This window comes from Zootoca vivipara, chromosome 4 (genome assembly GCF_965207765.1).
Source record: "Zootoca vivipara chromosome 4, rZooViv2.hap1.1, whole genome shotgun sequence".
In the NCBI taxonomy this organism is placed as follows: domain Eukaryota; kingdom Metazoa; phylum Chordata; class Lepidosauria; order Squamata; family Lacertidae; genus Zootoca; species Zootoca vivipara.
In genome coordinates, this window is record NC_142587.1 from 48,256,209 (window position 1) to 48,320,148 (window position 63,940).

General features: G+C 43.1%; 1 long non-coding RNA gene across 2 annotated transcripts; it reads right to left on the reverse strand.

The window, feature by feature from the left end:
* Positions 1 to 19,047: 19,047 nt before the first annotated feature.
* Positions 19,048 to 42,459, reverse strand: LOC148685936 (uncharacterized). Of its 2 annotated transcripts, XR_015949556.1 has the most exons (4): positions 42,371 to 42,438; positions 21,365 to 21,410; positions 20,586 to 20,679; positions 19,048 to 19,883 (listed from the first exon to the last, which is right to left on the reverse strand). It is a non-coding gene; the product is annotated as an uncharacterized LOC148685936 (long non-coding RNA). The 2 variants fall into 2 exon arrangements; XR_015949555.1 differs by lacking the exon at positions 21,365 to 21,410 and having other exon boundaries at positions 42,371 to 42,459.
* Between the last annotated feature and the right edge of the window lie 21,481 nt (positions 42,460 to 63,940).

The following is a 63,940-nucleotide window of genomic DNA, read 5'->3' on the forward strand; positions in this document are numbered from 1 at the left end:
AATGCCCTAAGCCAGCTGGACAAGGAGGGCCTCTTCAATGTCAGAGCCTCAGCAGAAATACAGGGGTAGAGAGCTGTGTTGACGTCAATCATCTTGCTGAAGGAAGTATCAAGTTGAACTGATAGTTATCAGCAGCAAGTGTATATGTGATTTGATGGCTTTTGTAGTCATCTGTTTTGAGTTAGCTGGCACATCTTAGCACTGGTCTTCTTCTACGTAGTTCACTTAATACAATAAGCTCTGCTGAAAATAATTTCTTTTGATCCTTAACCACTCTTCAAGCAAGACAAGCTAAGATTTCTGGACTTGTTTCTTTTGGATGTAAGTCATTCTGATGGCATGACATTGAGAAGAATTTATTTGTAACTGCTCCCAATCTCGCTAAGATAGATTTCAACTGCAGCTTCTAGAGCAAGAACACGAAATGCATTTCAAATGCCTCTCTGGTCTCTCACGATACCCAAAGCCCTGTGTTTCTATTCCTTGGGGACAGAAGTAGGTCTATAGGAATAGGAGAGATATTTGATTTTGTTTGCATTTTAGTGAGAAACTACTTCATTTACACTTCTCAAACCAAGATGCGAACAGAAACAGAACTAAAGGTAAAGGTACCCCTGACTATTACGTCCAGTCGTGGACAACTCTGGGGTTGTGGCGCTAACCTCGCTCTATAGGCCAATGGAGCCGGCGTTTGTCCGCAGACAGCTTCCAGGTCATGTGGCCACCATGACTAAGCCACTTCTGGCGAACCAGAGCAGCGCATGGAAAAGCCATTTACCTTCCCGCTAGAGCAGTACCTATTTATCTACTTGCACCTGACGTGTTTTCAAACTGCTAGGTGGGCGGGAACTGGGACCGAACAACAGGAGCTCACCCCATCACGGGGATTCAAACCACCAACCTTCTGATCGGCCCTAGGCTCTGTGGTTTAGATATCTTCCATACACCTGGTTGGTGCTTATCTCATGACAGAGGTGCCAGGTTGCCTGCAAGGCTGGGGGGGGGCAGCATGTGGTGTTTGGCATGCATGTGTGACATCACGCAACAGAGGAGGCCGAGTGCGCTGAAGAAGCCGGCCACTGGACTTTCAATGCACAAGACGTGTGTGGTGTCATGTGTGATGTCACGTGTGTGATGTCACATGAGGCATGCGTGATTGATGGGACTCAACCCCCTTAAAACAAATATTGAGGGGGCTGAGGTACCTTCATGATGCCTTTATGATGTATATCTCATGGTGCTGGCATGCACACCCATGTTACTTGCCTAATGCCTACCTGTGAATGTGTTGCCCTTCGCTGTGCAGGTGAATGGAAAGCAAATGTAGAGAGAAATGCAAAGAGGGGAAGGAGAAGTGAAGTATAACTACCGTACAGAAAGCAACAAAGAGGGTGCAGGCAGACCACAGGTTTGTAGGCGAAAGAGCTGTGGAAATGAGCAAGTTGCAAAGAGCCCATTAATGAGCCCAATGTGCCATGAGTGTGGAGTAGATGGAAGTCCTTTGCCAAAAACCTCTGCAGAGAATGGGAGCACTGGGCTCACCCCTCATTTTTTCTATGGCACTTGGCAAAGACCATCTACTATGCCACCTGACTGAAGTTTGGGATGTGCAAGAGTTCCAGATAACCTGTGGCAGCTGCAGAAATTCTCTCTATCTGGGCAGCATTCCCCAACCTGGTGCCCTCCAAATACAGTCATACCTCGGGTTACAGACGCTTCAGGTTGCGTCTTTTCAGGTTGTCTCCCACGCTGAACCCGGAAGTACCCAAACGGTTTACTTCTAGGTTTCGGTGCTCGCACATGAACAAAAACACTTGTGCATGCGCAGAAGCCCTGAATCACGATCCGCATGTGTGGAGACACGGTGCTGTAAGTTGCGAATGCTGCGCTGGAAAGATTCCACAACCTGGTGTTATCTTGCATCCCTTTCTTTCTGCCATAAATATTTGCAAACACTTAGTAATGGAACATGGATCCAAGAAAAGATGCATATCTTTTGGGCTGTCTTTTATGTATCCACCTATAGTAATAGCACCTCGTGCCATCAGTGAAAGAAATCCCCAAGAAGAAATCTTTGCCGTAAGCTTGCTTAATGCCACAAGGCAGCTGGGCAATGAGGAGAAAAGCTTTCTATTCTTTTTCTCTGCTTGCAAAACCAGGAGCAAATTCCACTGCAACTGATGGATGACGATATATGTATATGTACCAACAACTGCTGTATCTGAAAAATGTGACCTAAGGGATTATAAAGCCAAGTGTGTTAGGAAGAAAAACTGTGTGAACCCAGACTCATGCATTTCACTTTGTGAAGCAGATATTGCCACACAGAGCTATTCGCTGGAATGCCAGTGGAACTGCAGAGACAGAATGGCTATGAGAAATTGAGTGGAACGTAGATAAAAGTTGACAAAAAGAATTAATCTGGATATGGAGCAGATGGAAGCTCAGGGACATGACAAGGCAGTGCCTGAATGGTGTGAAATGAATGGCATGGGGATAACTTGAAAGACCGCTGCAGCAAATTCCACCGGGTTTCTTGCAAAGTTTTGTTTAATGTAGACAGAAATTGCACCAAAGAGACACCAGTTTTTACAGGCTCATTGTCTATCCTACATATTCCTACATATTCCCATGGACTGCAAGAAGTTTAAACCTATCCATTCTTAAGGAAATCAGCCCTGAGTGCTCACTGGAAGGACAGATCGTGAAGCTGAGGCTCCAATACTTTGGCCGCCTCATGAGAAGAGAAGACTCCCTGGAAAAGACCCTGATGTTGGGAAAGATTGAGGGCACTAGGAGAAGGGGACGACAGAGGACGAGATAGTTGGACAGTGTTCTCGAAGCTACGAACATGAGTTTGACCAAACTGCGGGAGGCAATGCAAGACAGGAGTGCCTGGCGTGCTATGGTCCATGGGGTCACGAAGAGTCGGACACGACTAAATGACTAAACAACAACAACAACAACATATTCCCCAACCACATCTACCTGCCACTTTGAACAACTCTAGTTTAATCTTAAGTGCTTTTTCATAGCTATATGACACCGCCCCCCTTCATTAAACTCTCCTCCCAATTCCTGCCTTCATCTAAAGTAGATTGTCAAACACCCCCGGGTCTAGCTTATTATGGATGCTAATGACTGCTCCACCCATCAAAGGGGGGGCAGCCTTTGCGTGGTCGCGCGCGCAGCCCCCTGATCCCATAAAGTTACTCCTTGGTAGTTCGGGGCTGGCACCGCCATCCCAGGCAGGATGCCAGGGGTCTCCGCCTGCCCCAGCCAATCGTCCAATCCTGCCTGGGAAGGTGTTGCCAGGGGACTGGCCAGGTAAGGGGAGGGACTTTCCAGCTCACACAATAGAATTTGAATCTTACCTGCAAGCACCAGTCAGCTCCAGAGCTTCTCCCACCCTCCACACCCTCGTTGAAATTTCTTTTACAAGTTAACCTTTTCCCACAGGTACACAGGCGCTGCTACATCAAGGTCGCTGTTGAAGGGCTGGAAATGAATTTTCCTGCATTGGCAGGTTTTGCCTTTCCCGTAGCAATACGTCACAACTTTGGTGGTTTTAGGCCTTGGGCGGAATTCTTTTGGCGATCTTCCTAGAGGGAGGGGCGTGAGGTGGAGACCTCACCCCCTTTGCGGTGACAAGATCGGGGTATTGGGGTGAAGCATTGGCCATACCAAGAGGTGTCATCGCTTCCCCCTTCCAGCGGCAGCGAACACGGGGCGGCCTCTCTCTGCTTGAACATATGTTCTCCAGAGCCATCCCAACCCCCATACATTCCGGATAACCCCGAAGCATCCCAGAACCCCGGCTGGGGACTGGGGAGGATAATGCCCAATGCCTGAGCCAAGGTCTCCCTACACCTGAATCTTAATAAAGTTGTGGCCAATTTGAATCCCATAGCACGTTGTCTTGTGTCATAATTCCACTCAGGGGGTCGCCTGGGGTTTGGGGGACTCCGCCTGTCCACGCAAATAAACATTTATCTTAGAGAGGACATCTAAGGAGTGAACCGGTTTTCCAGTGCACTAACATCTGGAGTCTTGCGTTTTCCTCTCATTCCCACCAATATGATGTAGGCTGGCAATGGCTTGTTATGCAAAATTGTGTTGACGTGGTCAGCAGTCCAGAAACAGCAGCAACATGCCAACATGGTGTTTATAATCATTTTGAACAAATAATACTTTTTTGGCTCAACGTGCATTTGTTTACTTTTGTGGATTTTGATAAATACATTCCTTTGGCCCACTGATGCTAAAAAAATATCGCAGCAGCTCCTCTCGGTGAAGAGTCTTACTGAAAAATAAGATCAGATTAATTAACAGTTCAAATATTGATCTGATTAACTAGAGCAGTTAATGCTTTTGATGGATTGTATGTAGTTCAGTGATACGATTATAGCCTGATAGCTTCTAATGCAGCAGCATTTCAGAGGAAGGGAATGAGATGGAGAAAGCTGGAAATTACTGTTAAAGGGAAATATGTAGAAAGGTGTATCTGTGATACAAACACCATCATGTGTGCGTGCTAATGACTTTGTGAATTAGTTTATGCACACACACCGTTTAATATAACCACTTTGGTTTTTATAGCAATATTATAAACAGTAAAGGCATTTAATATTCAGTGGCTCATGGCAAGGGGGAACAAAGAGGTCACAGAATTGTAGAGATGGAGGGGACCACGAGGATCATCTAATCCAAATCTATTACCTGATGTAGGATTCGAACTCACGACCCTGAGATTAAAAGGATGCAGATGCTCCAAAGGAATCATAGCATATGATCTGAAACATAGACTGCCTACAGAGCATACATTTAAAGCACCCGACTTCCCCCAAAGCATATTGGGAACTATAGTTTGTCCAGGGAATTGTGGCTCTGTGAGGGGTAAACTACATTTCCCAAGATTCTTTGGGGGGACGATGACCATGCACTTCTAATGTATAGTGCATATGCAGCCATAACTGTCTCCCCCCACCTCTGGTAAGGCTTGCAAGAATCATTTCAGCTTATGGAAAGAGTCAGTAACCACCGATACCTGCACCGGATTCTGATATTTTAGAAAACAAACCTGCCATTGAGATTCTTGCAGCAGTTTTCTAAACAGTATGTGTGTGTGTGCGCGCGCATGCACGCCTGGAAGTCTCACTTGGTTTTTCTTTAGCTTCCCATGTGCTCTCCGGTTTAAGCCCAAGGATTGCTGGATCACCAGCGCTGCCATGCTACAGCTGAGATCTCCTAAATCCTCATGAATAATTCACGTGGCACGGAAGGCTCCCAGGGACATCTTAGGTGTTTGCAGGCGGGGAGTAAACACATGTAATGGCTTCACAAGATTATCCCGCAGCCACGCCATCTTAATCTCCTAGGTAGATTATGTCTGAAGACTGCAGTCCTAGCATGCTGCTTCAAGATTCTCAGATAAATTGCTGAGCGAGCTATTTAAACAGTTCTTATTTCGCCCTAGCTGAGGCTGATCAAAGTACAAGTGTTTAGCAGAACTTAACTCCTTCCTTTGGTTTTTTTTCTAGGGAATGGAGAAGTTTTGTAAGGCTTCAGCGGCCCAATAATGATATGGACAGAGAGAGATGAGGAGATCACTCTTCAAAGAGCTTGCCGGGAAGTCACTCCTTTCGCCAAGACCTTTTCACCTGTGGTCTCCTCCATACTGTCATTATTCTTCATACCAAAAATTTAGGTTTGCCCATTTAAAGTGGATTAAAGTGCTCTGTTGCCCCGGCACAACAAATCCACTTCAAACTACAGACAGAAAATCCGCACCACCACCCCCATCCCGTGATGGAGAAATGCACTGAAAAGAGTGGGATGATTAATGAGAAGACATGTAAACATCCTGTAAGCAAATTGGGATAACTGCCCCACAAACAAATGCTCGTTTAAGAGCAGATCTAGACTAACCTTTGCCTAAAACTTTGTGCAAGCAAATCAGGTTGAATGCTGAACAAACAGACACTCTGGGAGAGCCCTATGGCACAAAAATTTGCCTCCAGTAGAGGCAATTACTGAACTGAAATCCCCAACATCTTGTTCTGATAGCTGAAGAGCTTCATGGGCGGAGGTTTGTGATATTATTTGTACAATGTGTGCATTGCGTCTGTGCAAACAACTTGAGGGTTGAAAAATAAGTCTGCAAAGCAAGAATATGATGCTTCACAGGAAGGATTTAACCCCACCCCCCACAAAGAACAGCTTTAATGTTCTTTTCTGTTTTTCATATTTGAAAGTATGCATCACTTCACCTGAGGCTACAGGCTAGCATAGGCTTCCCTTGTGACTAAGCAGCACAGAGGCTTGCAGCACAAAGCTGTCTGTGTGATACACAGATGTAAATATGGGAGGCAGCTTGTGGGATAAACAAGTCCTGGTATGCTCATTTGGAATATGAGCAGGCAGGACACAAGCCCAAAGTTTCACTTCTGACAGTCTTGGGTCTGTTCCTGGCACAACTTGTACACTTCATTTTGTTGTCTTCCTGCAAATTACGCATCTCATCTTTCGCTGATGCTTCTAAGTTCCAGCCATGCAGATTGCATTTCCTGGGAAACGCCTTTTGTAGCACTACTTCAAGGTGATAATAATACCATGAAAAATTATGCTGGTATTCTCCTTTATATGGTACCCAGGACACTGTGGAATGGGCTCTGGCAGTGTATGGCGAGCGATGAGGGACCCTAATCAGAATTCTGGGGATTTATTTGTATATTGTCAGCTGATAACACTTAGGAAAAGACTCATAAAAGCTCTTCTAAGCTCCTAGATGTGAACCCAGTGCAAATGTTCATTTTGTGTAAGGTACAGGTAAAGGGACCCCTGACCGTTAGGTCCAGTCGTGACTGACTCTGGGGTAGCAGCGCTCATCTCGCGTTATTGGCCGAGGGAGCCAGCATACAGCTTCTGGGTCATGTGGCCAGCATGACAAAGCTGCTTCTGGTGAAACCAGAGCAGCACACGGAAACGCCATTTACCTGCCTGCTGTAGCGGTTCCTATTTATCTACTTGCACTTTGACATGCTTTTGAACTAGGTTGGCAGGAGCTGGGACCAAGCAATGGGAGCTCAGCCCATCATGGGGATTTGAACCGCTGACCTTCTGATTGGCAAGCCCTAGGCTCTGTGGTTTAACCCACAGCGCCACCCGTTGTAGAAATGGTCAAATGGGAGGGAAGGTGATGGGGATCACACCTACAGGGGATCACATCGCTCCATTATTTATTTATTTATTTAAAGTATTTGTAATCTGTTGTTCAGAAACATACACAATCCAAACCAAAATTTAAATAATAGGAATGCAGAATTCAGTTACAAATAAAAACAGCAGACCCCCATTTTATATCTTTTAATTTTACTGCTTTCTCTCCTCCTTTTCCCTTTAATAATTCTGTGTCCTGTAGACTCTGTTCAAGACCATATATCACTCTTTCATCCCAAGAGGGGGGGAAATGAAAAATAATGAATTCTAATTCAGAACTTATTTGTTTCAATCTCCATTCTCCTTCATGACTAAAACAAGTGAAATAGACAGGGCTCGTTCATTTAATTTGCTCTCCGTTTCAACATGAACATACCCTCCCAGCCTCAGCTTGAGAACTTATTCAATTAGCAAGAAACCTTTCAGTTTAACATGTTGTGTTAAGGGCTTTCCGTGTTCACTCAAGTGTCAAAATGTCAAGAAATTACAACTCAGTTGTTTAGGGAATACTGATGTGTTCTGGTATCCTATTCTGCGGTTTGTGACAGCTTCGCTGCCATCTTGGAGCTTGATGGCTAGCGGTGGCAGAGTGGTGGACATGTCCCAAAATTTGTCTGTTTGCTAGATACTTGGAGTATATTCAACTGAGCTACAATTCCATGTTAGGCTCCTGTGCCATTAATGGGGTTGCCAACTGCCACTGCTTCTTTGCCTGTAACTACAGGTTCATAGAGTGACATTAGGTTCATATAGGTCGCCATGCCCAACAATCACCCAGGCTGATATTTTGTATGGTTGTTAAAGGCTGAAGTGTCTTCATTTGAAGGTCTGAAGAGAGCTTCTGCGCATACAACTGTATGCACATAGATGATGACTCTCCGCATGATTGGGGCTTTTTAAATAAGTGGACCGTTATGCTGGTTGGCAATAATTGCAGGACAAGTAGACAATATGGGAGGACTTCATAACGGGGTTATTTCAAGAGCGGCAAGGCAGAAACTTAGAAAAAGAAGTCAAGAGAAAAAAAGATGCTTAAAAGGGGGAAGGGCCAAAGACAAGGGGGCTGAGCCAGCAACAGTTACGAAGGACCAGGCATGTGGGGTTTCCACTGTGCATGAGAATCAGATGAACTTCAACTGACCTCCCTTTGTTTAAATAGAAAAGGCTTTTTCTTCTTCACCCCACTTCAAAAGAAAGTATGTTCGAAGAACCAAATTCTGCATTCTTTCCACATGAGGGTAACCACCAACACCTCAAATCAGCGCCAATCTAGGGTAACAATGTAATTCGGAAGAATACTAGCTGATCAACCATTTGCTCCCTTTGTTATGTCTCTTCTCTTTTATTCCTCCCCCACCCCACATACACACACTGCATTTGCTGGAAGCTTCCCTGGCTATTTAAAGCACTGATGCAATACAGCAACTGAATACAGTGGTACCTCATGTTGCAAACGGGATCCCTTCTGGTGGCCCGTTCGCAACATGATAAGGCCGCAACATGAAGCGCCGCATGTGTGCACACGCATGACGCAATGCGGTGCTTCTGTGCATGCGCAAAGTGTGATTTAGTGCTTCTGCTTCTGCGCATGCACGTGCAGGTTACGGACGCGCCGAACCCGGAAGTAATCTGTTCCGGGACTTCCGGGTTCGGCGCGTCCGTAACCTGAAAAGACGCAACATGAAGCGGACGTACCATGAGGTAGGACTGTAGTTACATTTGGAGTAAGTCTAAGCAGCTCTGACAACCAACCATACGCAGTCATGTTTGGTTGTTGGTTCCTTAGTTAGTATGTATATGGCACACGCAAACACCCTGCCAAATCAGCCTTTGATTCCATTGCCTCAGCAGCCATTACAACAACCCTGTAAGGTAGGTTAACATTCTATATTAGAGAGAAGTTGAGAGAAAGTGGTTAGCCTAAGGTTAGGTTATCATGGCTGAGCTGAACAGAGGAATGTCTGGAGTTCACAATATTATCTCTGTGTAAGCAGAATGTGCTCCCCTCTCTTTAAAAAGGAGTGCTTTCCTTCTTAGAATCACAGAATTGTAGAGTGAGAAGGGACTCCAAGGATCATCTAGTCTAACCCCCTGCAATACAGGAATCACAGCTAAAGCATCCGACAGGGTTTTGACCAAGTCTAGGGAATGAGAATTAGCAGTTAAACAGCAATTCATCCTTGACGAAATTATAAAAGGGGTTTACTAGCATGAGCTAAGCAAACTCTCCCATATATAAATAGCATCTACCAGAATGTCTGAAAATTCACATGATTTTGGACGTTACAAAATACAAGCCATTTGAATAGTTGAGCGCTGGCTGCAACATCACCTTCCTTCTATTACAGGGATTTGGCAAAGAGGGAAGGTGAGCAAAAGAGAGAGAAAGCCTGCAGAAGAGTTCTGTAGATGGAAATAGAATTGTATTCTTAAGCACCAGACTAGTGCTTTAAGACTGCAATCCTATGCCTTCTTAAATCGAACTAAGTGCCATTGAACTAAGTGAGATTTACTCCTGAGCAGGCCTACCAGTATATAGGATTGCAGTCTTATGTCCCCCTCGTTTTTTACAAGCCAGTACTTGATACATTTCAAATTACAGCCGGCCACAATTTTCCTATTTAAGCAAGCAAAGAAATAGATATTTTCCATAGACTGTCTCAAAGTGGAATCAGACCATGCAATGCAAATTTTGTTAATAATGATGGTCTGTTGTCTTAACAAATGAAACTGATTTGCGAAAATGATACATGTTAAAATATGAGTGACACTGCAACACCTTTGCAATTCAAGAAATCTTTAATAATTTTTTTAAAAATAATAATGATGATGGTCTGTTGTTTCCCCCTCTGGCTATACAGTCATACCTCGGTTTAAGTACATTTCGGTTTGAGTACTTTCAGTTTAAGTACTCTGCGGACCCGTCTGGAACGGATTATTCCACTTTCCATTACTTTTAATGGGAAAGTTCGCTTCAGATTAAGTACGGACTTCCGGAACCAATTGTGTACTTAAACCGAGGTACCACTGTACTGAGTAATTCTAGAGTGAAAGCACTTTCTGGCGATTGTGTTCCCAACGGCAGCTACAGTGTTGCAAGCCCTTGTGTGAAATACTTCCCCCCCCATGTAGTTTAATTATACACCAAAACCAAATGGCATACATTCGTATTGGAGATGAAACATTATGAGAAGAAGAACTTTAATTAAATATGAAGTCTTTTGCCACAGGAAATATTTTTTAAAAGAGGGACTTCCGGTCTGGCGCCAGGACTTCCGGTCTGGCGCCATTGGAAGCCGGAGGGGAATTTTCGGGCTTCCGAGGTTCCCGTCGCCTCAGAGGGGGGGTAGTGCCGCTTGGGCAAAGCGGCCACCCGGAGAACCCCCGAATATGGCTTTTCGGGGACGTGGGTACCCAGCCGAGCTCCTTTGAGCCCAGTTCGCCGCCCGACAACCCCTTTTTGGGGGGGATGACGTGTGCAGGCAGAGCGGGACGGAGCCTTGGGTCTTTTCGCTACTCTGAGGCGGTAAGCTCCGTGCCGGCGACAACGTGCGCTAGATGCCTCCAAAGAAAAAGAATTTGGACTTGTAAGTAAAGAAATTTTACAAATTTGGACGGATTTGGGACACAGGAGGGGAATTTAAAAGAAAACGGAGGTCGTTCCCCCCCCCTACCGAGGTACCATCAAGCAATTGCAGAGCCTGCAGCCATAACGCTGGAACGGGACTCTGGACTTTGCTAAAAAGTAAATTGAACCCCTCCCCGGTGGTAGCGGAGCCAAGGGGAGGTGAGGGATATTTAATTTGGATCTCCGCAAATTTTGGATACAAATAAGATCAAACTCTCCGGTAGCGGGGTGACAGAAGCCTGGATGTACCGGCCAGCCAAAAAAAGACTTACTCTCGGGCACAACAGCCTATGCGCCATACTGTAATTTGAGAAGACAAAGGACGGAGATAGTCAAAACAACCAGACATGTTGTGGGAGAAAGAGATGCAAACTGTGTGGGAAAAAGTGCAAGAGGTGATGCAGGGAGTTAAAGAATATACGAGACTGACAAAGTCATGCATTGAAAATATACGCCAACCCCTCTCCGCCGGCAGCACTGACTCCCAGACTGAAACTTCAGAAAATAAAAACTTCAATTTTTCAAGACAAGAAGACCGAGAGGAGTTACAGACCTCGAACGAAGTGCAGCCGGTGGGAGAGGCTGCACGGGACATGAGTTGTGATAATGGAACTGTATCCGATAGAGACTCCCAGGACCTGTGTCTCCCAGTGAGAGAGGGAGAGCAGGTTCCTGGAAAAAATAATCAAGATGTGCCAAAGACTGAAGTGAAGGCCTGGGTTCGAACCTCCTTTGTGAGAGAGGGGAGGCAAGAACCAGGTGAAGAACATGCTAATTGGGAGACTAAGAAAAAGGAACAACTGGACTGGGGATGGCAGAGGGGTTGGTGGAGCGAAGAAGCTGGGTTGAAGTGGGCGAGAGATAGAGTGGGTTGAGTGGAATTGTAAACAAAGGGATGGATTAAATGGTTTGGATTTGGACTGAACACATTAGCTGATTGGGATATCCAGGGGAAAGTCATCCGGTGGAGGAGGGGGGATATTAGGTTTTTAAAATTGTAACTGGAGGGAAAGATTATTTGTTTTGATAAGTTAGAATAATTTTAGTGAAAATTCAAGAGGCTAAAGGGTGGAATTAGAGGCTTAATTAAATTGGTAATGCGGTTTAAAGATGTTAGAATGTTAAATGGTACATGTTAGAATATTTTTTGGTGTATAATTGGAGAGATTTCAATTTAATTAGAAAATTGCTAAATAGGGGTTATATCTAGGCTCGGGAAGGGAGGAGTGGGGAAGTCAATGTTATGATAATGTGATGAATAATAGATTGGTATTATTTTCTTTTTTTCCTTTTTTTGCTTTTTGCATGCTTTTTTTTCCTTAGCTATTTTTGCTTTTTTCTTTTTTCTGTCCTTTTTGGATTTTTTCTCTTTTTTTTGATGATTGGCTATATGGTTATTTGGAGATAATGATATGAATGGAAATTTTAAGTTGAAAATGACAATAAATACAATTTTTTTAAAAAAGGAAATATTTTTTAAAAGAAACAAAGATTATCATATAGCCACTGCAGAGGGATAAGAGAGAAATTTTATTCCGTTCGCACTTGAAGGCAAACTTGCCTAATTTACACTGTCCAAAAACAAATGTGTGAACCAAAATCCAGCCATGTGTAAAATGCGCACTTCTCTGAATTTTGCAATGCAGTTCTCCAGCATACGAAAATGCAGATACTGGAGGAAAGTGTGCATATAAATGTGTATATTAGTGGGAAAAACAGGCAAAAATGCATTCAGTTAGAGTGAATCACTTTGCAAAGATGTGTACATTAGCAAAATGGCATCAAACATGAGTATATTAGGATACAATTGAACTAAAATGCTGGTGAATTTTCATAAGGACTTTAAAAAAGGGAAAAAAAGAAAGAAAATGCAAATGTGGAGGACTGAAGTGAAGACAAGGAAAGTGAGGAATGGAGATAAACTGAATTTGTCCATCCCTACCACTGCATACGACCCAAAAAATACAATAATATATATGGATATTTAATGATAATTATTGTATATAATATTATATATGATAGATGGTTATTACTGCATATGGTGTATGGTGATTTAAGAAGATTTATGGGATTGGAGGACCCCCTAGAGACTGAAGACACACATTATTATTATTATTATTATTATTATTATTATTATTATTATTATACATTTGTATGCCGCCTTTTCTCCAAGGAGCTCAAGGTGGAGCACACCCTTCTGCTTCCCATCATGGACTGAACTTGCTAATATGGTGCTCTGTGTGAGGCCAAAATTTGACCCCCTGCCGCCAACCCTCGCTCTGTCTTCCCAAAGCTGGCTAAGCGAGGTGCCGGTCTTTGGGAAGGAGGTGCGAGCGAGGGCTTTGGCAGGGTCCTACAGCCCTCCTGTTTCCTTCCCAAAGCTTGGCAAGCACTAACTAGAGACTTTGGGGAGGAGGTGGGAGGACTCTAGGACCCTGCCAGAGCCATCACACCTCCTTTCCAAAGAAGCGCTTTGGGAAGGAGGAGGGAAGTTACCAGAGGGAAATAAGCCCAAGATAAACTAATTTAGCATCCTAGCCTAAAAACACTGCTTTCTTTGCCTTGTCCCATTCTGGCAGACAAGAAAGGGGATTCTCTTAGTCAGCTATTTTCTTTATTTAAACCTTTTGAAACCTCAACTACATTCCCAACCACAGGCTAAATCTTGCTTGGCGTTGGAAAACAACCTGCAGATCTTCATTTCAGCAGTGGCGCTTGCTCTATTGTATGTAGCTGTCATCAGTATGAAAGGAGTCGTGAAGACTGTGCTGTAAGGAGACTGCTGAAATGACAAGAGCAGCTTCCTGAGAACCCTTTTAGCGTTCCCTCCCTGGTTTTAGGTTTCACCTGTCTCCATTTTCTTGTTCTACCCTCACCTTTGCCATTTGGAGTAAGACTGGCGGATCCTTTTAACGCTGCAGTGTTAAAAGAAATCCCAGGCAGTTCTTAAGATTCCAGCACAAGCCCCAAAGAGTCATTCCAGCTATGAGTACCATTTGTGCTCACTATTTCATTAGCAGAAGGACAAATAGAAAATGTGCAAAGAAACCACAGCTCGGTGCAAGAGGCAATTCTGCTATTAACATCATTCATGTAAGAGCAAACATCTTGTGGCCAGGAGCATGGGAGTGTGAACAAGTGAGGAGGGCCCATTCCCCCCCCCCAGTAAACCTCCCCATCCAAATAAACAGCATCTATGGAATGGTGGCGCAATTGACTGCTGATTTTTCATTTTTTCATTTTTTGCTTGGTAATACCTACCTTTTCCTCTCCTTCAGATGCCTGTCCATATATCTTGGGCCTGATAAGAGAATTTAAGATAAGGAATATCTGAATGGAACAAACAACCATCCTTGTGGAGTGTTTGGGGTGGGGGAGTGTGCAGCGCATACGCAGCTGTAGCTTTCGAAAAAGTCAGCTAAGCTGTTCAGTGGCGCAGCATTTGTCTGCCCAGCGATAGCCGTGAGAGAGAACAGTTTCTCCTTGACCTAGACGAGTGCTCTTGCATGCCATGTTGGCTGCAGTTTAAATGAGTAGGCTGATTATCTAAAATACCAGGCCATACTGGAGCAGACTGAGTCACACACGCCTCCCCTCCTGCACTCTCCCCAGTGGAATTAAGGGGCTACAGTCAGAGCAGTCAGTGGCAGCTGCGGGGAGAGCGAGAAGTGTTTCATTTGCGTCAGTTTGCAGTGGAGCCTGACGGGGCTGCGTTCAGGGTGCTTTTAACTCCCTGTGACTGGCAGGTGCATGATGTCACAATGAGGTTAGCTATCTCGCAAGTAGATGGGGAGGGGAGGGGGAAATAATGACAAGGGAGACAATTTAGAATTTCAAGGAAAAGGATGCACATCAAAGCACCAGGCGACAGCTCAAATTGCACTGCAGAGACACAGACAGATCTGCAGGAGCTGAAGGCTCTTTTCTTACAATTTTTCTCCCCCACCTGTTTTTATTGTGCAGAAAAAACTATCCATAGGGAAGGGTCTCTGTGGAGTGCAATTCTAGGTAAGGCTCATGTTGACCTTGGATAGGTCTTGTAAGGGCTGCATGCTTTAACGGCACAGTTGTTGCTGGGTTTTGTACAATACTGCAAAACTAAGGGAAGTAGTTAATTATAAGATTCTAGCCGGGGCACCGAATATGGTTTTAAAACATGTAGTTTTACAAAGATTCGGAGCCCCATGCAACTTTAACATTGCACAAGCTAAAAATAAATAAATGCCAATATAGCTATAGATTTTGGGTAACATACAGGATGGAGAGAGAAAAAATTCGTGTAATATAGGGTAGAGAAAAAAATGAGTTTGCATGGCTAAGAATGCATGTGGTCTGACACCTCATTCTTTAGTTAAATGTAGTTAAGATTACTTTAGTTTTTAAAAGCCATCATTGAGATGCTGGAAAATATCTGATATAACAGGAGAGAGATATAACAGGGCCATGAAATTGTACCACATCAGAATGGTTTTATTGATGTTGTTTCCTAGGAAACAATCCAAAGGCTGCAGTCCTATGCTCACTTACCTGGGGATGGAGTTTGTTCCTAAACTGCTATGCACCCCCAGATACTATTGGACTTTAACTCCCATCAGCCCCAGAAAGTATGACCAGTGATCATGGATGGCAGCAATCATAGTCCAACAAAATATGGAGCGCCACCAGTTTCACTTGTTTGTCCTAAGGAAACATGGTTAGAGTCATGCTGCAAATGGCCTCTGTCTGATTCCCTGGGAAGACGGCACTGACATTGTCCTTGACAGTTAGGAAGTATAACATTATTTTTGTTTAGTTTTCAGTGGGAGAGCATAAAAGGGTGGGTGGCTTGATATGGAACCATCCTAATCTTTTGATCGGTCTAAAAGCATTTCCAGAAGATCACTATTTTCTGGTGGGATCTGATCCCTTATCAGCAAATTCATGATGTGCAATTAAAGTTCATTTGGCACTTTTGGGCAACAAATGTGCTTCCTCCCAAAATTAGACTGCTCGTGAGAGCCAGTGTGATGTAATGGTTAGTGTTGGGAGACCAGGGTTCTCCGCACTCAGCCCTGAAGCTCAGCCTTACCTGCTTCACAGGATTGTCATGAGGATTAAATGAGGAGGGTGAGAACTTTGTACACCACCTTGAGCTCCTCCGAGAAAATGGTAGGATATAAATTCAATAAGTAAATAACAAGGACAGAAAATGAACTGGAAAGTGTGGGGTACTGTAACTATTTTTTTATTGGGGTGTGGGTGGGAGAGAATAACAATATTTGATGTAATATTATATTACCTCTACACAAACAAATCAGAATTAATTCTCAGTAAGTCCAACTGATATCATCTAACCTCCCTGCAATCTTTGTGTGAACAAATCAGGATAGATTGGAAGCAACTTATGTTTCAAAGTGGGGGAGAGAAACTGTAGGACACAGGTGGTTATTCACTACCAGCACAACTTGGCTGCTGCTTCAAGAAGGCCAGCATGAATGCTAATGGTCCATGTCATAAAAATCACCACTACAGAACTTGGACCAATGTCTTCATTCATTTCGTTTTAGTTATCTGAGGGTACCAGCATTATGAAACAACCACTAACGTAGGGTGAATTTTTACTCATGATATATTATGCAATTACTAACACCTTAGATTACCGGCAAATCAGTTTATCTTACCTTGAATTTAAGTTCCCATCATCAGCTCCCATGGTCATTTCTGGTATCTTGAAGGCCTTTTTCCTTTGAAATTTATTTATTAGTTATGTTAGTATGACAACAACCTTGTGAAGTAGATTAGGCTACGAAAAAGACTGTTGCCCCAGGTCAATTGTAAATTGTACTTTTAAAACCTGGATTCAAAGGTTACTCAAAGTTTAATGACCCCCCCCCCCAAAAAAAGTATGACACTGAAAAGGACAAAGAGTCCTGAGGTACCTTAAATACTAACAAATTTATTACTGTATGTGGAATAGAGCTCACCTCATCAGATGCATGAAACATAATAGTCTGTAATACCACTATTGAGAAGGTGAACTGTGTTAATTTTGCATACATTTAAGCTGTAATAGGAATTATCACAGACAGCACTTTTGCATTTCATTGTCCTTCAACTCCAGACAAATCCACAGCAAATATTTAAAGCATATCTTAAACACAGGGCTTCCCTCAAAGAATGCTTGGAACTGTAGTTTGTTAAGGGTGTTGGGAATTGTAGCTCTGCGAGTGGTTAAATACAGAGCCCAGGATTCTTTCAAGGAACTCATGTGTTTAAAATGTGTTTAAAATGTATGGTGTGAATGTGACGACCTGCATATCCCCACTTTGCGTATTTCACCATGTATATTTCAGTTGACCACGTCAACTGAAGATAATGCTTCATCCATCTGATGGACTTCAGAAAGACTTGTGCAATAATAAATTTGTTCATTTTTAAGGTCTTGCGAGATTCTTTGTTACTTTTGCTGCAACTGCACAGAGCTTTGTTGTTGTTTAGTCATGACCCCATGGACCAGAGCATGCCAGGCACTCAACACGGAGCTACTCCTCTGCAAAACGTATAACCACGTCAGCTGGAAATGACGCACGTGCATTTGAGCAGGCAGGTTTCCCTGAGGTAAACATGGAGGTGAGGGAAGAGATTTTCTGAGCTACTGCTTCAGTGTGTGCCATGGATTAAACCCTAGGACACTTCAAGGTGTGTGCACATTTGACAGCACTGAATATTGCAATTTAAACTGGGGTTCTATCTTTTAAAAAAAACAAAAACGTGAAGGTTAAATGGTAAAATGTGAATTGGCTCTGAGTGGGGCTTTGAAACTGGCTTTCCTATAGCCAAACCCAACATTCTAGCCACTAAACCACACCAGTTTCTAAAAATATTGGTTTGCCTGCATTGACGAGAAAAAGAAGAGATATGGCTAGCTCCACAAGTGGCAGCCCAGAGTGTTTTTTCTCTCAGACCAGAGAACTCTGTGAAAAATGTCTTTGTGTGGAGGAGGTCTCTTTTTTTTTTTCATTCGTGCCTCTGTGGTCTGACAGGCACAACCCTCAAAAAGAGGCATTTTTTTCCCTTTTGTCCGGAATATATGTCTTGTAAACACTACATTTTGTAGTCTGCCAATTTAAAAGGAACCAGAAGGAATGAAGACTTTGTTCATTTTGATTACATTATTCCTTTAGACCCAGGATGTCAAGCAGTGTGACAGGGTCAAAAGAAACAAAGCTATTTTTGTCACTGAAGCACAGGCGATACAACATTTTATCTGTCAGATAAGAATATCTTTTCTTTCAGCTAGAACATGCTGCTGTCACTTTGTTGAACCTTTTCTATACTTCGTTTGACTGCTCCATGAAATGCAGTTGGAGCATTTTCTTTAACAGCCCTCTTCCCTTTTTGCCCTGCTTTGCCCCAAAAGAGTGGGTGAAAGCCTTAAGAAATTTAAAAATGGGATTCTCCCTAGAACAGAGTTGGAAATTGTGCATAGAAATGTGTGTGATCAATGAGGAAGAACCTTGGAATTGCAAACAGCAAGTTGCACAGGAATCAGAAGTGCTTCTCTGCTTTTTGTCTAAGGCTGCATTCTCATGGCAGTGTATTCCATTTTCCCGACGTCTTCCTAACTTTGCGTTATAACTGAGCTTCCACAAAATATAAAAGCCAATTCCATAAATACAGTAGAATGTAGTGCCAGTTTAGTGCTCATTTCCATACTATTTGCTTCCAGAAAAAAAAATCTATTTGCAGCCAATATCCAGAATTTGCAGCCTGAGGAGGTTGCCTCATTTTACCTAATGATAAGGCCTGCCCTCCCATTTGTCTCCAAATTTCCTTAAAGATAGTGACTATTGGCCAACAGGTGAAGCTTTGAGAACCAAATGAAGCTCACTGCCCATACTGCTTTGCATGCAGGAGGTGCCAGTTTCTGGCAACTCCTGGAAGGGCAGGGAATGTCCCCTGTCTGAAACCCTTCTGAGCTACATTGGATCTCAGTCTACGTGGACAATACTGAGCTAATGGGATCCAAAGTCTCACTCAGTATAAGGCAGCTTTCTGAGTTTATGTTCCTCCTTTGTCTACTCGCGGCTTCCGTGTGTGGCAGATGATCTTTTGAAAACACCAGCACTGAATGGGAAACTGCAAGAAAAATGTTACTTGCTAATGCTTAGGTTGTCCAATGTGGCAAATACCAAAAGATCAAGTGATCTATGAATCAAGTGAAAAATCAAACACTTTTTTAGAGGTGAAAGAGTATCAGGAAATAAGAGGAAATCATAAAAGCTGATAATGCCTGTCAGCTGCAATTTGTAGCTCAGTGGGTCCTTGATGACGACAGGTCCCAATGGAGATAATTTGAGCAGTTTTATTTTGAGACACCACTGAAATACATATTATGTTTTGAGGAGATGGAGATTGATAATTAAAATAGCTTTGATTTTGGAGATTTGGGCTAGATACAGTGGTTTTGGGATATGGAATTTTAATCAAGGAAACTTAACGGGCAACTTTAGCAACAAGGGAAAATAATCAGTAATTAAATTTAAGGGTCTGTTTTGGAGGGGGGGCTGTTTTGTTACTCAAAAGAAACACTAGAGGACAAATATAGTAAACAGGCAGTTGATATATGAGTTATTCCAGCTTGTACATGTTTAAATACGATTATGAAACAAAGAATTCCAAAAGGATAAGCTGGTGTGTAAAAGACTTGGGGAGACAACAGGGAACACTAGTCACTGAGGTATGCTGGAATTTTGCCTGAACCAGATGATTACACCATGTATTTGATGTTGCTCTAAGAAAATAATAATAATAATAATAATCAGGACAGTTTTGAAATCAGTGGGTAACATTAGTGCCATTTTGAAAGGTTCAGTCTACCATCTTGATTCAAAATGGTGTCCGATTGTATCCCAACATAGACAAAAACCTGCTCCTTGATGCCAGGAACCATCATGCCAAATTTGCTTGTAGTATCTTGAGACATTGCAAACTGTATAGCAGAAGATGAGGGTCCTACTAAAGGATGTTGTTGAGATCATTTTACACCTCTTGGAGGCTAAAGGAGAATACAGAGAGAGGGAGAGGGAGACGTGGATGTATGGGTTAGAAACAGTGTTGGTAATGAAAGACATTTATTTGCCTATGCATGAATTTTCTGTTGGTTGAAACCAACCGCCCCAACCCGTCTCCCATTCTTGCCTTCTAGCATTCTTCCATTGGCTAAGGATATATAGATTATGGAATATTCACACTGTTATGTAAACAAGGAGGATATATAAAAAAATATTTTTAATACACATTGACGTCATCCAGATACTGTATTTGGAATGAGGATAGAGCAACTTCTGCAAAAATCTTGCTGCATTTTCAAGAGGTTGAACAGGGCCATCCCTACATACCATTAGGCATAATGAGGTTTTCCAGGGCAGCAGTAAGAGTCCCTGGCTATTCTTCCTCAGCAACCAGCCGTTCCCTTCTGTTGCCACATAGCCTCCCCGCCCCCTGCAGTGTGTCTTGCTGTTTCAAGTGTGATGGAAGATGGCATCCAGTCACCAGTGTTGAAGTAAGATTCAGTTCCCAGTCCAGTCAACTCCCATACATTGAATTTTGTGGGGGGGGGGTACCATCTTGCATTTTTATTTTGGCAAGAAACTGTTTTGCACTGGCCACGGGTTTGGATGAGCCAACTACAGCATGGATGCCACATGTAACACTAATAGCATCAATTTTGTGGCATGCCTGAATGAGAACAGGATACCTCCTGGGCCTCGACAGAGACCTGCCTGCCTGCCTCTCCTCTGCCTGTTCCAGCTTGCTTTTCACAGGAGCAGTTTGTCCATTAGGAGCTGTATCTAGGCACAAAGAAAGAGAAAATGTAATTTCAAAGTCATTTGTTAACATGTCACTGAACTAACCAAATGTTTTGTTTTTCCCAGGGCCGACAAGATGGGGAAGAAGCTGGCACAAATTGCCAGGGCCCGGCAGTCTGGAAGGGGGCTCAGGGCCTGACTGCCTTGCAATTGTTTTATGTAATCCTTAGCAAACTATATGTTTTCTGTTCAGTGCACACACAATTCTGAAGAACAGCTTGCGAACTTGTGCCGTGAACCAAGCGTTTCCGAATATTTATACTCTACACGAACATTCAATTCTGTGCTTCGACAGTTTGACAAGCCAATTTTATCTTATTATGCACAGTCATGTTTGTATGTTTTTGTAAGTGAACACTTTTGCTTAACATTTGCATTTGGGGGGGGGGGGACTGTTTTGGTTGGAGAACTGCATTGCAAAATCCAGAGAACAAATACATGCTATTTATTTGGAATAGATGCAAAAGTCCAGGGATGTCCCCACTCACAGCTATTTGTTACAAATATGAATGAGCTGGTGCCACTCTTTGGGGTAATTTACAACAATGGATGTATAATGATTTGATTGGATGGAAGAGGCTTTTTAAAGACAGGATTTTAAAATCATATGAAGAAACAAGCAAGGAGATAATAATAATAATAATAATAATAATATATTTATTTATACCCCATCCTTCCTGGCCAGGACCGGGCTCAGGGCAGCTAACATCAAACTATGATGCATTAAAAACATAAACCAAACAATCGATTAAAATACAGCTTAAAATCAAATTTGGAGCAGAATAAAATCAGGTGGCACCCCACAGATTATAACTATAGGGGATGGGAACATTGAGTGGGACAATACTGACCATCTTTGTTTCAATACTTCCAAGTCAGACATATTGCCACGTGCTTGTTGATAAAAATTGGCCCTTTAAGGAAAGCAGAACTTAAAAGCTTAATGAGAAAAGCACTGAAACAGAAATTACTGAGAAATATATATAATATTATTATGATCATGGATTTATTTAAAAATCAGCACATCAAACCAGATTTATTTAAACATGTTATACCAGATGGAATGAGGGAAGATATTCCTGAAGAAGTATGGAATTGGGTCTGGCAGCAGACTGTGAGCACAAGGCTTTGGAAGAAAGCTTTTATAAATTGATATTTTGCTGGCATTTAACACCCACAAGACTCAATCGCAGAACCAGCCCACCCATGAAACGGGCTGAGGCAGTAGCCTCAGGCAGCACCCACCAAGGGGTACCACCCCATTCCACCTCCTGCCACCCCATAGGTGGGGATGGGCCGCCTTAGATGTCACCACTGAGGGGAGAGACAAAATGCTGGGCAGCACTCACTGCGGGGCCTGCAGCATGCCTGAGTCACGCGTCTCTCCTGGGAGTAACGCGGTGGCTTGAGTGCCCGCAGGCTCCGCACTGCAGGGCAGCTGAGTGGGAGGAGGCAGGCAGACTCCTCCGAGGCCCCGCAGAGCGTCTTGCCCCGGCTGGCCCCGCTCTGTGGGGAGCTGTCCCTACCCCCAGGCCACCCCAGGTGCCCAATCGGCTTGCTCCGCCGCTGCCTCCCCTCCTGCTGAGTTGTATTCTTGAGGAGAAGCTCTTACAGAGTTTGCTCCTCTGTTGTGGGGATGGTAGCAGGGCGTTTCTCCTTAGGGGCCAAAAAGCCTTAGGCCACCCCACAGAACAGCCAGCACATGCTGGAGACAAGGAACATCTCATATTTCTATGTCTTTGCTATGTCCCAAAATAACGATCATTTGGGTGGGTAGAATAATTGAAATTGAAATTTTAACAGGCTGCAGACTTTGGGCTAACTCGTTCAATAAATGACATGGAAATATGGTCTGGTCCTACCAGCCACTCAGCTAGCAATCTGCTATAAATGGTGGAGGGTGGGGGTGGACTCAAGGGTACCTACAGTAGACAATTGGTTATTATAGTCATGGAAGCATTCCTATAGGGCAAAATTAACCAGCATATTGAAACTGAAGAATAGCAGGCAACTTAATGACATATCGGTACAACAAGATGTAAGAAAATATCTGCCCAATTATATTGCTGGAAACATTTTAAGGAGCAATCTTTTTTAATGATGTTTCTGACCTTTTGCTGGGTTATACAGATGTGTTTATATTTATATTTTCATACTTAAGCATGTGGAATGTTTCTTTATATTTCACGTTTGTTTTATGCTTTGGTGCACCATTTTTATTTTAAGCAAACTGAACCAAATTCCCTGCTCATTTGTAGCTCATGAAAGTGTCGATTGAGGTGTGGGGCCATGCTTTTGTTCCCTGACATCGTCTCTTTCCTTTGAACAGCTGTGTGTTGTGTGCAGTTTGGGTGGAAGGAGAAGCCAGGGTGTGAGCTTCTGCTTGCTATTAAGAGCTCGTTGCAATTGGGAAGCCAGCATAATCAGGGATGTTGATTTCTGTGTTGATTGGGAAATATCACTGAGCCCATTTGTACCAAATCTCAGGGTTCCAGATCATTGAGAAGCATAGGTGCCAAGTTCCGGATTGAAAAATATGGGATTAGCAGCGCCGCGGCACCGGAAGTCACTTCTACACATGTCCGGAAGTGCGTAGAAGCGACTTCTGGCACTGCAGACATTTTGGAAATGGGCACAGCGGCATTGGAAGTCGCTTCTACGCATGTCTGGAAGTGCGTAGAAGCAACTTCCGGTGCCAGTGCGACACCAGAAGAACATGGCCGCCGGCAGGAGCTCCGTAATCCGGGGGAATACGGGGTATTTTGCCATTCGGGACACCTGCGGGAAACGGTAAGAAAATACAGGGGTTTCCCAGGGAAAACGGGGTACTTGGCAGCTATGTTGAGAAGAACTCCATGGGTTAGTCATTGAGGCCCAATGCTCTCTCATACCATACTCTTTCTTTTCCTCAGAAGCAGCTAAGTTACCAGTTCCCATCTCATGGCAAAGTCAACGTCTTTGATCTTCCTCCTTACAGCTGGGGATCTTAATGGAAGCTTCCCCCTTCTTTTTTTGGAAATAGGAGGTCTTCACCTTTATTCACTTTCCCGAAAAGTGAAAATAATCAATACAGCTTTAAGTAGTTATGTGCACTATAGAGAGGGTTGAGGAAAAGGTGGTATGGCGTTTCTGTGCAGGCCCAATATGGTTACTGACCCATGAAAGAAGGTTTGTGGTTAGCTTGTTTATTTTTATGTTTCGTGGGCATGAAGTAACTTTGATGGTTCAGCAATGAATATTTCATCCCTTGTGGGGGGGAAAATCTTCTATGACCCTTTACCCCTCAAACTCTGCATGGGGCATGAACCCACAGACTTGCACAATGTTTCCAAGTCAGTTCTCTAGAACAGCAAAGGTTGCATTTACACAGTTTTCTCACCGAGAGTGTCCGCGTTAGGCTATCTGTCCTACTGTGAAGCAGTGAGGCAGCTACCCCAGGCAGAAGATGCTGGGGGCAGCATATGACAGGAAAGTATTGCATATCCTGCAACTGCCCCAATTAAATTTGGGACATCCTGGTTCACAGAGCCCAAAAATGCATGTTTTGGGGTAAAACATGCAAAACTGTGACCTTGCGCAAGATCTGTGATCACATAACTTTCACGGGAGCAGGGCCAGAAATACGAAGGTCCCAGTTGCCGCAGTCAACAAAGAGGGGGGGGAAATCAAAGAGAGAAAAACCCAAATTTCCCTCTGCCCATAACTGCTGTAGTGCTTGGTCTCAGTTTTGGGGCAGGGTTCAAGAAGACTACTCTTCTTTTACTGGAAAGAGCTGCTCTGACCTTCCTTCAGATACAGGTAACAGGAAACAGCTTGTCTCCATTTATTCCTGGCTCTGCAGTGCATCACGCCTAACTTAAGCTGCCATGTTCCATTATTGTGCTGCTCTGATGTGTTTCTTGTACCTCTGCCTGGAAGCTGGATGAGAATGCTAGTAAGTTAAAAGCTGAGGGCCACCCCTCTATGCTCCTTGAGTTGCCGCATTTCAAAGTGGACAGCCTTGCAGCTCAAAACCATATAGCAAGCATCCAGCTGAAAATAGATGTTCAAAACAAGAGGGGCGGGGGGTATGCCTAAGAACGCCTCAAGTAATTGAATGTTGCTGGTAGTCGACGGCTGTTTATGAGAGCAAGCATTCCAGTTTGAGAGAGCAGGAAGCTGTCTTGCTCAGACATCACGACAGAAACAGAAACCACCATCTTCCTGACCTCTTCCTCTACAGGCAGCACAGCAAAGCTCTGTCTTGTTACTGGCACATCCTTCGGTCACTCCAGGGAGTCACGATGCAGATTTTCCACTGGCGTCAAATGTGCATAGATTTATAACCTGGGGCTCATGAGCTAAGGAAGAAAATGTTTTTTTAGATAACTGGCATACCTAAGAAATCATCTAATATGGGTCTTGATACTGAAAGGTCAACCGTTTCCCAAAGGGCGTGAGAAATATTTGATTCCTTCAGCTGTGTGTATATAGTACTATATTATGTACACATAAGAAGTCACCTCTAGCTTAATAGCGACTTTTCCACTCAGAAAGTTAGAGATGGGTTGATGTTCTTAATCAGGCTTCTTTTTGGCAGGGTGCGGGGGTGGGGTGGGGAGAAGGCCAACTTTTGTATTCTTCATGCCAGACAATTATCCAGAGAGAGATGGAAGTCTGCACTAGTGCACCAACAGCCTCAGAAGTGATCATACCTAATAAAGTAGGTGCCATGTAGTAGTAATGGGATCCTAATAAATGGTGAGCACCCCAGAATTGTAACAAAGGGTTATATCCAACCCTGCACACATGAAGTTTCTACACAAGCAAAGAGCTTTCCCCTTCCTCTCCTCTCCCCACACACCGTCAAAACTAGGAAGCAGCATCATTTTATTGATCTCTTTGAAATAGCACCATTATCGATATGAATAAATGCTTAAGACTGTGAGAACCTATTGGCCATCCACTTCTTTAAGCGGTGGACTGACCCCAAGAATAATTAGAGACAAAACAGTAATGCTGCATTTCAGCACACATTTAAGAAATGAACAAACCTCTCTGCATTTGGACTATGGAAATGAAACCCCTTTACTCAAATACCTTTCATAAAGTGAGTACATGTAGCTGCTACACAAAAAATCCCTTCCCCAGTGGTTATATATTGGTGCTCTCCTGATGCCTTCAGAGAGAATATGTCCACCTAGGCCAATCTTGATAAATATTCAAAGATCGAATCTCCATACAGGAGAATTTGCTGGCATAAAAAACAACAACAAAACCATTGCAAAAGGAAAATCCATGAACAAATATGTCGTTTTTAGCATCACATGAATAGCTCTTAAAAAGCTATCAATGTTGCCTTCCGAAAAGGTTCCTTTTCTTTTCACACCAATGCAGATGAGAAGCAGTATTGTGCACAAGGTGCCTTTGGATGCTAGGCACAAGACAATTACCTGGCTGCTATTGGTGGACAGAATGTGTTGCTGGTGATCGCTGAGCTTGGCTGCCTAGCTGCAACCAGGTGCTTTTCATTCATCCCTCATACCCTCAGCACGGCACGATGACAATTGCCACACAACTCCCCCATCATAGGCACATTCCCAAGGATCATCTTTCCTTAGGAATGAATTTGTTTCGAGAGCGATCAGGTGGCAAACAATGCACTCTGCCAGCTGGGATTTTCAGTTTCTGTACTTAGCTTTGGAGGCGAGGCATAAACCTTCTATCCTCCTGGCAGCTTTTGCGTAAGCATGGATGGAACTGTTGAGTGCTATGTGGCAGTGCTAGTGGGAAACAAAAGATTTCTGTAGCTGGTCAAATCAGTCTTGAAATGTTATGACTCTGTTAATGTTCCAAATATACAGGGCAAATAAATAAATAAATAAAATAAAGTTTTGTCACCAAACCTGACCTGAATCAGTGTGGTGCTGATAATGCCAAGATCACAGGTTCGATTCCTATTACAGGCCAGCTGCATATTCCTGCATTGCAGAGGGTTGGACTAGATGATCCTTGGGAAACTTTCCAACTCTGCAATTCTATGATTCTATGAAACCCCCACAGATTTACAGAGGAATCAGTGTGGAGGCCAGGTTCTGTTTCTAAGTTGTGTTGCATCTTAATATCCCGCTCTAAGCAGGGTTTCCAAAACTTGGGTTTCTAGCTGTTCTTGGACTACAACTCCCATCATCCTTAGCTAGCAGGACCAAAGGTCAGGGATGATGGGAACTGTAGTCCAAAACAGCTGGGGACCCAATTTTGGGAAATCCTGATCTAGAGTAATAGATGCACTGGGGGTTCTCTTTCTCTTTCCCCGTGAGAAGGAAAATGCTCCAAATGGGCATATTTTGTTTTTCTTTAAATAGGAACTACTGTAACTGCAGAAATACAATCTCTCCTAGTGGTCTTGTTTGAATTATTCTCTGTTTTACAGAAGGCGTTTCCCTCCATTTGCTATTTTCCTATCTCCACTTTATAGGAAGAAGTCTTCCTGAATGTGAACTGCCCTCTAGCCAACTCAGGGCACCAGCATGACAGCAACTGACCAATGGGATTGTGTCATCCATTGCATCTGCTTCATGGAAGGCAGGACTGTTGTGTCTTGGGTGGCGAACAGAACAAGATGGTCTTTGATTTCTGCCAAGTCCCTTTCTTTCTAAAAGCTACTTTCTAAGATTTTTAGTCTGTGGAAACAGAACCCAGGAAATGGTTATTGTATCAACAGGTAGCCTGGTCTGCTCTACCAGAGACACTACCGCGGTTTGTAGATAATATCCTCTCTTTCCTGCCTAAATTCAGGGGAATATATTTTCAGTGCTCCTACACACACACACACAGAGAGAGAGAGAGAGAGAGAGAGAGAGAGAGAAGGTTCAGGAGGCAGGAAGAGGAGAGAAAATAGCATATCTCCTGCAGGGGCGTAGCCAGGATCAAAATTAGGGGGGCAAGGGGCGGGGCCAAGGCCCAGGGGGAGGGGCCACAGTGGGGCAAGGAAAGCCATGGTTGTTCAGGGGTGAGGGGGCGCCAGGATCAGCCCGAAATCGGGCTGTTCCGATCCCCTCCTCCCCCTCCGCGATCGCCGGGGCGGGTGGAGAGAAAGCTGGCTTTCCCTCCACCCGCCCCACAGCCAGCCAGGGAGAAGGGAGACGGCACCGGGCGGCGGGCAGCAGGGCAGGCTGGCCAGCGGCCCTGCTTCTAGGGGGGGCAACTGCCCCCTCCTGCCCCCTGCCTACGCCCATGATCTCCTGTGTTGGGATAGTGGAGGCATCCCAGGCCACCTTCTTAGGCCAAGTTTGATTAGAGGGACATGAAGTCTCCTTTATATTTGCTGGCTGGCCAAAAAAACAAACAAACCCCTGCACATTTTGAGGGTAGATGTGCTTCCCTCAAAATCCCTCTTTCCTTCCAAGCTTTATTAAACAAATCTTCCATACCCTGGCCTTTGTTGCATCCAGGGAAACTGGTACACAGAATTGCCTTCCACTGCAACGGTTATTAACTGCATCTTCGATTACATGCTCGGCTTGTGAAATCCCTGCAGGAAACCACACCCCAAACCCACTTCTCTTTCAGGCGTTTTAGTCATTTATGGTAAGCTTATGTAACCCTCGGGCCGCCCAAGGGCCAGTTTCATAAATTGTGGAGGGTTGTTCTCATTCGTCTCATGAGGCTCCACCCATGAAACCTGGGAACCACTTTTGACCGGGTGACTTGCCACGCCACTCACACACATCGGGAGTGTATAATGCCAACCATCTGTTTACTTCAACTTAATAAGTGAAAGAGAACAAAGTTTTCTAGTAAATATCAAGTTCTCTCCTTCCACCCCAGCTGTGGCACAGAGTTCACTATGCAATCCAGGAGGTGACTTCCTTTGCAGTCTGGCTGCAAGTTAATTGGTTAACCAATCTGGAATGGCTCAGGCTTGAAATTTGGAAGCTACCAGGTCAGGATTTTTGCAGGAAAGAGGCAATTCTAATTTAGCCGTGTGCTCCATGTCACTTTCTCTCTGCAGGTAGTTTGCCCAGCTTCTGTTGCAGGTTCTGCTACTAGCTTGCTGAAACTTACCTGAAGAGTGAAGTAGCTGTATTGATTCATTAAAGGGGCGGATGGGACTGGAAGAGAAATCACCAAATCACAGCAGCTTGGGACCCATAGGCATGGCTATTTGATATTTTTTCAATACCGTGGCCTCCTCAGCACCACACTTCCACACCTATATCAAGTTTGTTTGCTGTTCTTGTGTATCATTCTACCGCAACCACACATTCTTATTTTTTGTACTGTACATCTTGTGTCATGTTGCCTATTTAAAATATCCCACCCATGGACCTAGCATGAGCTACCCATTATCTCGCCTTGCACTTTTTCCAGCGGAAAGAATGGAAATACATGCATGGGTCTTACTTTGAAATTTTTATTTTTAAAAAACGTATTTCCAGGAAATTGTTAAATTGCTATTTTGCTTCTACTGAACTACATTGCTCATTGTTATTGCAAATGCATTGTGACGGGCAGCATCACTGTACTGTATTTCACACAAATTGCTGCAGAATGGTCGGGGCAAAAAAGAGGGCAAAAACGGGGGGAAACTTTCAGCAGAGTACAGTACTCCTGATGGGGCTGGATTGCATGCCATAGCAGTGATTCTTCCACTAGGTGGCTACTGCTCAGATTGTGTCTTCCTTCAAAAGCTTGCACTTCTTTCACCAGTCACTTCTTAGGGTCTCTGAATGAGTTTGGACAGCGATTAGTTACACATGCTAACTCTTTTTGTAGAGACCACAGCATAGCTATGGAATTTTGACCACTACCGAAGCTGTAGGCAGACTTGTTTATTAGCAAGACAGCATTCAGCTGTTTCTAAAAAACCCTTTCCTTCTCATTCTAATTATTATTATTTTTACAATGGAGTCCAACACTTATCAACATTGACATGCTCATTTGTGTGGCAAGTTCATACTAGTATTTTAATGCATGCAAAGCTCTTAATTCCTGCAGCAGACTCCAGATTTCAAGAAACTGGAGAAATGCCACCCCCTTCATAAATCTGGATTTAGTATTAGCACAGGTTCGAGCCTACAACATGAGTCTGTCATCTTGCCTGACTTCATGAAACTGAAAACAAGCACAGCCTTTGTCCTGCTATAAAGTGCTCCCATTAATGAAATGAGAGCTTAGCAGTCCATCACAGGGTACGTTGGATTTAAGCTACATGATCTGGTTTCAAAGCCCTGCTCAGCCATGCACAACTCACCTCTTGGGCCCAAGTTCCTCAGCTGCAAGGGTTGAAAAGCAGCTCATAATGATTCCTGCTCCTCTGGCTGTCTCGCTGCTTAAAGGTACAGTAGTGGGATGCAGGTGGCGCTGTGGGTTAAACCACAGAGCCTAGGGCTTGCTGATCAGAAGGTTGGCGGTTCGAATCCCTGTGATGGGGTGAGCTCCTGTTGCTCGGTCCCAGCTCCTGCCAACCTAGCAGTTCAAAAGCGCGTCAAAGTGCAAGTAGATAAATAGGTACCGCTCCAAGTGGGAAGGTAAATGCCGTTTCCATGCACTGCGGCTTTGTCATGCTGGCCACATGACCTGGAAGTTGTACGCTGGCTCCCTCAGCCAATAACGTGAGATGAGCGTCACAACCCCAGAGTCGGTCACAACTGGACCTAATGGTCAGCGGTCCCTTTACCTTTACCTTTACCTTTAATGCTTACAGTCTTCTAAATGCCTCAAGAACTTTAATGCAATTTCTATCTTAAAATCCTTTGTGACTGTGTATAGAAAAATAATGTACTCATCCACACTTTGGGGACATGCAGGAGAACAAAGAATCAAATTGGATGAGTCCTTGGGTCCGGCACTGTCTTGCATGAGCAGAAAAGCACTCAAGTTTCCTACTACAGCCCAAAGTGACCCATCCCATGAAATTCCAGAGGGTCCATTTACACCCCCCCCCCCGAATGATTTTGTTATTGGCATCTATCTGTCTTGAGTGACAGTGGAGTGGGCCTCCGGGGGTGAAGTCAAATCACTGTGTAAGCAGCACCAAAGTGACCACCCTGGGGCAGTGTGTATGGAACTCCTGGGCTGCCCAGATGACACTGACGTGGTCCAAAGGAAAATAGAGCAATACACTGGGCAGTAACTTGGCTGCAGGAATTGCCAAAAGGAGGTATACAAGGCTTCATTCAACCATCTTAGGGACCCCACTCCAGATTTGTGTAGGGTTTATGTTATGTATTATGTATTAAGTTTGACTGCAATACTCATTCTGGCCACCGTGGCTGCAGTTCTCACTCAGGTCCACAACATGCAAATGAAGGCTTGAGACTGCTTCTTCACGGATTGGGTAACTAGGGGAAGTTTGTTACTGTTGCAAGTTACTGAGTGCTATATAAGCCAGCCGGCTAAGCTATTGTGCAGTCCAGGACTCAGAGCTGAAATAAAGACCTGGTTGTTTTAAGAGCTTTGTCTTCATCCGTCTTTCCCACGACTCAGCAATTTAGTCCTTAGTCTTCTCTTCTCCCAAATGATGTAGGGGGGCTGCAATGGGAGGGGGATGAGATTGAAAAAGCCTAATGCATGAGTTGAGTTCTGCTCAATCATCTCTGGATCCAACCTAATATGTGTAGAATGCCCAACCTATGGCTAGATTGTTGAGCCGAGCACATAGGCACCTTCCTCTTTCACCTGTGCTAAAGGAACTACACTGCCAGCCAATTAGCTACCTCAACAATTGGGATCAGGTTACCTGAAGGATGCCTGCTCCTGTACCAGAGGTGGTCCAAAACATTTTGCTGCCTGAGGCAAAGGACAAGATGGTACCCCCCTTCCATGTTCAGAAGGTGATTGGACTGAGAGCTGGCTCAAATATCAACACTGGCAACAGCATAGCGGCATCCCCCGGCACACCTGAGGGCCACTGTCTATTTTAGAGGGTGTTTGGCAGGCCACCTGGAACATCCACTTCTGCCCTCCAACAAAGCGGAACAGCCAAGAAGGCGGTACTATTGCTGCCCCTCAGCAATGGCTGCCTGAGGCAGTTGCCTCCCTCTACCCAGTGGCTGTGGCAGTCCTGCCCTGTACACACCTGTAATATCATTTCTATCATCCAGATATATTCTGCACAGGGCACCACACCCTGCAGAATATCAGGAGATAGTGGCTCGAAAATGGGCATTTTCTGCCATTGTCCCTGTACTCTGGAATGTCTTCTCTCTGCCATACCTGAAGCATCACCCATCAGTTGTAAAGACATCTCTTCTTCTTTTTTTTACCAAGTTGTAGATAAGTAATTAAGCATATTTTCTTTAAAGAAAATGCTCTGCCTGCCATGTACAAAAATAACAGATCATCATGGTTTGTTTATTTGTACTATTTGTAAAGTTAATTATATAAAAAATAAAGACATGCATTTTTGCCCAGGCTTTCCCTGACCCATAAGATTGTACCCTGTTATTACTAGATTTTTGTTTTTATCTCTGTGTTTGTTATGCTGTTTTACTGTGGTTGTTTTGTACACCACTTGGAGATTTTAAATAATAAGCGGTTTAGAAGTGCTTTTAAACAAACAAACAATGAGCTTCTATAAGGGAGTACTAGAAGGAGCAGAAAATCAGATGCAAAACTGCACTGCAAACTTGGCATCCGTTTGGATTTACTTTGCACAGAGTTTCATTTGAGATTGGTTAGGCTAAAAATAAGAGTTGAGGATCAATGCATTTTCTTTCAGTGTGCATATCTGTGTGTTCTGAATATCAAATTTCACCTTGTTTCTTGATTTGCAGCTACTGAAATGTAAGGCAAATACTTGATTTGCATATTCATGGTGTTTTGATCACACTTTTGAGCAGTCTGTGTCAGTTTGGAATAAGGAGATAGGAAAGTGAGATACAAGGACAAGAATAATTAAAAAACTGAATAAAACAGCCCAGGAGTTCAAACAAAGACTAATCTCTTCTTTATAGGCATGGAAAGTTTAATGGGATTCATCTATTTCAATACATTTTATTAACTTCAGATGTTATCTAGTGTATTTCTTATTTTCTCATAGGTTTAGGGGGCCAATGTTTTTCTTCTTATCTTGGTGCTGATATGTGTTCATAAGATAGAACATCCTGGGAATTAAGACTAGAATATCATGGAAGGGAAAGGGGGAAAAGTTTAGAAGTGTCTATCCTGGATCACTAATCAAATACATAATCCTGTTTGTTTGTTTGTTTGTTTGCTTGCTTGCTTGCTTATTTGTTTGCTGTCTACCTTGGACCACTTTATTTTTCATCCTCACTAAAACGGTGCCTGTTCCACTGAGACCATTTGAAACTGCAGTTACGGTATTTTCAATTACTACATGCCCTCTTGAATTGCACACCTGGAACCAGTGCTTTTTTCTTTTAAAAAATGTTTAGGGGTACTCTCATTTTCCTACTCATATTGAAATACTGCCCCTCAATGAGGCCAAACTTAGATTCACAAAATGTTTAGGGGTGCGCGTATCCCGGCGTCCCCCCAGAAAAAAAGCACTGCCTGGAACTGTGGCATTAAAAGCAATGTGCCACTAAGTGCAGCACTATTTTGCTTGTACTTTGGCAACTTTAATTATCTGACAGGGCTTGATTCACACATGAAATTGACTGTCTGGAGAAAATGGCTTGGCTCTACAGTTGCATGAGCTGGACTTCCTCACGCTTCCTCCCCAATGCCACTCCCCTTACTGCTCCTAAAACACGCCCCCCCCTGAGGATCTTTCCAATGGCATTGTATTTAGTTGTTTGACGAAACCTCAAAGCGGTTTACAGAAAATATAAAATGATCACTTAAAAAATTTACAGCCAGAATTTAAAACATACGTAAAGTTTAAAACCATGTGATCCTGTATGGCTCCTCTCTTCTGTTTCCCGACAGCGACTTTGCAGGGATTGCCCAGGCAGATGAGATAGATCTGGTAGGATCTAACCCAGAAAGGGGCAAATGTGTTTGCTTGTCAAGGAGAGGTATGAAGAGAAGGGGATACGTCTGCACCAAAATCCTTCCATTGAAACATTAACGAAACAGTGAAAACGATGGGGGAAACAACACAATTCCTCAGCTAGAACATAAAATAATATACTGTGTTTTCAGAAGTAATGGCCAGATTCCCAAAGCTATTCATTTTAAGCAGCTTGTGCTAGTCCAAAGGAATTTTTAATTTTATGCCTATGAACAGTAGGTCCCCATGCCATCATTTCACAAACTGGTTTTGAGATAAAGCACAGATTCAGGTAGGCTGGCTGCCATTTGGCACAAAAGCTGCTGACTGAGAAGAGCAAGCTCTCTTAGGCTCCTTCCTCCTCTAATAATTCCAGACCACTTTTCTTTTCTCTGTGGGGGCCACCGGCTGATTGCCATCCAGCTTTCACGTGTCACAATGTTTTCCACTTCATCGTGAATGAAATTAGGGGGCTTTTTGTGGTATATGAATTTCCCCTTTGGCACTGAACATTAAAAAGGGGGGGAATAAACTCAAGGTTAGACGGGTTTTTATTTCCCTGCATATATCTACAAGGCTGAAACATAATCATTATTTTTTTCATGTTAGTGTCTATGGTGTGTGTGTAGCGAATATAACAATAACACACACACACAAGTTAGCAGAAGAAAGCCAGTGACCTGAAGTGTATTTGTGCGTGTGTGTGTGTGTGTGAGAGAGAGAGAGAGAGAGAGAGAGCGCACAGGAAAGAGAGGTGAAATTTAAATGTCTTGAGAGAGACTCAAGACTTATACATGAGAGGTGCACTTAGAAAACCTCAAAGGGGTAGATACAAAGGGGTACACACACACATGCCCCCCAAATATTTAGGTTTTTCAAGTATCCCCTTGGAATTATGAAGGGTGGGGGTGGGGGTACCCTTGAGACTTGCTTCTTCGTTAAAGTCTTTTTTTTCTTTAAGCAAAACATTTTTTAAAAAAAACAGGGTGGGGGTGTTGTTTTTTTGCATAGTTCTCCTTTCTGTGCTAGTTCCCTCTTCCTTTGCCAACACCCTCCTGACCAAAACTGTACATATGAAAACAGAAAGGGAATAGGTACCGTAGCAGTGGGATGACTTCATGACAATAATTTTCTGAAGCTGAAACTTAAGCTATTCCCTGTAGTACTCCATATATTGAGGTTGAATCCTGACAAAACAGAAGTACTGTTTGTGGAGGACAGGAGGTGGGCAGGTGTGGAGGACTCCGTGGTTCTGAATGGGGTAACTGTGCCCCTGAAGGACCAGGTGCGCAGCCTGGGAGTCATTCTGGACTCACAGCTGTCCATGGAGGCGCAGGTCAATTCTGTGTCCAGGGCAGCTGTTTATCAGCTCCATCTGGTACGCAGGCTGAGACCCTACCTGCCTGCAGACTGTCTAGCCAGAGTGGTGCATGCTCTAGTTATCTCCCGCTTGGACTACTGCAATGCGCTCTACGTGGGGCTACCTTTGAAGGTGACTTGGAAACTACAACTAATCCAGAATGCGGCAGCTAGACTGGTGACTGGGAGCAGCCGCTGAGACCACATAACACCGGTCTTGAAAGACCTACATTGGCTCCCAGTACGTTTCCAAGCACGATTCAAAGTGTTGGTGCTGACCTTTAAAGCCCTAAAGAGCCTTGGTCCAGTATACCTGAAGGAGTATCTCCACCCCCATTGTTCAGCCCGGACACTGAGGTCCAGCACCGAGGGTCTTCTGGCGGTTCCCTCGCTGCGAGAACCCAAGTTACAGGGAACCAGGCAGAGGGCCTTCTCGGTAGTGGCACCCGCCCTGTGGAATGCCCTCCCACCAGATGTCAAAGAAACAACTACTAGACTTTTAGAGGACATCTGAAGGCAGCCCTGTTTAGGGAAGCTTTTAATGTTTAATAAATTATTGTATTTTAATACTTCTGTTGGAAGCCACCCAGAGTGGCTGGGGAAACCCAGCCAGATGGGCAGGGTTATAAAGAATAAATTATTATTATTATTATTATTATTATTATTATTATTTTATTCATGTTGTGCAAGCCAGGAGATGTCAGATTCTCTTTCTAGGGAAAAGGAGCAATTTAATAATTGGTTTCCTGTCCCTTGTTTCTCTTTTTCTTTCTTTTTGTTGTGAAGGAGGGGGGAGTGTATTAGGGCCCTCCACTTCCCTCATGGGAACTAGATGAGTGATTAAGGGGCTAAAGCATCAATAGTGCTTGACCTGTCCGCAAATCATTGTCACAAACCAGGCCTGAAAAAACATGAGCAGACGAAACAGGAACAGTGATTTTGCAACATCATCTGGGGTCTCTGTTGATTTGACAACGGCGTCATCTGCATTCTCCGTCAAATGTGAGTGGACAATGAAAAGTGTGTACTACAGTACTGTATATCTAAATTGGACAGCTTCCCAGATCTGTGCAATATCCTTCATATAATCTCATCAGAAATAAGAAAAGGCGAAATCTGGAAGACAATAGGTCTCTTATCACAATGCTTTGAAAAAGAGCAAGATGTAATTAGCAGCTGCAGCGACTGATACAATGCAGGGTGGTACAACACGGGCTAAACTGCAGCTCTTATGTTCGAAAAGCCAGTGTCAGAACAGCATCTTGGGAGAGGTTTTCTGAGAGGACACATGTACAATGCAATGCAACCCAAATGACTTGCTTCTTCCACCCCACACAAACGCAGGCCGGGAAAAATCCCTTAGCACTGCTCAATCTTCATATAGAACACGTATGCCTTTGTTTGTACTTACGCAGTCACTTGGCCTCAGCTGCAAAGAAGCAAGACAACAATTGTCAAAGTGTTAAACTGTTTCTACAGGGGTGTGAAGGGCCTGTTCACACCATGCTGAACCAATTCTGTCAATAAAGCATTTCCCCTGTTCAGTCATGAAGGCAAGGACAGGAGGAGGAGAGCCAGGGCTGTAGAGTTTCAGAAATGACTCAAATTAGCAATCTAGAAAAAACATTTTTGATTTGTTTTCATTCTTCACAGGGCCATGCACAGCTAAGAGGGTTTCAATGTTGGCGATTGGTGTGTGCAACAAAGGGGATATTCCCCCTCCTCGCTTCGATATTCAGTTTGTGTAAGGGAAGCAGAGTGGGTTTTGAGAAAGGGTTGCTTCCTGTGTTGAAAGTGAGCCCTGACTGTTCTCTCTCACACATCCATCTCTTTGGAATCTAAGAAAATAGACATTTTCTCTGCTTGTTGCAACAGAATCTATTATTCACAAGAACTTTTTTTTTTCCAGAGAGTGTGATTAAGCCTGGAGGATACAGCAGGGTTCCTTTAAAATTGGCATTGGAACTGAAGGCAGCACTTGCTGGTTCGCTTCCCAGTGCTTTGTCCTACCTTAAAGGTTTGGTCAGTGGGGGATTTAAAGAAAGCAAAATGCCAATGCTCCACACTTAACCTGAACTTACCAATGCTAGATAATGGCTGCATTCAGAAACAAGCATTGCGCTCATGCATTTCTACCTTCCTTTATTCTCCTTGTGTCTCCATGCTTCATTTCTGGTTTGGATTGAAGAAGGGTTCCCCAATATGACTTACCTGGGGAACTCTGGTTTTCATGCTGGTTAACAAACCAAGATAATAAGCCAGGAATTAAGTGCAAAAGGCAGTGCATGAACAAAGGAGGGGACATTTTTGGTTAGGTAAGCCTATCCAGAAATGTATAGCATTGCCATGTGTTTTCATTCGGTTTTTAGCTTATTGTTGATTTTAATTCTTTTAAATGTTTCAAATAGTTGCTTTTACCTGGGGTTTGTTTTGGTTTTTTTCAGTATTATTGTTATTGTTAGCACCCTAGAGAGGTCACTTTGGTGCTGCAAATGCCACGGTTTCACTTCACCCTCGAAGGCGCACTCCATTGTCGTCCCAATTCTTTTTGTAAACCACTTTGAGGGCTTTTAAAAAAAATCAATCCAGCAATATATAAATATTGTGAAATAAAAATAATAAATAGGTGGAAACTTCCCCATACAGGTATGTGGATGTTTAAGGATAGGCATCCATTGTTCACCCGTAGCCTGTTTGCTGCAGAGTCACATCAGCAGCAATCATGTGGCGAGCATGATTGTCATGTGAAGTGTGGGGCTGCTTGCAGTCAACGGCAGCTGCTTGATTCCTTAGAGGTTTAGCCAGTCACATCTGTGCCCACCAACAACACACACACACACCCAGCTGTTTGTGTGATGGAGGCTATTGGTTTGTTTTTGTTTTTGCTCTTAATTTGATTCTGTATTTTGTGTTCTCATTTTTTATTGTTATGTTGTAAACCTGCCACAGAGGGAAGGAGTTGAAGCAGCCTCCTGCCGGTGGCAACACCGGGGGGGGGGGGAGGCAGAAAAGAAGCCAATGGTCATTGAAGCCATGCGACTGCTTCAATGATCTAATGAATATAATATTAAGAAAGGGAAGGACACCCCAAACTTGGAATGAAGCCCAGATAATATTAATTCCCAAACCACAAGCAGATACAGACAATCCAGGCAATTACAGGCCAATCTCGCTATTAAATAGCGACTACAAAATTTTTGCAAAAATCCTGGCCAAAAGATTAAGTAACATCTTAGAGGATATAATTCATAGAGACCAGGCGGGATTTATAAAAGGGAGATATGCAAAGGACAACATAAGGACTATTGTAAATATCCTGGAATGCCTCGAGAATCGAGGCAACAAGCGAGCAGCTCTTCTCTCCATCGACGCAGAGAAGGCCTTCGACAGGGTCTCGTGGCCCTTTATGATAAAAACATTGGAAAATCTAAATTTAGGGGGAAAATTGGCGAATGCAATTAAAGCAATTTATAACATCCAAAAAGCAAAAATTTTAATAAATGGGAAAACATCAAATAAAATAGATATTATGAGAGGCACCAGACAAGGGTGCCCACTATCTCCCATCCTCTTTATAATCACATTAGAAATATTATTAAAAAATATTAGGGAAGAAGAAAATATTAAAGGAATATTAATTGGCAATAAAAAATTCAAAATTAAAGCATTTGCGGACGATATAATAATAATGACAGAGGACCCTGTCGAAGGCATTCCTGTCGCAATCGAAAAGATAAAAGAATACGGACATCTAGCAGGCTTGAAAATTAATTATGAGAAGACCAACATGCTAGTAAAAAACTTAGAAATGGATGAAAGAACAGCCCTCCAGGAAAATACAGGCTTGAAAATTGTTAAAAAAATTAAGTACCTGGGCATTCAAACCACTATAAAGGGGATTGACCTAATACAAGAAAATTATAAGACAATCTGGAAAAAAATTAAAAAAGATTTAGAAACGTGGGATAAATTAAAACTATCAATATTGGGGAGAATCTCCTTAGTGAAAATGTGCGTACTCTCGAGGATGAACCACCTATTTCAAAACCGTCATCTACTAGGGCAAGAAAAAATCTTCAAAGAATGAAAAAAAGATCTTGCCAAATTCATCTGGAATGGAAAGCGACCTAGAGTCAAATATAAGGTTATGATAGATCAGAGACAAAGAGGAGGATTTGGGATGCCGGATCTTGAAGCTTATCACGATGCGGCAGCGCTCTGGTGGATAAAAGAATGGATGGCTTTGAAAGATACTGATGTATTAGATTTAGAGGGATATGGGATGGCATTTGGGTGGCACCATTACTTGATGAAGGAGAAAATAGAAAAAAGGAGCACCTTTTTGTTAAATATTATTCGGAAATCCTTACATGCAGTTTGGCAAAAATATAAAAGATATTTTGAGCCCAAAACACCCTGGTGGATCTCTCCCCTAGAGATAGTTGCGGTTAAAAGGAAAAATATGGAAGCAAATTGGCCAACATATAAACATTTATTAGAAAATAAAAACGGAATTTGGCAACTAAAAGAATATACAGCAGTAAAAGGATATTTTAATACATGGTTACAATATTTTCAAGTGAATCAAAGATTTCAAATCGATAAAAAATTGGCTTTGATAAAGAAGTATCTAAATTAGAGGAGATTCTATTGGTAAATAAAGATAAATATATAAAAAAATTGTACCAAATTATATTAAAATGGAAAACCGAGGAAGAATTAACAAAAGATTATATGATTAAATGGAGCCAAGATTTAGGCAAGCCCATCTCAATGAAAGAATGGGAAAATTTGTGGAGGAGAGATTCAAATTTTACGCCAAACTACGATATAAAAGAAAATATAATGAAAATGCAAAATAGATGGCACTTAACACCAGCCAAATTGGCAAAAATATACCCAGAATCGAGTAACATCTGTTGGAGATGTAACCAGGAAATTGGAACCCACATACATATGTGGTGGAATTGTAAACAAATTAAGGTCTTCTGGGAAATAATTTATAAGGAATTAAAGAAAATCTTGAGATATCCAATTAAGAAGTGCCCCAAACTGCTCCTGTTAGGAATGGTGCCCGAAGATGTCAAACCCAGAGATAGATGCTGTATAAGCTATGCTGTAACTGCCGCAAGAGTGTTAATTGCAAAAAACTGGAAAACTGCTTCCGTCCCAACAAAAGAAGATTGGCAAAAGAAACTCTATAATTATTATATTCTGGCCATAAAATATGAAGAAATTAAAGGAATGAAAGAGGATGATTCAAAAAATAACTGGAAAGCACTTACAGATTATATGCAAACCAAGGTAGAGAACCTAAGCCTTACCTCCAATGTTTAAAGGTTCTATCTTTTTCTTTTTCTCTTTAGAAATATAATGTGTTAACTGTAGCAGGATAAGAGAGATTGAGCTAGGAAATTTGATAGATGAGAAGAACGATATGAACTTATTGTAAATAATGAAACAAGGTATGTATATTAAGAATGAAAAGGAAGATAAAGGGGATTAGTTCAGACCAGGTTGTGAAGTCGCAGGGGAGGGGGGTGGGAGGTTGGGGGTGGTGGTGAGGGGGAAAACAAGACAATTGCAACATTGTTACGGTTGTAATTTGTTTTTATTTTATTATTGATCTTGACCGATTGTATTTGCTGTGATATAAAATAAAGTTTGTTTTTTTAATAAAAAAAAGAAGCCATGCGACTGCCACATTCAGCTCTGTCCCTGGCTCCTCCCGACGTCCTGAAGTCACATGCGTGACGTCAGGAAGTTGGGACATCACGGGCGTGACATTGCCTCCTCCCCAACTGCCCTTATAAGCTGGCTCCTCTAGGGTCTTCAGTTTCAACAAATCAGAAACACTACTCTCTTCTGAGCAAAAACACAGTCTTGTTGTCTGGGAGGCAAACAAAACTTAAGTAATGGTGGTCTGTAGACAAACAAGATACAGTACACAGTGAATATGAATCTCAATGATGCCCGTTTTAGCAAACCTTCATTTTCAATTGCCATCTTGAACACACACACACACACACACACACACACACACACACACACACAAACTTAGAAATGGTTTCAGGTTCTATGCAATTTGGATGATTTCATGGCTTTGGGCTTCTCGAAACAGATGAGACTCATGAGAAACAAGGAAGAATGGCTAGTTATTAATAGAACGGCAGATTTTTCTCCAGGGCCATAAAAAACACACACACCCTCAAATCTTGTCCCCCAGTTGTACTTGAAGCATAGCTCAAGAGAGCTTATCTGATTTTGGACGTCATTCCAGCTAACATCTGCACATGCTGTTTCATTCCTCCCTTTTTCTGTTCTAAGTTATCCTAAGAGGTGCTCTCTGACAGACAATGTGAAGTGCCATCTTCATCACTAGGTTGCAGAACTAATGGTTATACAGTACAGGTTGTCAACCTAAAAAAGGAACATTGTTAAGTTGTTCATAAAAAGAACTGCTGCACACTCCATGGACTTGCTGAATTGCTGAGTCTAAAGATGGAAAAGTCCTATTAATGGCTGAAATCAAAGCAAAGCGGTTTATTTTAGCCAACACTCAAAAAGCTATATAAAGTTGTGTATCATAAATGCAAAGGCATGTGGTTAACAAAGCCCTATTAATACCAATAAAGAGAGGAAGTGTGAAGAAGAGATTCCTTGCTTCTCAAACTCATGACTCAGGCAACTTTCTGAAGACCTTTCAAACAGACATAGGCCTTTAACTGAGGCAATTCCAAATCGAATGCTGGCTTGCTGACTACTTGACTACTTGGGGTTTCCTCTCTGCCTATGGGTGCAACCTCTGACTGGGACGTCAGTATCTGCAGTTGTCTCAAGACTAGGAAAGAAACAAGGCAGCGACTGGAATGGAAATGGCACTGTTTCCATTCCACTGCAGCTGAATTTCTGTCAAATACTACATTGTCTCGCTGTCTGCTCTTTAACATAAGTTATATGTTATATGGTTAACTATTTACATAAGTACGTAAATTAGATTCACTTCAGTGTAAAGGAATGTAAACCCACAACACAGGGTGTCGGTATCCAGGTCTCACCGCAACACGTGCCCTCTTTGAGGAAGTACCCGATTAACCAATAATTCTGAAGATGTAGCTTTGTCCACCAGAAACTTGTTCTGGAAGGAGACTCTTTCCTGCGCTTTACTGAGCCAGCAAGCAAACAATGGAATATCACAGTTGCACACGTAGGAAATTATTTGTTTCATTAAATTGCTACACTCTGCCATTTGGGTTCATTCCAGGGTTCTTACTGTTTTCTTGCTTATGGTGGTGAAAGTAGTAATTGTGACTAACTGACATTCTAAGGAGCTGTTGACAGGAAGCCAGTAATCAGCCAAGATCTGGGACTTACCGTTTATTGAGACCCATTCGAGGCTGTTTTTCTTAGGAACATGGAAACCAGAGGATCTCTTGGTGACCTGAGGAACTGTTTGTTTAGTATTCATCCTGATTTGTTTCCAGGGAGATCAGACAACAATTGGTCATTTTATGAGCATTCATTCTGATAGGTTTGCAGTGAGGTGAGATGACGCTTCAGCAAAGCAAGTGTTATCCCACTTTCTAGTGGATTTCCCTGTCACTTGCCTCATCACAAAAAGTCCAATCATTTCAGAAGCATGTTTGTTGTGCAAGCACAAGACCTCTGAATCAACTCCAGCCGTGCAACCTGAAATTTTACAGTATGTGATTGAATCCCACCTGAAAATGGTGACATTCTGGAAGCTCCTTACCTTTCTTTTGTGACTTTTGGAGAATACATGTACAGTATTTGGTTATTCCGTCTAGACTCCTTTCATGTTCTCTATACTGAGGGATTAGGATGTTTGTCATGTCCTTTACCTGACCTTTGGTTTCCTTCCTTCCTTCCTTCCTTCCTTCCTTCCTTCCTTCCTTCCTTCCTTCCTTCCTTCCTTCTCAGCTTGCATGTATATTCTTTTCTATATTAGCTTTTGAAACTTTGTGGTATATCGAAACTTCTAAATAAGAAAGCAGGAAAAAGAAGAGGAGAATAAAATTAAATGTACCTTCAGGAAATGTAGGTTCAATTCTGCTGTCCACAGAGACATCACCATTCAGCTGACAGGAGCAGCTATGCATGTTGTGGCCTGCAGGGTATACGTCTCTTGGTTTCCACATAAAGCCAGAGGGCCTGCCTATCTAGTATCAAGGCTAGGAATGCCTTCTGGTTTTGTTTGTTTTAATGGAAACCGTGGTTTAGCTTTACTAATTTTGACAGGGAGTGTCCAGAATGAATCTAGGAGTGGTATTAAACTAAGTTAAGTGAATGTGTTGAAATGAATGAACTTAAGTTAGTCATGTCTGTTAACTTCAAAGGGATTCATTCTCTTGTTCTTTTTATCTAGTAGGCTTAATAGCAGCTCTGGAGGCAATAGGGGCATGTGCCTTAGCATTCATTCGTACAGTTTTTCAAAACCAAAAATGTCATCAAGAAATGTTGCATCAGAAGGGCACCTTGTTTGATTTGGTGAGGGTGAGGAAATTTACACAGTTCCAAGTGGTTTGCCAAAGGGAAAGACTTAACAGGGTGAAGAAATCAGCTGAGTTAGCTGAGTTGAAGAAGACAGAGAATGAAAACCCTGAATTACAAAGCAATATTTTAAGTGGGTTTTGAAGCGCTCACAACTATGGATGCCCAGGGCCAACATAAACAGAAGACAGATGATGACAGAGTAGTAAGAACAATCAAATAGACAGAAACTAGTACTTCAGCTTGCTTAATGGTTTCTGAAAATTGTATCTGAAAAATGTTAGGGATTGTGCTGTATACTTACAGTATACCTGAAGGAGTGTCTCCACCCCCATCGTTCTGCCTGGACACTGAGGTCCAACGCCGAGGGCCTTCTGGCGGTTCCCTCACTGCGAGAAGCCAAGTTACAGGGAACCAGGCAGAGGGCCTTCTTAGTAGTGGCACCCGCCCTGTGGAACGTCCTCTCACCAGATGTCAAAGAGAAAAACAACTACCAGACTTTTAGAAGACATCTGAAGGCAGCCCTGTTTAGGGAAGCTTTTAACGTTTAATAGATTATTGTATTTTAATATTCTGTTGGAAGCTGCCCAGAGTGGCTGGGGAAACCCAGCCACTTGGGTGGGGTATAAATGATATATTATTATTATTATTATTATTATTATTATTATTATTATTATTATTTCCATACTTTAGGGGGAAGTACAGTTTATTCTTTGTCTACAGTAGCAATCCTTTCTTGAACTAGTTAGCCGTGCAATTTAGGTGTAAAAATGTTAGGTGTACACCTAAAATGAGAGCATCTCATGAGGGGAGTAGCTACAGCTGGATCAGACAAGTGTCCATCAAGTCCAGCTTCATTTTCTGACAGTGGCCAATAAGATGCCTTTGGGAAGCCCTTGAGCAGGGCATGGAGACATCAGCTCCAATCAGCCCCCATAGCTGTTGTGTTCATGTGTATGCAGTGAACTTGAAACTAGGGTTATATATACCATACTATACATACCATACCATACCATACCATACCATACCATACCATACCATACCATACCATACCATACCAATACCTTTATTGGCATTACAAGTTAAGACATTTCGAATCCATGGGATAAATTTAAAACGGACAAGAGTGAGGCTGTCGAGGGTCACAAGACACTCAATTGTTCTGCTTCACCCTGTCTATTCCCTAGAGGGATGATTCATTAAGAACCCTTTCGGGTAAGATGGGGACTAAAAAGGAAGCCACTGAGGCAGTAACACCCTTGTCCCTGCCTGCTAAGAGGAACCTCATTTGGCTTTCTCTCGGAGCCATGGGTCGCAGGTCCAACATCTTGCTCAGCATCTGTTTGCGGAGTTTGCTGTGCAAAGAGCAGTCCAAAAGAATATGATCCAGTGAATTTGGTACTCCCTGATTGCAGGCGCACAGGCAGGCTTGATAGGGAATTTGCGAGTATCTACCTGTGGTCACTGCGGAGGGGAAAGCCATTTAGTCACTGAATGAAATAGCATATGAGCCAATATTTAACAACCAGTGATCTCCTTTCAGCTGAGTTTGAAAATCCAGTGCTTCACTGTAATTTTATGTAATGAATTAAAATATGAAACATGAAATCTTTCCTGTGTAATAAACTATAGACTGTAAAACAACATCTTTCTTGCTACCTGTAAGAACCATAGCAGCCTGTCCTTTGTTCAGGTGCAATATGCAAAGAGCTGATTTTGCCATTTGGCTGGTTGGCAAAAACGACTTTTTACACTTCCAAAGGAGCCCTGTCCATAAAAAGAAGCCCACTTCAGCTTATCAATACCGAATCACTAAAACTGAATTCTAAGTAGGCAATTTCCTCCCAGTGTGATTTTTGAACAATGAACTGCAAAGCATTTGAGAATCAATAAGATATGAGTGCCAGGCAGGAGGAGAAAGGAAGGTGGCTGTGCTTTTCCCTGGTACTAACAGCCCTTAGGGCCTAGTTCTCACTGAGGTAGCAAACCTGCATCTAGAGCAGAAAGTGGGAAACTGTGATCCTCCAGATGTTGCTGAACTGCAGCTCTCAGCATCCCTGACCATTCGCTATGCTGGCTGGGGCTAATGAGAGATGGAGTCCAAATACATCTGGAGGGCCATAGGTTCCTCAACTGTCTTAGGGACTCCACTCCAGATTTGTGTAGGGTTCCTTAGCCTTTTCTTCTCCTAAAGATTTCCTCAGGGTTTACTCCTGAAGCCTTTCTCATGAATGAGTATAGCTGCAAGGCAACAGAGGTTTAGGATCAGAGTTTTGCTTCTCCTAGATGGGCTACCTTCCGTGGTTGACGTGCCCCACCTGCCCTTCACTGCCCTCTACAGCATGTGCAGAAATTGCCTTCTTGACTGTTGGACCCACTATTGGTCTCAGCTATTCAATCTGCCGGAGCCTGCCTTTGCATGCAGGGCAAGTCCCTAACTCACTGAAGGTTTGAGAACCATCAGCTACCCTCACCTGGTTTAGCTGGCCAATTGAAGCTGTTTCCTAGGGTGTGGCCGCTGTTACATGCTGACAGCTTCTAGAAACCAAAGGTAGACAAACAATAGGAGAACAGTGAGGTACTGCCCTTCCCCTAATACCCCATACATATTTTATTTTACAAACAAATGTCAAACATATTTAATAATTGCATCCATTAAAAATCACATCAACCAAGAGAGGTTTTTAATTGCATTTATGTTGTGCATTCACTGTATATTCTCTGTCAGTTTTACTCAAGTCATTATTTTCAGCTGCAGAATTCCCTGATTTAATTCCATTTCACAATTTTATAGGATATGCATCATGTGCTAGTCTCCCCACCCACCCGCATCGTCAGTGCTAGGTGGAAAGTAAAGTAAATGAATGAATAAATAAATAAATGCAACTCATCTGCAAATGAAGCTCAAATGATTCAGGTCTACTGCGCTTGCTGGGCTTGACTGACGTAGCTAGCATGAGAAAATTACAGACACACCTGCTGAGGAACATAAATGACTAACCCTCATCGGATGAGTCCTAGCTTCTGCGGCAGTGGGCTAAAGTAAACCTTGATCTGACTGGCAGGTTGTTGTTGTTAAAAAAAAAAACCACTTCTTGCAGCCCATTCATTGTGTCTTTTTGTAAGCCTTTTGTCAAAATAAGAATGCATCAAGAATAGTCTGTTATTAGACACTATCCTTTTGTTAGCATTTACTGAGATAAAGCAGCTGGATTCTTAAAGCACACAACAATTGAAGACACACACACACACACACACACACACACACACACCATAAAAGAGAAGAGCTCAAATAATCTAGCCATTCAGCAGATTGTTTGTTCCCTATTGTTCGGTGGAGACTTTTGGATTAAAAGTCCTGTATTTTCTCCTTTTCTTTCTTCTTCTATTCTATTCACTTTACTCTTGTCTATGTTTTGTTTTGTTTTTTGATGTCCTCTGTTCTGGGTTCATTAGAGTATGCACAGGAAAGTGATGGCTTGCTGGTGAAGGGCTCTGTGTTCCTTGCTGGTGAAGGAAGGGAAGATCTCCCAGAGTGAGAGGCTGGGGGGGGGGGGGGGAGAGAGAGAGAGAAAGGGAAACTCTCCGGTGAGAGTGGGAGGGTCTGTCCCCTTTCGTGTGAGACAAGGGTTAAGATCCAACTCTGATAGAGGGCTTTGTATTTCTTTTTCTTATCTTTATCTGTGTTTTCTTATTTTTATTTAGATTAGTTAGTTTTTATGGTACTGTACGTTGAAAAGTTTCAACAACAACAACAACAACAACAACCTGTCTCCTCTAGTGTATCCGAAGACAGTCAATCTAAAAGAAACCCCTGGTACTTTAGTTTGAAATCTCAAGTCCAGCTTTCACCTCCCAAGAAACCTGAAGTCCGACCCTACCATTAGGCAAAGTGCCAGTCCTAGGAAATTAGTGCTTCGGACTGTGACTGATTGGGCAGGAAGAGATGGTGAAAGTGTTGAACGGTGAGTGCTATGCATGCCCTGTGGCCTAACTTAGGCCAGCCTGCTGCCCTCTGATATACTAGAGAATGCTGTCCTATATGGTCCTTGGGGTACCGGAGTCCTGGGGTGAATTGGGCTTTATTAGAAAAGAACCAGCTGCATACTGGCTTAGGGTCTAATGTGGCTCCCGGTCTGGACGGAAAGGAAGGGCAGAAATGCAATTAATTAATTAATTAATTAATTAAAGGTGTGCTGTTGGCTCCACTTGATGCTAAGGGTGCTACCCAACAATAGTTATATTCAAAGTAGACTTAAGTCTGAGTAGTGGAAAACAGCCTCCTCTTCTCTTTTCACCCAACTGTTCCCTACCAGTCTTTTTTAATGGAAAAATATTTATTTATTTCATTGACATGTTACAATAAATCACTATACATTTAATAATTAAATAATGGGGTATAATATATGGAGCATGAATAACCTGGGGCTGGGGCGGGGCTGTGTTATATAAATGTATAATGAAGCTGTTAAGTCATCATTTTTCATTTAAGCCTTTCATAACAAGTAAATACCTAAACATTCATTTTATAAATGCAGTCTGTGTATTAATATGTAAAATCTACACCTTACCTTACAACTCTTGGTTCTCATTTTACATCTTCTTCTTCTGTCTTCTTTGGCGATCACTCATAGCCAAGTAAGAATATCTTCCATGAACACGGTCTTAACGTTATGCCTTTAGGTGACTGTGGAGGCCAATTCTAGATCCACACGTCCTTCCACAGTGGTACATATTGAGCTACCAGCCACCATTTACCAATAGTGGCCCTAATATTGTTTATTTCCTTTAATGTAACTTACGGTATCTATTGGATTGTGGGTTTTTTTAATCTGATGCTATTTTATGTGCTTTTAACTCTTTATTGTATTTTGTATGTCGCCTTGAGACCTGGAAGGTGATTAGTGACTAAATAAGTAATATTAATTTAATAATATTTAGCACTTCCCATAATTTTCTTACAATATCTAATTTATTAGGTTTCCAATTACCTTTTTCTTGACCTTCCGTAAAGAATCCTAGCCATAACTTATAATGCCTAGTTTTTATATTCTGGTCTTCTGTAAGTTTTCACATATAGTGGTACCTCGACTTACAAAGGTGATCCGTTCTGCGGCGCTCTTCGTAAGTCGAAACCTTTGGATGTTGAAGCGTCCATTTTGCGCAAGCGCGAAGCGCGGTTTTGTGTTTTGCACATGCGCAGACCGTGCATGCTGTTTCTGCGCAGGCGCAGAACGCACGCACGGTGAAAATACTTCTGGGTTTGTCGACTTTGTAAGTCGAAACCTTTGGAAGTCGAGGCATTCGTAAGTCGAGGTACCATTGTAATTCAATAAGCACAAAGGGGGATGTAAGGTAAATGTAAAGGGACCCCTGACCATTAGGTCCAGTTGTGACCGACTCTGCAGTTGCGGCGCTCATCTCGCATTATTGGCCGAGGGAGCCGGCATACAGCTTCCAGGTCATGTGGCCAGCATGGCAAAGCCGCTTCTGGCGAACCAGAGCAGCGCATGGAAACGCTGTTTACCTTCCCGCTGTAGCAGTACCTATTTCTCTACTTGCACTTTGACATGCTTTTGAACTGCTAGGTTGGCAGGAGCAGGGACCGAGCAACAGGAGCTCACCCCGTCGCGGGGATTCGAACTGCCAACCTTCTGATCGGCAAGCCCTAGGCTCTGTGGTTTAACCCACAGCGCCACCCGCGTCCCTAAGGGGGAATGTAATAGCACTTCAAATCCAAAGATCTCACACAGTAGTATGGAAGCAGACCCTTCCATACAGTATTCTGAAAATGTTTCTCTCTGCCCAACCCTCTCGCTTATCACAGCAAGTCCCTCTTTTGTGGGTCAGTTCTTAATTAGGTACTCTTCCATCTGGGTGTCAGGCTTCAGGGACTCGGCTTCTCCCCGCCCCCCTCCCTTTGGCAGTAGATAAGCAGAACAAAGTGAAAGGAGTCTCTTACCAGCTAGAAATTTTAATGATCATAGTGAGAGAACAAAGAATCCATTCCTAGGAATGAAGGTGCTCCCTTCCACCCATGTCCCCCCGACACCCACGTCAGTTCCACGTCTTGCAACCTGATCTCGCAACCACTTTGCTTTCTGTGCTGCCACCTTATCTGCTCTCCTTGACCTTGGGCTTTCCAGCGAGAGAGAATTTGTTAACTCTCTCTCTCCGAGTTCTTCTTCTCCTAGCTGTTCACCACCCAGTTCTTCCCAATGTCTGTCTTCTGAACTATGTCCCTCTGCAAACCACTGTTCCAAATCTATACTGTCCCACTGCTCCTGGGAAGATTCAGGATCCTGATCAGGAGTGGGGGGGGGGAGACTCCCACCATTCCTCCTCAGCATGATCCCTGATACTGGCTCCCTTTTGTTACTGGCCGCAGGCCTGTGCTCTGTAACTAATGCAGCCCTGTGGGTCCCACAGATGCTTTGCAATCACAATCAGACCTTTCTTTTTCTTTAATTCCTTGCCTTGATTGTAAGTTATTCTCACTCACCCACACCATACATTATTAGAGCATATAGCTTCCCCCAAAGAATCCTAGGAACAGTCATTTGTTATGGGAACTGGCAAACTACAGGATTCCCAGGATTCTTTGCAGGAACGGCATATGCTTTAAATCAGGGGTCACCCAAACTAAGGCTCGGGGGCCGGATGCGGCCCAATCACCTTCTCAATCTGGCCCACGGACGGTCCAGGAATCAGTGTGTTTTTACATGAATGTGTCCTTTTCTTAAAAATGCATCTCTGAGTTATTTGTGGGGCCTGCCTGGTGTCTTTACATGAGTAGAATGTGTGCTTTTATTTAAAATGCATCCCTGGGTTATTTGTGGGGCATAGGAATTCGTTCATATTTTTTTTCAAAATATAGTCCAGCCCCACACAAGGTCTGAGGGACAGTGGACTGGCCCACTGCTGAAAAGGTTTGCTGACCCCTGCTTTAAATGCATAGGAAACATGCTTTCAATGCACCAGAAGACATACCTTCCAACACCCAGGGATGCTCAAGTTTTGACTCCCAAGCTGTCATGGGAGTCAACTGACTTGCACCAGAATGTGTGTGGGGGGGGGGACCCAGTGCCTTTTGGTCCGGCACTCTGGCATGAGCCAGCTGACTCACACCAAAAAAGGGACATTCTAGGATCCAGCCAAAGCTGGGAGTGGCTTCTGTAATTCCGGAGTGTCCTGCTTAAATTGGAGTGGTTGAGCAGTATGATGAGGAGTATGGTGAGCAGCACCTTGGATAACAATACAACATGGCTACTTCTGGGTTGCAGTCCCAGCATTCTCTGCAACACTGTGAAAAATCCCTGAGCGCAACTTTTTAGATCAGTGGCCTCCCTACTAATATTGCCATCCCAAACAGCCGTTCAGGAAACACGGCAGTCCCTGGTTGCTGTTAAGGCTTTGCTAGCGCTGATGACCAGTTCCCAGGATTCTTTGCGGGAAGCCATGACTGCTAAAGAGGTATAAATATGCTTTCAGTGTGTGGTGTTGATGCATGCACAGTTAACTGGGGGACTCCACAAAGACTGCACCAACTCTAATCAAAATAAGGCTTACGCAGCATTTTGTTAATACCTGACCCTGAGGACTGTGTGGTGAAATATAGGACGTGTCAGGAGGAGAGCAGTTATACTGATAACGAATTGTTCATCCCATCTCTTCATGCACACTATCAGCCTTTCAGCTTTTCTGCTCTGCGCGATCACAGCTCACGACTGCTTGGTTGGTTTTAGGGGATGTGTGTGTGTGTGTGTGTGTGTTTTTGCCATTTGATTTCCCTTTCTTCGAGATGACAAACAGAATAGGAAAGCAGGAAAGGGAAGGAAACAATGAAGATAGGGTGGGGAGGGGCAGTTCCAAGCCCAAATGCTGTACAGAGTCAGGAGTTCATTAAAAGTGGGAGGTTATAGCTCTTATTGTCCCTGCGTCAGTTCTCCCCTTAATGAGCTCTCCCTGTGACGCCAGGAGGAGCCTGTTAAATGTCAGCTATTTACTGACTGTATAGAAAAAGGAAGAAAAGTGGCAGTGTGCGGCTAGCCTGTCTGCCTACAGTCACCTCTCCTGAATAATCTGTTATGAAAGAATCGATCCAGCCTGCAAGAGTTGGCTACAAAGCCAGCCGAGGTCCAGGTGGGCTTTTCTTAAAAGGAAGCCACAAAAAGACGAGGAAGGTTCTGCTTGCCAGTTTCCATGACCTTTCTTCTTTATTCCTCTACTGCTGTCCTCCCAAACGTTCCTCCCCTTTCCTCCATCCCCCGCCCAAAAGAAAAAAAAGATATCTCCTTTTTCTTTTCTCCTGCAATTGGGAATACACAGCCCAAATGGCAGGGACACTTTTCCTTGCAACCCCCAACGTTTATGAATCCAAGGGGGTAACAATTTATGGAGATGGTGATAAAGTGCACAGCAGTTAGCAGCAGTCAACTCTGGGCCAGTGAAGGGATTGCAGAGAGAGAAGCAGGCAGAAGAAAAAGTCTGGAAGGGAGTTGCCAACCAGGTAAGGCTAAAATCATGTATACTAAATTTGTAGGATGTGAATTAATTGTAACAAAGAAACAATATGATGAAACCCTGGAAATACAATACAAAACAACAACAAAAACCACCCCTGTACAGCACATTATTTTCCCTTCTTTCCACCAGGAGTACCACACAGCGGGAGGTTCAGGGGAGTTCATGACTTGCTTACGCAAAGTCATGGGCAGGATATTCAAAACAGACAATGTTACACAAAATGCACAACAAAAGTAAACAGATGTGTGATCCTTGAGGAGCAATATGTGCGAATAGCAAATGCTACAAAGGCCGCTAAAGGTAAAGGTAAAGGTAAAGGGACCCCTGACCATTAGGTCCAGTCGTGACCGACTCTGGGGTTGCGCACTCATCTCGCATTATTGGCCGAGGGAGCCGGCGTATAGCTTCCAGGTCATGTGGCCAGCATGACAAAGCCGCTTCTGGCAAACCAGAGCAGCACATGGAAACGCCGTTTACCTTCCCACTGTAGCGGTTCCTATTTATCTACTTGCATTTTGACATGCTTTCGAACTGCTAGGTTGGCAGGATGTGAAAAATGTGGGTTTTCAGTGGCGGTGCAGAAAATACTTTTGCCAGACTGAATAGAGGACAGGACTTCTGTGCCTTTAATTGCCCTGCTCTCTTTTGAGTCTGGAAACCTTAGAGAGAAACCAGCAGACCCTTTGCTTGGAAATTAAACAAAGGGTCTGCTGGTTTCTCTTTAAGGTTTCCAGACTCAAAAGAGAGCAGGGCAATTAAAGGCACAGAAGTCCTGTTCTCTATTGAGTCTGGCAACCCTAGCAGAAAAGCCCATTGTGTTGTTTAACATGGATAGTAAGCTTCCTGTACCTCCATTAATGCTCTGTTGTCCATATGACTTCCTCTTCCAAATCACTGCCTTCCGACACTTACCCCTCCTTCAATCCAGATTTCCTCATGCTGTCTCTTTTCCAGAGTATCTCCGGTATGAGACAATCCAGATTGAGGGAGAGGAAAGTGTGGGAAGGCAGTGAAGAATCAGAAGAATATTTGCATCAACCGCTAGCCGTAGCAATAAAATAAAATGTACTGAAGATAGAGGTAAAAACTTAACTATGCAAAATTTTGGAGGATTACATCAATAATCAAGGAAGGCAGTGACATGGAAGAGCATCTCATATGAACAACGGGGAATTAAGAGAGGACAGTATGGATGGTGTCCTAAGACACAGGACACTATACAAGCTGAAGAATCTATTTATAGTATATCACATAGACAGTTGCAGGTGGCTGAAAATAAAACATGCATCAACTTGAAAGGTCTGTGGGTCTCTCCTGTCGGATACAGTGTTGGAGCATGGCTTCCCATATGCAATCATGCATGCTGATAGTGAAAGACTCAGGTGCAATCTGTGGAAGTCCTGGGCTAAGAGAGACCCTGGAGAACCACTGCAAGCCATAGCAGACAGCACTGAGCTAAGTGCTCTTCAAGAGTAGCCCCTTTCACACTGCCAAAATGTAGTGCTATTGAATTCAGGTGGAGGGTACATATCTGTGCATAGGCTCTGTTCACAGAGGGACATGAATGCACAAGGGAGATCAGATGCAAGCCCCCCCCCCATGTTGGAAGAACACATGAGGGACTCCATCACAGCTGCCATTCACGCATTTTTGAATGTATCAGCAGTTCATTGTCTCTTCTTGGGTAACACAGCAAGGATAAGAGCAGAGTGGGAAGGGCTTGCATCTCCTTGAGTTCAATCAACCCCCCCCCCTCACCCTTCCTCCCTCATTCCCCATCATTAAATACCTTTTATCTGAAATGTTGATTTGGTAAATGAGCTGCTATTCAGCGTGCGAGGAGGGGGAAGCTTCCTCCAATTTTCTCTCCATGTAGTGATTGCGGCGCGGAGAACGAATCTTTGCAAAATGACAACACCATGGGGCAAATCTTCAATGAGATATATACACAGATTTTAAATGCTGCAACCGTCATTTACATTAATGGGAGCCCTATGTCCAAACCGCTGAGCTAGAAGTGTGTAGGGGATGGGGGACGCGTCTTGCCCCCCAGCCCCTCAGGTGAAAGGAATTGGAAGCATTAGGAGAGGGAAACAAAAGATTCAATTCGGCCTCTGTGTGAGACTGACAGAAGACCTATCACTGAGGAAGAGCTGTCACTCACTGCTAGCTAATCACAGTGACAGGCAGCAGGGGACAGGTATTGAAGGCTCAGGGAGAGGGCCGGAAACCTTTTGTGCATCGGTGACTGGAAATTCTAAATGAGATCCGCTGTGGTGACAGAAAGCACAAATCTCAGCAGCTTGCAAAAAGAGTGGGGGGAAATGGCAATTATTTAACACTAGTTAAAAGCCTGTCCAAAGGCAGGCTGGGTTGGGGTGGGGGGGTGATGAGGGGTGATTGAGCTCTCCTCTCTCTCTCTCTCTCTCTCTCTCTCTCTCTCTCTCTCTCTCACACACACACACACACACACACACACACAGGCACTTCAACCCAATGGCTTCTGCTCTTGCAACTGGAGGCCATTCACACCAGAACCACATAACCATATATTCCTTGGCAGCAAAGGAAAATACTTATACCTCATCTTTCCCCATCAAGCCCAAGATGGCTAACAACTTTTCTTAAAGGAATTAACTTTTTTCCCCCAAACAGTTTGATGATCACAACAATAAATGCAATAAAAGGTTAAACAGCAGAGTGAAAAGATGAAGAAATACAAACCACTAAAAAAAAGAACACCTCACTTTTGGAGAGGAGTTAAGGCCACTCCCAATTATTCATGACCCAAAAGTCTTCCTAAAAGGGAAGGTTTTGATCATCCATAGAAGACTACTAGAGAGTGGATGATGCAGGGATGATGTAGGCAGTGAAACCACACTAGATATGTTCTTGTTGTTCTTCTTCTTGTTGTTGTTACTCAGACCAAGAGGAGGCCAAATGCTATAATTTCAGCAGTGTCTGTATGGTCCTGATAGCACTGTGGTTTATGTTATCCAGCTCACTGCTATTGTTCAAACAATTGTCATTTTTTAAAAGTCATTCTTCTTCAGGCTGAGAAGAATTGGGGGCGCATATCACATAGACAGCTGGGTTGGCTGCCCTCTTAGAATCCTCCACTAGGTGGATCCTGCTGAATTCAGCTTTATTTAGGTCACTGGAAATGTCAGAGCTTCTCTAGAGCCCCAGAGGTTGTCTCATTTCGAGGATCCCGCGAGGTTCAGTCGTGCTAAATAAGTCACTGTGTCCATGACTCATGGCACTTGTGGCTTCTGAAAAGTGATTCAGGTATGAAATACTGTTTTGACTGTGCTAATTTGAGAATAATCTAAATGGGAGAGAAATTGTTTTAGAAGAAGAAGAAGAAGAAGAAGAAGAAGAAGAAGAAGAAGAAGAAGAAGAAGAAGAAGAAGAAGAAGAAGAAGAAGAATGTTACTGAGCCTCATTTCTCAGGGGGCTATTTTTTTTCTTACTTGACTGAACATTCTAGACTAAAAACCCTCAACTTGGTGTAACTAGGGAGTTCCCCAATACAGTGGCGTAGCATGGGGAAAGCAGCTTTCTACAGGCCTGCAGAGACTGAATTTACAGAAAATGAGGTCCTTGTGGCAACGGGATGCCTTTTGAGATGGGTCATTACTTGAAACTTTTTGAAAAATTATCTCGATCAGGGGTTGCCAAACTGGGGTCCATGAGCTTCATCCAGGTAGTTTTCAGCATGTCTTTGGATTTGTGGTTGAAGACGGGAGACAGAATAAACCTTGCATGAAATATTCATTTTGACTTTTAATTGCCTTTTTATTCTTCCTTTTATTTCTTATAATTCATTGCACTTTGATTTCCATGGAATTCAAACAGTAATGCAATAAAAAAAGCAATAGAAAGCAATTAAAATGCAATTAAAAATCATCCAGCATTGTAATTGCTACAACAGGCAGGGGGGAAAAATCATTAAGTGGTCCACCAAGAACCTCAGCAATTAGTGGTCTGTGGGGCAAAGTTTGGGAACCACTGACCTAGATGACTGAGCTATGTGTCTCTGAGTTTCTGATGAAGGTGAGAGAGTAATAGATAAATTGATTTGAACCCCCCCCCATTCAGAGAAATGGGGCCATGCACAAAATAGGCTCTTTCTTTCTTTCCTACCCTGTTCTGTCAGTTTCTTTCTCAAGACCCGTGAAGCCTACTGGTGTTGACTATATAAAGACACAAAAGGGGAGGGGGAGATATATCATTTAACATCATGCACTCAGAGTACAATGAAAGCACCTGTGTTTTGACAAGAAAACTCAGTACATGTGACATGAAAATTGCACAAAAGAAATGGTAGATCAAAACAAGTACAGCTCAGATGGAACACATTTAGATTAAGCAGTACTAGAACAAGGAATGGTCAGCTTTTAAAATGGCACATTTTCTTGTTAGCCACTTTGTGCCACAATGTAACCCTTGTTACAGAGTCTACCTTCCCCACCTCTTTGCACCCAGAAGAAACTGGCTTTTCTGAAATTGAGATGCCATAATTCGCCACAGGTGCATTGATGAATAGGATAAAATGACACAAAATCACACCTGTATGCTAAGTATGCTAATGCTTGAAAAGTTAATTTCTAGTTCCTGAAAGTGCTCTTACAACTAGTAAATATAGTAGCACTCTGAAATGCTATTAGAAAGATATGATTTATGAGCTGTGGTATCTCTCAGTGGCTTCAAATTTTGTGTGTGCATGTGCGTGCGCGCGCGCTCATGCGTACATAGTTGCTGATTGAAGGTAACAACAAAAAAGCCAGTGCTGTTGAGTTTTTTAATACCCTCGTTCAGATACACCACTGAAATTCACACACAGCCCTATACACTCAGGAGATGTGCCTGGAGTAAGTTTAGGACCTGCTTCACCTATCAGAAGACAAGTACAGTTGGTTTGATAGATTGGATTATAGGCGGTTTCCATCCAGTTCCATCACCCATACATCTCAGGTACCAGCTGGGAGGTACATAGTGCCACCCTTCACCAGTCTTATAAACATAAAGCATGCATCAACACCAGGGATGGGAAAATCTGTCAGTTTTCGTTTCTCCCAATTTCTCATTCCCTTCTCCTAATCTTCAGTTTAGTACAGTCAAACCTCAGTTCCAGAACACCTCCATTTTGGAATGTTTCAGCTCCCGAATGACAAAAACCCAGAAGTAATTGCTCTGGTTTTTGAACAATTTTCAGAAGCTGAACAGCTTCTGAGCTGCGTTTTTCATTTTTTCCTGTTGATTTTGCAGCTAGTCCTTGGTTTTTGAACTTTTTGGAAGCTGGACGGTCTTCTGGACCGGATTAAGTTTGAAAACCGAGGTTCCACTGTACACTACATTTCTGCACCAGTTCACAATCTTTTTTTCTTTTTGAAAGTCCTCACACAAAAAATTATCAGCAATTTTGTTTCTTTTAATAGACATATTTGTGGTGGTATTTTTTTTTCCTGGGAAAAAAAGGTAAAGGTAAAGGGACCCCTGACCATTAGGTCATCTCGCATTATTGGCCGAGGGAGCCGGCGTATAGCTTCCAGGTCATGTGGCCAGCATGACAAAGCCGCTTCTGGCAAACCAGAGCAGCACATGGAAACGCCGTTTACCTTCCCGCTGTAGCGGTTCCTATTTATCTACTTGCATTTTGACGTGCTTTCGAACTGCTAGGTTGGCAGGAGCTGGGACCAAGCAACGGGAGCTCACCCCGTCACAGGGATTCAAACCGCCAACCTTCTGATCAGCAAGCCCTAGGCTCAGTGGTTTAACCACAGCGCCACCTGGGTCCCCTGGGAAACTGCACTGCAAAATATGTAGAATTGTTAATCAAAGGATAGCTGCATTTTCATTTGCATAGTCTTTTGGGAAGTGAAAATTAGCAGTTTAATGCAAACCGAACAAAATTTTACCCCCATTCCTAGTGATAACCTATTTTTTTCTACATACTGACTTCTGTGGATTTATCTGGCCCACATACAGAATTGGGTTTCATTCTTGATGACCTTGTTGACTATGAAAGATGAAGATCTGCAAGCAAAATCTGCATTACTTAGCCACTGTCAGTGGGACTCCCTCATTCGATGGGGCCCAAGCACAGGATGGTTCAAGGACCAGCAGACTGGAAAGTCGTTAGGGTTGGGTTTTTTTTGGTGCATTATGTAAAGCTGAAACCACCACTTTTAAGTAATTAGTATTAATGTGCTGTTGACTTTGGCTCTGAGTCACTGAATCAATGAAAGACAACACTTTTCCACCTTGCTCAGCTGTGACTTTCGCTGCTACTTAATACTTCAATTCCTTTTTGAACTTTTGGGTTGCTTGATGAAGGAAGTTTTTGTTTTCTTTCAAGTGTACTTCTTTTTCACAATAGGTATCGCTTTCTTACTCAATGACCTTTAAAAGAAAACATACATGATTTCTTTTATATAATTTATGCTCTGTGACACAATGAATAATGGGATCCCCTAACCACCTTCAAGGTGCATGTGTAATGCTATATAAACTGATATGACTCATAAGACAAGCAGAGCGATGAAGAAGAAATAAGGCATCTTGCAGAAGTAACAGCTATTTTAGCGGGTGAAATATTAGAGCTGAAGGTTTCTGCTATTGATTGGTAAATACATTTGAGATTGCTCAACATTTGACTTTCCCCTGCATGGTATTGACTTCTGTTTTCTTCCCAGGATGCTTCTTAAGAAATTACTCGACGCATTTTCATTGAGATGGCTTTTAAGTCAATAGACCCCGTTTATTTTGCCTTGTGGCCTCCCCCTGCCTTGTCTTTACAGATTTATTTTTCAGTGAACCAAAGGAGAAATTTGAGACAGTGACAGAAAAAGACAAAGCTGATAGGAAGAAAAACCCAGCAACTGAAACAGACCACAAATCATTCTTCAGTATTCATGTCAACCTTTGCAGTTCACTGTTGAGCTACCTCCGTATTAAGAGAGATCATTTAAAGTCATGGTGTTTAATCCTATATCCCAAGGGCAGCCAATATGGTGACCGATAGACTACAGTTCCTCTCTTACCTGACCATTGGCCATGCTGGTTGGGGCTGATGGGAATTGTAGTCTGGAGGGCACTATATTGGGTACGCCAGCTGTTAACAGAGGGACAAGAAACTTGCTCAGGTCCAAGAATTGCCATGAAAATATATCTGGACTGTGCAAACACGGCAGGTCTAGGGAGTTAATAAAAGGGAAACTTGCCCATTCCAGTTATAAAAAGAGTATTACAAATTGGGTGGTTGGTCAGTGCTTGGTGAAAATGGAATATTCCCCTGTTTAATGTTGCAATGTTTCAGCTAGAGTATTCCAGAGGCACTGAAGTGCTCTTCCCATATGCCATTCCTCAGTTCCACTTCTCAGGTCTGGCTCCAGATTTTGAGAGACCTGGCCTTGGGCAAGTTGCCCCAGCCATTTCTGTCACCACTGTCATCCTGGCCCATTTGCTTGCTGTCTTCTTCAGGGCCCAATCCACAAGGCTGTCCTCACTCCTGTCACTACGTGCTAGGACAGGGATGGGGAACCATGTGTTTGGGGGGCTGAATGTGGCCCTCCAAACCTCTATGCTTGGCCCTCAGGACTCGCCACACCCCTCACTGCCACTGCTTTGCAATACTAGTGTATTTGGCTGGCTGGAATGTGTTCCTGAATTCTAATGATGACCCTTGCTTGCTTGGCTGGAGGACAGGTGTGTGTGTGTGTGTGTGTGTTGGAAGGTAACATTTACATCCATTGCACTGCCCGCTTTTGCTTATTTTCCCTCCCATTATAGGCATGTGGCCCTCAGAAGCTTGCTGAGAAGGGAACGTGGCCCTCAGCCTGAAAAGGATTCTCACCCCTGTGCTAGGGTTATCTGGTCAACAGCATGTGATTTAGCAGCTGTCAGCATCCCAATCCCTGAGACTCAAAGGCAAGGCCTGGTGATGTCACAACAACATTCTGCAGGTGAAAAGGCATTGACAGCTAAGAGAAGGAAAAGAAGGCTCTAATGGTTGACAGCATAGGCCTTGGCACGTGCTGGAGAATACTGACTCCAGATGCCAGTCCTGCCACCAGTATGTAGTAGGTCCAACTGGAGGAGGCCACTGGTTTTCCTCAGTACTTTGAGGCACAACAAATCTGGCAAATTTCCTCCACTTCTGCATTGAAAATGGCATGCACATTGGGTGCAGCTCTCAATGTTGCTAACGAATGCTCCCTCATCTCTTTAATTGGGCATATCTGCCAGGGAAAACCACAATTGGGTCCTGTATCCCAGCAGCAATGTGAGCACTATGCGTACATGCAGTGAAACAGGTAAGTATATAATAGTTGGAGGCGAATGGTTTGCGCACTGCTTCCTGCATAGAAGCACAGGAAATTGCGTCATGCTGTAGGAACTCTTAAACACCATATGGAGAGCTTGGTCTGAGCTCCGTCCCTAAAGTGTTTTGAGTGGTGGTGGACTGAATAGCGGCTTGCGTTAATGATAAAGCACTCAAAGAACTGCTTAGCTATGAACACTCTTGAACCTGGGCTGCCAATTCAGAATGTTTAAAAACAGCACCTTGTCACAAGGGCCCTGTGAATGAGCTTTGATCTCCGAAACCAGATCAGATTTAACTGCTCACGCACAAGGGCCTCACAACACTGTATTAAGAAACAACATGAAAACACAGGCAAGGGTCAAATGCACCATTAGGAAGCAGGCAAAGATAAAAGAGTTGAAAGCAGAGAAGAGGCAAATTAAACGCTCCCCCCCCCAAAAAACGCCAGCACCTAGAGGGACATATATTTGTACCTTTCAGTTTTTCAGACTTTTCCAGTAATCAGGGTGTCTTATAGTTAAAAGGTAAAGGGACCGCTGACTATTAGGTCCAGTCGTGACCGACTCTGGGGTTGCGCGCTAATCTCGCATTATTGGCCGAGGGAGCCGGCGTATAACTTCCAGGTCATGTGGCCAGCATGACAAAGCCGCTTCTGGCAAACCAGAGCAGCACATGGAAACGCTGTTTACCTTCCCGCTGTAGCGGTTCCTATTTATCTACTTGCATTTTGACGTGCTTTCGAACTGCTAGGTTGGCAGGAGCTGGGACCGAGCAATGGGAGCTCACCCCGTCACAGGGATTCGAACCGCCGACCTTCTGATCAGCAAGCCCTAGGCTCAGTGGTTTAACCACTGGGTCCCCTGTCTTATAGTTAGGGATGGGCAAATCTGTCAATTTAGAGTTCCTTTCATTTCTCAGTTGTCCCCCCCCATCTGAAATTCATTTCTCTACATTTCCACATCAACTTACAATTTCTTTTGCAAGTCCTAATTACAATTCATTAGCATTTGGTGAAACTTTCTCCTAAGAAACACAATTTTGTGTGCAGTTTTACCTAATAGGCATATTGTTGTTTTGTGCGAAGCAACTTCCCCATATATAATACATTTTTTAATGTTATTTTCACCAATATATGCATTTTTATGCAAACTTTACCCAATATGTGGATTTTTTATTTTTATTTGGTACACATTACTTGGCAGGGGAACGGCATTGCAAAATTCAGAACAGTGTGAGTTTTGAAGGATTGTGTTTCAGTTTGTATATTCTTTCATGAAATGCAAATTAGTTACATTTGCCATTGAATCGAATTCTCCCCCACCCTTTTGTAATGCATGAGTGCCAAATGTAAATGTTCCTATGCATTACAGAAGTGCCCTAATGATTTTGATACCCCTATTAATGAAGTGTTGCACTGCCTGTCTGTCAACATATTTTTGGCTTCCCTTAAATACCTATGTATTCTATTTCCTCTGAAGGATGGACACGTTTATGTCCCTGTCCGTGAAAGTCCCCTCTCCATGATTTACAGGTGGTTCTGTTTGATTGTAATTTATTTTAATCATGTCTTAAAATGTACTAGGGACACTTCTACAAGGAAAAATAAATAAATCCTTGTTCCAAATCCCAACTAAAATTTAAAAATGTGTGTGTGTGTGTATGTTAAGGATTCATATTCATCATCATTTGTCACAAGATAATTAAAATTAAGAAATCAAATGAAGAGAGGAGAAAAACCAAAGATCTGAGCAAAAGACAAATATTTATTAAAAGAGAATGATATAAAAATAAGCAGTGAAAAGTAAATGGATTATGCAAAGCCCTTTAGGTAATATTGTCTAGATTCAGTTTTCAGGCTTTTGTTCTGGTAGATGTTGCTGTTGTGACAAAGCATCTCTCTGTTTTTACCTCCTGTGGGGAATATAATCAGAATTATCAAGCCTGAAATGAAAAGTGCATTGACCCTGAGAAAATGGCAAGATCTAAAGGGCGAAAAGCCCTGTGCAGTATTAAACATGGAGTCAAGGAAATCTAAATATTGGAGGAAGGGGATGTGTCAATAGTTTAGGCCAAGATGGAGCAGATAAAATATGCAAATTAACCAGCATGTAATTCAGGCGAATTGTTTGCTGTGGGGAATGGAGTGTCATCAGTACATTTCCGAGCACAATTCAAAGTGTTGGTGCTGACCTTTAAAGCCCTAAACGGCCTCGGTCCTGTATACCTGAAGGAGCGTCTCCACCCCCATCGTTCTGAGGTCCAGCACCGAGGGCCTTCTGGCAGTTCCCTCGCTATGAGAAGCCAAGTTACAGGGAGCACTCAGGTCAATTTTAATGTTATAATAATAATAATAATAATAATAATAATAATAATAATAATAATAATTTATTATTTATACCCCGCCCATCTGGCCGGGTTCCCCCAGCCACTCTGGGCGGCTTCCAACAAAACAGAAATTCTAAAATACAGAAATCCATCAAACATTAAAATACAGAAATCCATTAAACATTAAAAGCTTCCCTAAACAGGGCTGCCTTGAGATGCCTTCTAAAGGTCTGGTAATTGTTGTTCTCTTTGACCTCTAGTGGGAGGGCATTCCACAGGGTGGGTGCCACTACCGAGAAGGCCCTCTGCCTGGTTCCCTGTAACTTGGCTTCTCGTAGTGAGGGAACCGCCAGAAGGCCCTCGGAGCTGGACCTCAGTGTCCGGGCAGAAGGGTGATGGGGTTAGGGTCAGGGTGTGTAGACAGGAGTAGCTTCTGTTCTGGAGCAGCAACAGAGTTAACTGAGTTATTTCCACAGAAGAGACCTTTAGGGCTGCTGAGGCATTGTATTTCCACAAGGAGCTAGAAGCATAATTAAACCAGATTCCACAGAGCACTTTATTGCTATCCAGTAATGTCCTTCCGTATGGCCAGGATCCTCCCTCGATGCTCAGCAAAGGCCCCACAACCATTTATCATTAATACCCAAGGCAGCATCAACAGGAAGCAATAAAACTGACTGGACCCATAAGTAAATAACTATTAATTGAATTTTCCTGGAACCTTTGTGACTCTAAAGGCTGCAGGTGGCTATCGCCGCCAGCATTTTTCAAAAATAAATAAATCACAAGCTGTTTGCTTTGCATTATCTGATGAACTGATGAAAGCGAGATGTATCGGTAGATTGATGTTTACTGGAATCCCCTCGCCAAAATCTATGTTCTTTTTTATTTCCCTGCTTCAGTAATTAGTCAAATGATGTTAGTGCATTTCTCCTCAAAGCTATATTCACCTTTATGCCATTTGCATGCTAATTTACCAGAAAGCTAGCAAGGTATTTGCATGTTTTTCCATCTAATTTGCCATCAGTACCATTTATAGCAGGTGCAACACTAATAAGCAACTCAAGTAATCAGCCTAGGTAGAGAAGCTTATGAGTTTCATAAAACATTGGTGGCTGGCCGCTCCGTTGTGCACTCCAACCCTGTTAATGCTGCTTTGGAGATGATGATGATGATGAAAGAAAAAACTGAAGTCAGTGAAAATGGCAGATTTGGGCATTAGCATTGGGGGCATTTGGTAGAAGTATAAAGCA